Source organism: Zalophus californianus, chromosome 9 (assembly GCF_009762305.2).
Source record: "Zalophus californianus isolate mZalCal1 chromosome 9, mZalCal1.pri.v2, whole genome shotgun sequence".
Taxonomy (NCBI): domain Eukaryota; kingdom Metazoa; phylum Chordata; class Mammalia; order Carnivora; family Otariidae; genus Zalophus; species Zalophus californianus.
This window is the reverse complement of record NC_045603.1, coordinates 84,640,773-84,712,861: the sequence shown is the minus strand read 5'-3', so window position 1 is coordinate 84,712,861 and position 72,089 is coordinate 84,640,773. Positions and strand designations below refer to the sequence as shown.

Here is a 72,089-nt window from a genome sequence, read left to right as displayed (position 1 = left end):
TCCTCTGGCTATTCGGGGTCTTTTCTGGTTCCATACAAATTTTAGGATTATTTGTTCCATTTCTTTGAAAAAAGTTGATGGTATTTTGATAGGGATTGTGTTAAATGTGTAGATTGCTGTAGGTAGCATTGACATCTTCACAATATTTGTTCTTCCAAACCATGAGCATAGAACGTTTTTCCACTTCTTTGTGTGTTCCACAATTTCTTTCATGAGTATTTTATAGTTTTCTGAGTACAGATTTTTTGCCTCTTTGGTTAGATTTATTCCTAGGTATCTTATGGTTTTGGGTGCAATTGTAAATGGGATGGACTCCTTAATTTCTCTTTCTTATGTCTTGTTGTTGGTGTATATAAATGCCACTGATTTCTGTGCATTGATTTTATATCCTGCCACTTTATTGAATTCCTGTATGAGTTCTAGCAGTTTTGGGGCGGAGTCTTTTGGGTTTTCCACATAAAGTATCATATCACCTGCAAAGAGTGAGAGTTTGACTTCTTTGCCAATTCGGATGCCTTTTATTTCTTTTTGTTTTCTGATTGCTGTGGCTAGGACTTCTAGTACTATGCTGAATAGCAGTGGTGAGAGTGGACATCCCTGCCGTGTTCCTGACCTTAGGGGGAAAGTTCTCAGTTTTTCCCCATTGAGAATGATACTCGCTGTGTGTTTTTCATAGATGGCTTTTATGATATTGAGGTATGTACCCTCTATCCATATACTCTGAAGAGTTTTAATCAAGAATGGATGCTGTACTTTGCCAAATGCTTTTTTTGCATCTATTAAGAGGATCATATGGTTCTTGTTCTTTCTTTTATTAATGTATTGTATCACATTGATTGTTTTGCGGATGTTGAACCAACCTTGCAGCCCAGGGATAAATCCCACTTGGTTGTGGTGAATAATCCTTTTACTGTACTGTTGGATCCTATTGGCTAGTATTTTGGTGAGAATTTTTGCATCCATGTTCATCAAGGATATTCGTCTATAATTCTCCTTTTTGATGGGGTCTTTGTCTGGTTTGGGAATCAAGGTAATGGTGGTCTCATAAAACGAGTTTGGAAGTTTTCCTTCCATTTCTATTTTTTGTAACAGTTTCAGAAGGATAGTATTTATTCTTCTTTAAATGTTTGGTAGAATTCCCCGGAAGCCATCTGGCCCGGGCTTTTGTTTGTTGGGAGATTTTGATTACTGCTTCAATTTCCTTAGTGGTTATAGGTCTGTTCGGGTATTCTATTTCTTCCTGGTTCAATTTTGGTAGTTGATACATCTCTAGGAATTCATCCATTTGGTAGTTGATACATCTCTAGGAATGCATCCATTTCTTCCAGATTATCTAATTTGCTGGCATATAGATGCTCATAATATGTTCTTATAATTGTTTGTATTTCTTTGGTGTTGATTGTGATCTCTCCTCTTTCATTCATGATTTTATTTATTTGGGTCCTTTCTCTTTTCTTTTTGATAAGTCTGGTCAGGGGTTTAGCAATCATATTAATTCTTTCAAAGAACCATCTCCTAGTTTCGTTGATCTGTTCTACTGTCTTTTGATTTCTATTTCATTGATTTCTGCTCTAATCTTTATTATTTTTCTTTTCCTGCCGGGTTTAGGCTTTCTTTGCTGTTCTTTCTCCAGCTCCTTTAGGTGTAGGGTTAGGTTGTGTATTTGAGACCTTTCTTGTTTCTTGAGAAAGGCTTGTATTGCTATATACTTTCCTCTTAGGACCGCCTTTGCTGCATCCCAAAGATTTTGAACAGTTGTGTTTTCATTTTCATTGGTTTCCATGAATTTTTTAAATTCTTCTTTAATTTCCTGGTTGACCAATTCATTCTTTAGTAGGATGCTCTTTAGCCTCCATGTATTTGAGTTCTTTCTCAGAAGAACTTTCTTCTTGTAATTGAGTTCTAGTTTCAAAGCATTGTGGTCTGAAAATATGCAGGGAATGATCCCAATCTTTTGGTACCTGTTGAGACCTGACTTGTAACCTAGGATGTGATCTATTCTGGAGAATATTCCATGGGCACTAGAGAAGAATGTGTATTCTGTTGCTTTGGGATGGAATGTTCTGAATATATCTGTGAAGTCCATTTGGTCCAGTGTATCATTTAGTCTTTATTTCCTTGTTGATCTTTTGCTTAGATGGGTTGTCCATTTCAGTGAGGGGGGGTGTTAAAGTCCCCCACTATTATTGTATTGTAGATGTGTTTCTTTGCTTTTGTTATTAATTGGCTTATATACTTGGCTGCTCCCATGTTAGGGGCATAGATATTTACAATTGTTAGATCTTCTTGTTGGAGAGACCCTTTAAGTAGGATATAGTGGCCTTCCTCATCTCTTATTACAGTCTTTCTTTTAAAATCTAATTTGTCTGATATAAGGATTGCCACCCCAGCTTTCTTTTGGTGTCCATTAGCATGGAAAATGGTTTTTCACCCCCTCACTTTCAATCTGGAGGTGTCTTTGGGTCTAAAATGAGTCTCTTGCAGACAGCATATCGATGGGTCTTGTTTTTTAATCCAATCTGATAGCCTATGTCTCTTGTTGGGGCATTTAGCCCATTTACATTCAGGGTAACTATTGAAAGATATGAATTTAGTGCCATTGTATTGCTTGTAAGGTGACTGTTACTGTATATTGTCTCTGTTCCTTTCTGGTCTATGCTGCTTTTAGGCTCTCTCTTTGCTTAGAAGACCCCTTTCAATATTTCTTGTAGGGCTGGTTTCCTGTTTGCAAATTCCTTTAGTTTTTGTTTGTCCTGGAAGCTTTTTATGTCTCCTTCTATTTTCAATGAGAGCCTAGTTGGATATAGTATTCTTGGCTGCATATTTTTCTCATTTAGTGCTCTGAATATATCATGCCAGTCCTTTCTGGCCTGCCAGGTTTCTGTGGATAGGTCTGTTGCCAATGTAATGTTTCTACCATTGTAGGTTACGGATCTCTTCTCCTGAGCTGCTTTCAGGATTTTCTCTGTCTCTGAGACTCGTAAGTTTTACTATTAGATGTCAGGGTGTTGACCTATTTTTATTGATTTTGAGGAGGGTTCTCTGTGCCTCCTGGATTTTGATGCCTGTTTCCTTCCCCAAATTAGGGAAGTTCTCTGCTATAATATGCTCCAATATACCTTCTGCCCCTCTCTCTCTTTCTTCTCCTTCTGGGATCCCAATTATTCTAATATTGTTTCATCTTATGATATCACTTATCTCTCGATTCTGCCCTCGTGATCCAGTAGTTGTTTATCTCTCTTTTTGTCAGCGTCCTTATTTTCCATCATTTGGTCTTCTATATCACTAATTCTCTCTTCTGCCTCATTTATCCTAGCAGTTAGAGCCTCCATTTTTGATTTCACCTCATTAATAGCCTTTTTGATTTCAACTTGGTTAGATTTTAGTTCTTTTATTTCTCCAGAAAGGGTTTCTCTAATATCTTCCATGCTTTTTTCAAGCCCAGCTAGTATTTTTAAAATCATCATTCTGAACTCTAGTTCTGACATCTTACTAATGTCCGTATTGATTAGGTCCCTGGCAGTCGGTACTGCCTATCGTTCTTTTTGTTGATGTGATTTTTTTCCATCCTGTCATTTTGTCCAGAGGACAACAGATGAATGAGAGAACAAAATGCTAACAGGGTAACAATGACCCCAGAACAATATACACTAAACAAATCAGAAGAGACCTGAAACTGGGGGAAAAGAAAGGGAAAGAAAGAAAAAAGATAAAAGAAAAAAGATTAAAAAAAAAAGAATATGATCAAATATGATCCAGCTGGTGCATAGATCAGTGCCACACACTAGATTTTGGGCATATTTTGGTCTGTTAGACAAAAGTGCCTCCCAAAGTTTTAAAGAAAAAAAAACATATATGTACAAAAATAAGGGTAAATACAATGAATGGAATATGATTATAAAAATGAAAATTATAAAAGATTTTATAAAAGGAGTTAATAAGAAAAGGAGCTGGCTGAAAAAAGAAAGAAGAGGAATTGAAAAAGAAAAAAAGGGGGGGCAGAGAATGTGATCAGGCAGGAGACTAGAACAAAGTCATATACTAGAGATTTAGGGTATATTCTGGTCTGTTAGAAAAAACTGTATCCCAAAATTTTAAAGAGAGAACAACTTATATATATACCAAAAATAAGGTTAACTATTATGAAGGGATAGAATATGACTCTAAAAATGAAAAATAAAAAAGATTTTTTAAAAAGGGATTGATAGGGGCACCTGGGTGGCTCAGTTGGTTAAGCGACTGCCTTCAGCTCAGGTCATGATCCTGGAGTCCCGGGATCGAGTCCCGCATCGGGCTCCGTGCTCAGCAGGGAGTCTGCTTCTCCCTCTGACCCTCTTCCCTCTTGTGCTCTCTATCTCTCATTCTCTCTCTCTCAAATAAATAAATAAAATCTTTTAAAAAAAAGGGATTGATAAGATGTTGGTTGAAAATGGAAAAAGAAAAATTAAAAAAAATAGAAAAAGAAAATTTAAAAAATTAACTTTGAAAGACTAAAGAATCAGGGGGGAAAAAGCCAAGAATTCTATGCGCTGTATTCTCCTAGCTCTGAGGTTTTGCCATTCTCATTGATCAGTAAACTTGGTCTTGGCTGGCTATTCTTGCCCATCTTCTGGGGGAGGGGCCTGTTGCCGTGCTTCCCAAATGTCTTTGCCGGAGGCGGGATTGCCCTGTCCTTGCCATCCGGGCTAAGTGATCTGCTCGGGTTTGCTCTCAGGAGCTTTTGTTCCCTGAAAGCTTTCCATACAGCTTTTGGAGAACAAGAGTGAAAATTGCAGCCTCCCAATCTCCGCCCCGGAGGAGCCGAGAACTCAGAGCCCCACTCCTCAGTGTGCCCCCAGAGAAAAGCAGTCAGTCACTCCCGTCTCCCCAGTCTCCAGCCGCACTCCATGCTCACCCAGCCTGTGATCTGAGCATTTCTATCTCTGGCACCCGACCCCTTGTGGAGTCTCCAAACCCAGCAGAACCCTGTGGTGTGCTCCCGCGCTGCTCCTCCTGTGGGAGAGAGGGGAGTCTCCCCGGATCTGCTGCTTGTTGGGTCCCTGCTGGAGGAGCAGTGGCCCAACTGTGTCACCGATCACAGTTTATGGCAACCCCGAGCTGTGAGCCTGCACTTCGGCTCCGTCTCTGCAGCCGACTTCCCTGCTCCAATACCTGGGAGCTCTGCCACACTCAGGCACCCCCAGTCTTTCTGTGACCCCGAGGGTCCTGAGACCACACTGTCCCACGAGGGTCCCACCCCCCACTTAGCCACTGGAGCAATGTCCCTCAGTGGAGCCGACTTCTAAAAGTTCCGATTTTGTGCTCTGCGGCTCTATCACTTGCCAGAAGCAGTGGACAGAGGCCCCCTCCCCTGCCATCTATCTTCTCAAATATTGCCTTGGATTCACTTCTCCAAACATCCTAACTTCCAGAAAGTGGTCGCTTCTCTGTTCAGAGAGTTGTTGCTACTCTCCTCTTCGATCTCCTGTTGAGTTCGTAGGTGTTCGGAATGGTTTGATCCCTATCCAGCTGAATTCCTGGGACCAGACGAAATTTAGGTCTCCTACTCCTCCACCATCTTGCTTCTCGCTCCCCCCCACTGCTACTCATGCTTTAAAAAGTATTGTTCAACCAAAAACTAATGATGTAATATATGGTGATTAACATAACAATAAAAAATTAAAAAAAAAAAAAGTATTGTTCAGGGACACCTGGGTGGCTCAGTCGGTTAAACGTCTGCCTTGGGCTTGGGTCATGATCCCAGGGTTCCAGGATCGAATTCCACATCAGGTTCCTTGATCAATGAGGAGCCTGCTTCTCCCTCTGCCTGCCGCTCCGCCTGCTTGTGCTCTCTCTCTCCCACGCTCCCTCTCTGGCAGAAAAATAAATAAAATCTTTTAAAAAAAGGTATTTTTCACTTCATTTCTGCTTCTAAACTGCTATTTAATCCCCTAAGTAAATTTTTCTACTTTGCTATAATTACTAGAATTCATAATTTTTTGGTATTTTAATTATATTTACTCACCTTACATCTTACAAATATTGAGCTAATTCCTTTCCCCATGGTCCTTATCATATTTTCTCCATAAACAAAGAAACAAAACTGACATTAAGCTCAATACTGAAAATAAGGATAATTATTATCACTCCTAATTCACTTAAAAGATACCCAACAAAGAGAAGAGACAAATGCTTTTCCAGGGTTGTATAACTCTCACAAATGTATAATTTCAAGGGAGTGTACAGTTACTTTAACTGGATGGTGTGTTAGATTGTGCAATCATCCATTATTCTGGGTATCTTAACTTAAAAAAAAAACTTTAAAAACCAACATGCCAAGCACCAATCAATTAGTTGGCTACAGTTGTGGGCTTTTGCCATTTTGCTTAGTTGCTGAATATTGTTATCTCTCACATAGCTGTAGATTAAACTAGCAGTGTTTAAGAGAGAAAAGTATATAAAGTTTTTGGCATTATATTAGCAGGATGCTTTCCATAATAAAGATTATTAGAATCTCAACACTATGCATCGGGCTCTCTTCTAAGCACATATCATATTTAATCCTCATAAACCACTGAGGCTTGTATTTTGTCTTCAGTTCATGGAGGGGAAAATTGAAGCTTGTAGAAGTTAGGACACTTGCCCGAGATCACATTCCTATTAAGTGTCTTAGCACCCTGAACTGATCCCAGATTAGTCCGACTCCAAGCTTGTGCACTCTCCTGCTTTTATATCCTTTAGACTCCAGCTCCACTAACAAGTCAGTCCCAATAATTACTGAGCCATATAGAGGAAAATACTGAAAAACACTCATTAGATGATTCTAAAGATTACAACAAAGAAAGTCCTAAGGCATTCTTTCTTGACAATAATAGTTGTAATATTTCTCTGAAAAAGTTTGAAGCAGGGCTCTATATGGCATTCTTGGATCAGCTGAAGTTTTCCTAAAAGCTTTATTTGGCTGGTATTTATTCAACCAAATCTCTCATTCAACCAACATTTGTTTGTTTCTGTGGCCTTCAACGAGCTTATAAATTAGTGAGAAAACAGGTTAAAATTAGGCAGAAATGAGTAAGTGCCTGAGGAAGGCATAGGATCAGAGAGGGACTGATTCACTGGCTGAGAATAGGGAAACGTATCTCATACTATGCAAGTGTTCGTATTGTCATTATCACCTCCAGAGCGTAAGATTTTCAAGGGCAAGGACCATGACTTATTAACTTTTGTACCTCCAAATTGATTGGATAAATAAAATGGCATTTGGACTGGGACATGAAAGTTTAATTTGGGGAAAGCCTATTTGGATTGAAAAATTAGCTGCTCTAAAGAACACATATATTAAGTCAAATAGCATGTGCAGGAAATCACATCTGATGTGACTATAGGATAATAAGATGATAGACAAGGCTAGAAAGTTGGCCTTTGTCCTACGTACAATGGAAAGCACCGAAGGGGTTCATTTAAACATATGGTAAAGACAGCCTATACTTAGGAAAGATATCTCTGGAAAAAGTATGAAATGTTTCCTATGTTACTGAACTTTTGTGAAGATTAAATGAGATAACACACGTCAGATGTTTAGAAAAGTGCCTGGCACTGTAACTTTAGCTATTGTTACTACTATTGCTGTTGTGGTTATTGCAGAGAGTAATAAAATTTCATATATGGGATGACATTTAACATCTGGACATTTAGAGATAAGAAGACAGGATTTCTAAATGAGAAAACCAAGTATGAAGATATTTAAGGGGAGGACAGCAGAGGCCTGGAGAACCCATGAAAAGTCTCCATGAAGACAGGCATGTGCCTTTTCCTGGTCTCATGGGGCCCCTTACTTCCCAGACTGCTGTATGCATGGCCACACCTGTGGTTTACAGCAACCCTAAGTGTTTATACAGGTTGTCCACTTTCCCACATGTATGTGATAGTCTGTTAAAAATCTCTGTCTGGGGGGTGCCTGGGTGGCTCAAGTTGATTAACCATCTGCCTTCGGCTCAGGTCATGACCTCAGGGTCCTGAGATGGAACCCCATCTGGCTCCCTGCTCAGTGGGGAGTCTGCTTCTCCTTCTCCCTCTGCCCCTCCCCACCCCCGTTTGCGTGCTCCCTCACTCTCGCTCTCTCTCTCTCTCAAATGAATAAATAAAACCTTTAAAAAAACTATAAAATCTCTGTCCAGTAATTCCAACATCTAGGACATATCTGGCCCTGGTTGTTTTGACAATGGATCTTACTTTCCTACATTTTCATGTATCTCATTACTTTTTGTTGAATTCAGTAAAACATGTACAAAAGAACAAAAATGAGGCAAAGTATATATTAGTCAATAAAGCACAATCCAGTGACAGAGGAGGATTACCCTATGACTAAAGGTTATGAGCTAAAAACTTGGTCAGATGAAAGAGTTAAAATCCATCAAGCAATCGTGTATGGGTTCCTTCACAGTTTTTTCATCCCAGACAGCACTGTCCTTACATTTCCACCCAGGAGACCTTGAAGCCATCAAGGAAAAAGAGGCCAAAGCATAAGAAAATCAATGGCCTTCTTTTTTTTATTAAAGCAGTAGTTATGTAACCATTATAGTTGAGGGGAAAATCAATCAATGGCTGGACCCATAGAACGAATTTGGAAATATCTTCCTGAAGGGGCGCCCGGGTGGCTGAGTCAGTCAAGGGGCCGACTGTTGGTTTCGGCTCAGGTCAGGATCTCGGGGTTGTGGGATTGAGCCCTGTGTGGAGGCCCTGTATGGAACCCCTCACGGAGCCCTGCTTTGAGCTCCTCATTGGTCTCCTCGCTCAGCAGGGACTCGGCTTCCCCTCCCCTGCTTGCACTCTCACTCTCTCTCTCTCTCTCTTTCAAATAAATAAATAAATAAATAAAATCTTTAAAAAATATCTTCTTGGAGAGTCTCAGAAGATTCATACCCTGGTTGAAAATGGTTGAAATGCTATTTTAGTTAACAAATTTAACTAAAAACTTAAACCAACATCAAAGTCCTGTGAATTGGCTATTAACCAAACACGTTTTCAGTTGGCAACTAGTATTTGAGTAAAATAATTCTACTCTTTCTATTTTTATAAAAGTCGGATACTTTAATTCTTGTTCCTATTCTTCCCCTATGTTTATTTGCCTGAGCCAGAGCATTACCCCCACATCAGCCAGAGCGTTACCCCTACATTACTCCCACATTAACAACTGATTCCGGGTCTTGCATCAGAGACCAAATTATGACTCATTTCTTATGTTAAACTTTTGAAAACTTTTCATGCTTATAACTTCTTATTATATGACATCCAGATTCTAAACCTACTGTAAGCATAGAGTGGGGGGATCTGCTGTAGAAAATGATTACGGGGAGGGGGGCCTGGGTGGCTCAGTCCTTAAGCGTCTGCCTTCGGCTCAGATCATGATCCCAGGGTCCCGTGATCGAGCCCCGCATCAGGCTCCCTGTTCCATGGGAAGCCTGCTTCTCCCTCTCCCACTCCCCCTGCTTGTGTTCCCACTCTCGCTGTGTCTGTCTCTGTCAAATAAATAAATAAAATCTTTTAAAAAAAAGAAAATTATTATGGGGGCCTTTTCTGTGAAAAATGATTATGAGTTTCACGCAAAATCTAGTTCTTAACTACTTGTGATCTACTAGTCACTCTGCTGGGCAGGATATTTTACTAGAAAGATGGGCTGGGGCCGACTAAGCTCACATATTTCAATGAGTGAAGAGCTTTAAGCTGGGGAGATGCATTTTGAGGATAGTATGATATAAATACTGACCTTCTATCCAAAGAATAAAATTGTAATATGTAACTATACACTATAACCATTTGTTACTTAAAAACAACTTTTAATATGTGATGAATTTTATTAGTTGTTTTTATTAGTTGTTACTATATAATGGTCTTAGATATTCTGAAGTAAAATATTTGATATGCCTCTCCAATATATTCTCTTTCACAAAAATCAAAGTCTGCTCTTTTCTGGGACACAAGGTTGCTGAGCTATCACAGATCACTAGTTTGCCCTTATTAGTCTACCATTATCATATACCGTTAGGAAATTTCCTTGATCTGATTTCTGAATTCCTCGGTGACTTTATTTTAAAGGTAAATCTTATGTTTACAGTGTGACCTTTAGGTTAGGCTGACCTTTTTACAGGAAAGCTCTCTTTAGGACCACACACTGCTTTGCAAATGTTAAAGTTTGTCAGAAAGAACTTTCCTGCACTCAAAGTGTCTTCAGAATTGTAGGACAGCTTTCCACTATCATTATCTAAATGTTCATGTATTACAAACACTCTGTCTCTCTCTCTCTCACACACACACACACACACGCACATATTCTGTTTCTAGAATCCTAGAACTTTTTTAAACTGGGAAAGTCTTTAGAAATCAACTTTCCAACTTCCTAATTTTCCTGACAGTAAATGGAACCCTAAAATGCTAGGTTGATTTGATTGGCAGTATAGATACCAAATCTGTAAAACCCTGACATTCGGGTACTCAAATGCTTTGTTGATATTACTGACATGATGATACAAACGATATATTTTTATTAATCTGATTTAACTGTCAGCAAATAAAAGAAAAAGTCAAAACTGAATGTCTTTGGTCATAGAGTTGGGCAGTCTTCTAAGATAAGGAAACCCAAATGTTTGGTACCCAAGGACCCACATCCCTGTTTTAAATAGCTGTCTTACTCGACCCCCACACCGACTCCACCTACACCTCGTGGAGTTACAGGAGAAATCTGACCATTTATTCACTTGAAGGAGAGAGGGAGCCGCATAGGGCAAGTTGTATGCCTAGATTGGTCTGCAGCTGCCGCTCACGGCGGTGTGTGGACCCAGCATCCTCACAGTGTTTCCTCTTCTTCAGGATACACAGGAGTCCAAGCCTCTCACACCGGCTTATGCCTCTTCGGATCTTGGATCTATTGTTCCAAAGCAGACACGCATCTGCCCTGTCACCACTATGCTCTACTGCACTCTGACAAAGTTAAACGGCAGCAACTCTCTGTCACCTCAGGGGAGGCTTTGTCATGAATATTGATTAGTTAAAAGGGCATTTCTGCCATCTGGCTGGCAGATGAAATGTAAAGATCAATACTTCTCATCCTTCAGCTTCAAGGATGAGAAAAGAAAGGTGGTGAGGGCGAGGAAGGAGGGAGAACTATTTACCTTATCGAGATGGTTGTAGAAATCAATGTTTGCTGCACAGAGATACCTCCCAAGCAGTGTGGCGTGAGTGGTAAATATTGTAGCGATGGGAAGTTTCCGAGCTCGAGAAAGGATCAGTCCAGTTCCCGCCTGCCATTCATGGAATTGGGCAATGACATGTTTCGCATCTGCATGATCTGTCACCTACATCAGAAAAGAAGCATTTAGAACAGTTGTTGGTAAAGCTTGATCTTGATCGTGGCCCACAGCTTAAGGAAAGTTACCGTTCATGCCTGTAAATTTTAGCAAAATCTAAAGAGAGATAAGCATGAAGTATGCAGATTTAGCAAGCAGAATTGTTTTATAGGACTTAGTTGCATGTTCATAAAGCCCATATATTTGTATGGCATAATCCTCCCTTTCAGGAATGGATCAGATTTACTTTTGTATCTACAGAGGGGCCTCATAGAACAAATGCACACTAGGCACTCCATAAATATTCTTCGAATGGATGAATGAATAATAGCAATAATATCCTTGAAGATATCTCTGAGCAGCTGAATCAATGGGGACTACCCACTTACAAGCTTCTTTTGAAATAAACAATCCATGACTTCATGTTTTAAGTCAGTCCTTATTTGGATCTTCTGTAATTGGAGCCAAAAGCACTTTAACATTATTTTAAGAATATGGAACTGGACAGAAGGACATGAATAACTTGCTTGGAAGCAAGTCCTAATTTAGTAACATGCTGAGGACCCAGGTCTAATCCCAGTCTAGTTCTAAAACTAGGCAGGGCATCAGTTTCCTTGCCTTAAAGTTACCTTGTTTCACCCTTACAGAAATTTAATATTTACATTCCACTCCCCTTATGACTGCCTGTTTCCTCAGTGGGGGAGTAGAATTGATCATGCAAAACACGTGCATTCAAGGAGACTGAGCAGAAGACTGGGAAATTGCAAGTTCACCCAAGAAGACAGTTCTCACACTTGGAGGACATCAGCATCACCTGGAAGTCTGGTCACGCGCAGATACCATGGTCCCCATCACCAGGTAATCTAATTCTGGGCTAGGGACAAGAGTTTGCATGTCTTACAAGTTTGCAGGCGATGCTGCTGCTGGTGGTCCGTGGAAATACTCTTTGAAAACCATTGACTTAGCCTAGGACCTTTGTAGTTTAAAGTACTCGTTCTTCAAAAAGTTCCTCATGGTAATTAACAGGTGCACAGATTGGTGGCAGCCAAGTGGTGACTGCAGAAACAGGGCTTGCCCAGCAGCCTTGGATTTTTGTCAATGTCTTTATTTACCCTTTGAATCAAAGAAAATTTCTGTTTCTGTAATAGCTTTACTTTAGAGAACACTGGGGCTATCACTTTCTTGCTTCTCTCCTCTCTAGTTTCCTTTAACAGAAAAGATGAAAGCGCGTGCGCGCGCGCGCGCGCACACACACACACACACACACACACACACACACACACACACAGGCTGGCCTCAGCCCTGAGGGCCCTGGCTCAGGCAGGCAGTTTACTGAGGAAGAATTGGTTCCACCAACTGATGCTAAAACAAGACTGCTTATTGTCATTAGGTCAGATCTCGTCAGCACCCTCACCCTGTTCTCCTAATTCTGTCACCAACACAAAGCAATGGTACTGTCCCTCCACCTTCCCCTTCACTTCAAGGCAGCCTTTCATGGCTATTGGAATACGACTTTATCAGTAAGAAAGGCTGGTCAAGGGGATGCGCTGCCAACATACAGTTCTATGATTTGTCCTTAGACTATCCCCCCAACTTGGCTAAGGATGCTTTTCCTTCACCTTCTGATTTTTAAGTCAGGCATAATCATTTTGAGGTAATGCAAGGAATGCAAAGAAACCCTCCTTTGAGAACTGAGAGTGCAGGCTTGGTTCATTTCACAAGGATTGATATCTAATGCTTTTGGGGTATTTTGGGGTTTGGGGGGTTGTTTTTTGGGGGGATATTTCACTGCTACAGATCCTCAGCAACTGCCGAGATCACTTCAGCCCTTAGAAAATGATGAAAATATCTAAAAGCCACTGCAGTTGCCCAAGTACTCATGCATAAACAAAACCAAGTATTTCAAGCTATTTTCTATTGCCATAAGTCTAGAATTCAGGTACATAGTGCATGATGTATACTGTTTTTTTGCTTGTATATATATTACCATCTAGTATCAGGCAATATAATTGGTTGTTTTATACACATCATTTTATTTAAATCTGACATGAGGTATATATTAATAAGCATGATTGTTAACCTGTTCCAAAAGCTAGGATTTAGTTAGAGAAAGGCTGAACATTTTCTCAGATTCTTTTGAAATGTATTAGGACAATCATAATAGCATCATCTCATTTAGCGTAATCTAAAAATCATGGGACCATTGCTGAGCACAGAGCACAATTATGCTCCTCTTCTGTTGCATGACTATACAAAAAACTGTACCTCTTTTAAGAACCAGGCAGTCAAAGATCCGAATATTAGCATATCATTTGCTTCCCGGTCATGGTAAGGTATGCCAACATTGCATGCTTCCCAGAGGTCACCCTTCCACCTGTCCAGGTTCCAAGCAGAATAGCCTATGTCAAAGAGCACCACGTAAGGACTCCCTTCTATCAGCCATCTTCCAAAGTGCACCTGCCATATAAAGAACACAGAGCTTTGCAGTAATACCAGGCAATGCAAGGGAGAAAATGGTATTTGTGCTTAGAATATTTAAACTTTATTTAGAACTCAACAGCAGACTATTCAAGCTATATAGGAAACTGTAGTGGTAACACAAACCATCTGATATTTGAGCCTGAACATGGAATGGGCTTGCATCCCTTCATCTAAACCTCCAAGTTCTTATCCTTCATTAAATTTGGTCATTTAAAAATAAAGTATCTAGATCATGTAATCTCTGTCCTTTTTTTTTTTTTTATTTGAGAGAAAGAGTGAGAGAATGAGAGAGAGCACAAGCAGGGGGCAGAGGGAGAGGGAGAAGCAGGCTCCTGGCCGAGCAGGGAGCCCGACGCGGGAATTGATCCAGGACCCTGGGATCATGACCTGAGCCAAAGGTGGATGCTTAGCCTACTGAGCCACCCAGGCGCCCCAATCTCTGTCCTTCTGTTTCTCATTCCCCTCCTGTGAACTTGAGCTCATGGTTTTAGGATTTAATATCATGGTCTATGTTTTTATGATAGAGTCATAAGATGAACTGCTCTGTATCTTTAATTTGTAGTTGGATATAATGTCTAGAGTGTCATTTATTTTACTTTATATACAACAGGACTTCCTATAATATTTCACGCTAGAAAAATTTGTTTCTATAAACAAATGTATATGATTTCTCTCATTCCTCCTATCAAAAAAAAAAAAAGTGACACAAAGTGTTTCCCAACATGGTTGTTGCCGGGTGTCTTAACTAAATATATTGCCCAAGATACTTTATCTCTTTAATCTAGCAGCTCAAAGTCTAACCCTGTTACATTCTTCAAATTGAATTCTTTTATTCCTGTTTTATCTTGTACAAGTTTTAATGTATTAGCTATCTCATTTTTTCCCAATTGTAGTTATATAATCACTTGTATATCCAAATTTCAGCTTTCTTTTTGACCTCTATTTTTCTATAGTAACTTATCACTCTTTTGTCCTGACTTTTATTTTAGGTTTATTCTCCAATTACATGGTATGCAACTCCATAAATTACTTCAAACACTTCTTGGAAGTTGGCAAAAGCTGAGAGCCTCTCATAGGGCATCCAGACCTCTCTAATAAACTGAATATGTCCACATTGCTTAGTTATTGACACTGTGACTCTACCCAAGGTTGAATTTGGGGAGCTTGAAAGCCCATATAATCATCATTCTCTTCCACAGGACTCAGAAATGCATGGTGATATCTCTCCCATCTAGCTTTGGACAACTCTGAAAGACCCCCATTATCTGTTGGTTGCTTCCATTGTAATTAGTATTTATCATGGTACTCTTCTCTTTTCAGACTGAATTTTCCTTTTCAATTGTTTTCTCTTTAGGACTTTCATTGATTTATGTATTCATTCAATGAATAGTTACTGACTGCCTAATATATGACATATGATACAGTGAGCTGAGATCACTAGAGAATGTAAGCTAGCTTGTTTTGACTTTCAGTGAGTTCTTGGCTCTGACATGGAAACATCTTACATCAGAAATCCATTTAGAACCTTGAGACCAGTCAGACCATTATGCTTTTCATCTCCCTCTTCTTTCATGAGAGCTTCAAATGCAAGCCCCTTCCAAAGTCTCACTCTTTCATCCCAATAGTACAACATGCATCCCTCTTTCACTTTCCTATGTTCTCTCTGCTACAGTCACTATGATAGATTTCCCTGTTGCCTTCTGGGACCTCAAGTTCCTTTCATTTAAAACTTCTGCATCTTAAGCCTTGCATAGCCCTTGTAGACCCTGATACTCACATGGGCATCTCCATAAGGGCCTTTAGTTTTTTCACCCCCAGAAACTATATTCCTGGGATGAGTATGAATGAAGTTTGGATTTTTTAAAATCACACTGGAACTTATTATTTGTGTATAAAGACATTTTTGAAATTTATGTTATCCAAATACACTACCTTTCCCTGTTCTATTAATCATCTGGCTACTTTTCCACTTTTTTCTGGGCAACTTCAAAATCCAAGTTTTTATCCTACACACTTAACCTCATATTTTTCTGACTTTATTGACTTCAAAGAACTTCATGTCCCTGGCATTCCAGCTACACAAGCTCATGGCTGCATTGTTATCCTTGTCAAAACCCAAACTGTTCCTTCTCTGAAATATTCAGCCTGAGCATTTTGTTACTTGACTACATCTATACCTCCACTTCCCTCACTCTGTTTCTCCCAGCATATATATTCCTTTTTTTCTCATCAAGACCTCCAGTTTCTGGAACCCTCCATTTTTTCCTACATCATCACTTCCTTTCTGGCTTTGCTTCCTTTCCTACCCATTTCAGACACAACTGTCCATCAATTCAACCATTAATTCAGTCAGTCACATAATCATACTTAATTATCCTTTTTCTTCATAGAAGAAACTTCTATGCCACAACTTCTGGACTCTTTTCCTCACCATTCACTCATTCCTCAATCTGATTTAACTCTCTTCTCCCTTGAGGCTGTATTTGGCAAGATTACCATGAATGACCTGAATATTGCTAAACCCAACTGACTTTGGTTAAATTCTTTCATTGACTTAATCCCTCCTTCATACTAGAAACTCTCTCCTCTCTTGTTTTGACCTATTGCTATTGTGATGGCAACAGATTAAGCCACAAACCTAGGGGCTTAAAAAAAAAACACAAATTTGTGATCTTTCAGGTTTGGGAGTCGGTAATCTGAAATGGGTCTTTGGGGTTAAAATCAGCATGTTGGCAGAGTCACAGTCCATCTGTAGCCTCTAGGGGAATCTGTTTCCTGGTCTTTTCCAGCTTCTAGAGGTAACCTGCATTCCTTGGCTTGTGGCCTCTTCCTCCATCTTCAAGGCTCATCAGCCCAACCTCTGCTTCCATTGGCACATCTTCTTTCTAATTCTAACTCTACTGCCTCTCTTTTATAAGGACCCCAGTGATTACATTGGGCCCACCTAGATAATCCAGGATAATCTCCCCACCTCATGATCCAAATCTACAAAATCCTTTTGTTATATAAGCTAACATACTCACAGGTTCGGAGGATTAGGATTTGCACACCCTTGGTTCTACATCATTAGCTGTATTTGTACATGTGTAACCTCTGAGTTTTGTTTTTTTGTTTGTTTGTTTTTTTAATGTAGACGTTCTAACATGTTGACATTCCCAAAGGTTTGGCTCAAAACATTTGCTCTTAGTCTATAAACTTCTGCTTAACACTGTTATCAACACCTATAATGTCAACTACAATTTAAACACAAATGACTTTCCCCCAAACATCTTTATCCTCTACCTTCTGCTGAGCTCCAAACCTATTATCTTATTAGACATTTCCCAATGGATTTCACAAGGTGCCTCAAATGTAACCTATTTACAATCAAATTCATCATCTTTCTCACAAACCTGCTCCTTTTCCCTAAGTAGATAGTCTCCTGTGTGTTCATGTAAATGGTGGTCTGTTCTCCCATAACAGGTTACTAGTGTTGCTGAGTGAAGTGTCAGTCTGTCCCTTACCTGGCAGCCATGTTTATTCATTGTGTCCACTGCCCTTCTAACAGCATCATTTATAGGTTCACACTGTTCCACCTGAGTCTTCATATTATGCTCAAAATATGGGCCAATCAGAAAATAATTGTCTCCCCATTCGTCTGCTGTGGTTTTGGCCTTTGTCTGAATCACAGTATAGATGCCACCAACTGTTAAAAAGAAAAGGTTTCATTTATCATTCAGGTTAGTATTTCATTGTAAGTGATGAAGGCATGGAAATGAGTTCTCATTTTTAAATTAGCATTTAGGATTTATCAAGCACAAGGGTTTATTTAACTTTCTAAAAGAAATTTTCTAAAGGACACTAATAAATAGTTACTATTTGGTTCAATTCATGCATATTTTAAAGCCTTTTCTGGGTGCATTTCATAGAGCAGCAGGTTGGCGGCAGCCAAGAAATACAAACATTTCAAGGAAACCTGAAGAGATGATCGGAATAAAGCAGAACTTGGCCTAAAGCTCTATCTACACTGAAGTGTCAACATTGGTTCCAACAGCCACTGTCAGGACACACACCCTCAGCAACTGTAGTTACCTTTTACCCCTTCTCCTACACTGCTCCAAGATGGGGGCTAGGGTATGTCCAAGTAACAGCCACTGCGGAAATTATGAGTGAGTCTCTCAAGCTTAAGAGCCACTTGCCTTGGAAGGTACCCAACAAGGTACCTTTTGACAAGGGAGAAGAGGTGATAGGTTTTGAGGGGGGATGCTTGGCCCAACCCTCAAGTCAAGCCCAATGACTCACATACAAATTTTCATGTGCTCTTTCATTTTCCCCTCTGGCATTGCTGTCATGACTACTAAAACACAGAACCAAAAAATATGTACACTCTTGGAATATATGTATATTTTTGGATCAGCATGTCTACATCTAGAAAATTGTTCAGGGAAATGAGAGTGCCAAAAGTTATGTGTATTAGGATATTTATGGAAGCATTATAATGGTGAAAAATTGGGAACAACTTAAACTGAACTAGTTAACGCAATCTGTCTAAGGTTCAATTAGCTCATCTGTTCAGCAGGGATAAAATATTACTTAGCTTGGGGGCAAAGGGCAGGTTGTAGCAGCAGTTCAAAAACTAGGGCTGGGGGCACCTGGGCGGCTCGGTCGGTTAAGTGTCTGTCTTGGGCTCAGGTCATGATCCCGAGGTCCTGCGATCGAGCCCCACATCAGGCTTCCAGCTCAGCAGTGAGCCTGCTTCTCCCTCTCCTCCCTGCTTCTGCTCTCTCTCACTACCTCTGTCTCTCTCTCAAATAAATAAATAAAATCCTAAAAAAAAAAACAACAAAAAACCCAGGGCTCATTGAAAAGGTAGTATTTGAGTAAGTACATAAAAGGGTGAAGAAATTAGGCCAGCAGCTATTATAGAGAAGAACTTTTTAGGCAAAGAGTAGAGTTAGAGCCAAGGCCCTAAGTTGAGAGCACTGCATGCAAGGAGAGAGTAATGGGCATTCAAAAGAAAAGGTTTGAGATGCAACAACTAAGCAGGAGGAATAGGAAGGACCGAGGGGAAGAAGACCTTCAGTAAACTTAGGCAGGATATCTTGTGCTGGCTCTAAGCAATCATCTTGAGAATATGAAAGCAGTCTTAATCAATTTCTTGAGTAATACTCTGTCCATGAACTATAGGTGAGGAAACAATTCAAGAAATGCTGTGTGAAATCCCAGAGCCAACACAGATCCTGACACCAATCTTCAGCTCTATTTTCTAGTGATTTTATTACTTGTATATTTTTTTAAAAAGGTTCCTATTTTTACTTCAGTTTTTCCAGAGTTATTTCAATTCATCAGGATATAGGGTTCGATAGCAATTGAATCACTTAAATTGTTTCAGTAATTTAGACTTTAAATGATAAATTTTATCAAGAGTCACAATCTATGGCCAAAAGGTAATATTTACCATCTGCAAATTTTTCTTTAAGCCTGAACCACTCAAAATATACTTTTTGGTAAACTGCCTTTTAAGAGATGAGACACAAAATGCAAATGTTGGTACTGTTGTATAAATACCAACAGGATTCATTAATTCATAAAAGGGTAGAGCTAATATAACTCCCAACATGTAATTATTACATGCGAACAATTTTCACATAAGCCTACATAAACTTATTGTCTTTAAGATCTTCATCTCTAAGAAAAGACTTTGTGACTGTAGAAAATTTAAAGAAACTTAAAACTGTCACTTGAACAAAGAAAAATAAGGATGTTCAATCACAACTCAGATGGTAGGTGATGAGAATAGCATGGGATATGAAGATGATCTGTAAGCCCTGCATGTAGAGACTTCCAGAAAGGACCAGGACAGACATGATTCACTTATCCAATCAATAATGAACCTGAGGCTACATAAATCGATGCCAGCATCAAGTATGCCTGAATATTTCTCCAAATTCCAGAAAATGTTATGAACTGTCAAAACTATTTGTTGAGGAAAACAAATTTAGAGGAAAAATTTGCAAGAACAACTAAAATTTTTTTCTTTAAAATGTATGAGTCACATCTTAGCAACATATTTAGATATATATAAGCTTTATTCACACTATCCGTAAAAAAGCAAAATTTTCAAATAATTTCTTCTGTAGACTTATTTCCTTCACCTTCATCTTATCAAGGAGCTAAGCTATTGGGTTCTGATGGCACACATTTATTTTTGCCTTATTCACATTTCTATTCTTTTTTTTTAGTGGAGCTAAAATTTTTTATTATTATACTACATATTTTTATTATTATATTATGAAGTATAGTTGACATAAAATGTTATATTAGTTTCAGGTGTACAACATCAGGATGAATTCAACAATACTATACATTACTCAGTGCTCTCAACATAAGTGTAGTCACCATACAACATTATTATAATATTACTGACGATATTCCCTATGCTGTACTTTCCATTTTCATGACTTATTTATTTTATGACTTCTTAATCTACATTTCTGTTCTTAAAGCTCTCTTTTATTTGCAACTATGTAGCTTGCCCAGAGATCTTAGGACATCCTTGTTTGTTAGACTATGTGTTTCAAGTTCAAATACACTAGGGCAAATGCAAACATGTTTTTATTTGCTAAAGGGCGAAAAGGAGAAGAGAAATTCTTTACTCAAAAAGAATGATTAGATGTGGGCATTGAAATGCAAAATTAAACATGGTTAGTTAATTTGCTGCTTCTTTTTCCCATTTGAGGCCTCCAACCTTGATAGAAATAGTCACCAAGTAGCCTTAGAGTGTTCATAAATACTATGGATATGCTATTTCAGGAATAAAAACGTAAAATTCAAAAAAAATCATCAATCCTATATTGGTTGAGACCTAATGGTAAATGAATCATTTCCCCTTAGACTTCTTCATGTACAGTCTCTCCGTGGGGAGGTCATCTTACCACTATTTCATACGCTCAAGCTCCATTTTAGTTTCTCTCTGTCCTCCCCATGTTTGTATACCAACTACTTTCCCTCAGCTTTTACTTTTTCCAGATACCACATTTACCCCCAAACTCCTCTCCTGGCCTGCTAATTATAGGTGACTGTGATGGCATAGAAATAGGGTCATTCCTATTTTCAAATTTGGAGTATAAGCCTGAGGTTCCCCAACACATATTTTTTAATGAATTTTTACCAGTGTAGGTCATTGAATTTGGACTTACCCTTCACTTTCAAACATGTACTTTGTAGTTTATTGATCTATATTTTCCTGAAACAACATGGGAGCTATCTTTCGTGTGAGGGCAAAGTATCAGGCCTTTCATAAGAAAGAAAAGATGAAGTCCCATGTCATATGCCATGGAGATAGCTAAAATCCCAAGTTCTCATCTAGAAACATGGCTGATATTGCTAAAATCGGGATTCCAAAGCAGTACGGAATGTGGACACCAGCCAAAATAAAACTGTACACACACACACACACACACACACACACACACACATTGCATATTATTATGCTATATATATATTATATATAATAAGGATATATAGTTAACCCTTGAACAATGTGGTGGTTAGAGGTGCCAACCCCCCATGCAGTCAAAAATCTAACTATAACTTTTTTTAAGATTTTATTTATTTGAGAGAGAGAGACAGTGACAGAGACAGCAAGAGAGAACACAAGTGGAAAGGAGGGGTAAAGCAGGCTTCTGCCGAGCAGGGATCCTGACGTGGGCCTCGATCCCAGGACCCTGCGATCGTGACCTGAGCCGAAGGCAGACGCTTAACTGACTGAGCCACCTGGCACCGCCTAACTATAACTTTTGAGTCCCCAAAAACTTCACTACTAATAGCCTGTTGACCTGAAACCTTACTAATAACATAAACAATTAACACGTTTGTAGGCTATATGTATTTTATACTTTCTTCTTACAATAAAACAAGCTAGGAAAAGAAAATGTTATTCAAAAAAATCATAAGGCAGACAAAATACATTTATAGTACAGTATTTATTGAAAAAAATCTGTATATAAGTGGATTCATGCACTTCAAAATTGTATTGTTCAAGGATCAAGTGTACTTTATAAAAACTGGGAGAATTGTCTACAGCCATCGCACCCTGAACGTGCCTGATCTCATCGTCACTACTTTTAAAAATGCTTAAAAGTTACAGAATTGGGAAGTTATATGACTTCAGTTTGCAGAGCTACTAATCTGGCCCTCTAGTCTCAAGATAACAGCTGCAGAATGGGGGTAGTCATTCTATAGTTAGACATCATTCTTTGAGACAGCAAACCTGATAGGAAAGAGGAAATGTTAGTGATGACCATGGTCAACAAATGTTTATGTGTCCAGAGCTTTGCTGGGTCTGTGGCTCAAAATAAAGGGTCTGTAGTCTTGGGCAGTGGGAGATGATATGCTTAAAGCAAGCCTGTAACCACCCCCCACATTGATTGTACCACAATGGTAACTCCAAATGTTCTAGACAGGAAGGGCTCAGACATGGTAATCTGGATGAAAAGGAAGTGAGGATACTAGGGCTCATCTTGAAGCTATGTGTGTGCCAAACGTGATTTTTGCATGGGTTGTGTTTCATGTGGTGGGGCTCGGGGTGCCATTGACATGGCCATGGCGTATCCGCGCCAGGCAAAGGAACCTCACCCTTACTTACTGTAATCCTGATCCGTATCTTTTTTCCCCTCTCTGCTTTTGCATTTAAAAATAGAATCATGGAATTGCTCAAAGTGAAAGGCAGTATGAAAACAAATGATTCAACTTCCTCATTTGATGAATACGTTTTATGAAGAAATAATAATAAGCTAACACCTACAGAGCATTTACTAAGTGCTAGGCCCTGTTCTAAGTGATTTACAGCTGGTATTACTTTTAGTTTTCACAACACCATTATAGCTAGGTGTTATTATTGTCTTTATTTTTTTAAATAGGGAAACTAAGGCACAGAGAGGCTATGCGACCAATCCAGCATCACACAGATAATGATGGAGTTGGGATTCCAATCCAGGAAGTCTGACTCAAGAGTCCACAGGCTGTGGACAGCAAGACTATAAGTAACTGTCTGGAACAACATATTGATGGATTTTTTTAAAGATTTTATTTATTTATTTGACAGAGAGAGAGAGATAGGGAGAGCAGGAACATAAGCAGGGGAAGTGGGAGAGGGAGAAGCAGGCTTCCTGCTGAGCAGGGAGCCCGATGTGGGGCTCGATCCCAGGACCCTGGGATCATGACCTGAGCCGAAGGCAGACTTAACCGACTGAGCCACCCAGGTGCCCCCATACTGATGGATTTTTGAAAGAGGTGGGTGGGAGGGACAGAGGAAGAAGATGAGCAATATCACAGAAAGATCAATATCTTTAGGTCTTGGGGAAGGTGGAATCCTTTCTATTCTGCCCTAAAGAAAAGCCATCTGGGAAACAATACTTAGCGTAAATAGCTTTTTTATTTTGGCTCTTGGCACTTCTGATTAACGAAAAGGAACCCAGAGTCTAGGGAACTTGAGAGCAGCAGTTCTCACATCAGTCATGGAGGCTTTTGGAAATCTAATGAAAGCATTCAGTCCTCTTCTCCAAAAGAGGACTTACACATACCATTTTCAGATACAATTTTAAAGGTTTACAAACTCCTTGAAGCCCACTTTTATCAAGATCCCACCTTCAGAACCTCTGCCTCAGAATAGCAGACTCGCAGTTATGATCTGTTTCTACCACACCATTCTGACCGTAGTTTTCGGCATTTTTCCATGTGCCGCTCACACCGTGTGATCGAGAGCTGCGGTGTCCAGTTGGAGAAGAAAGTAGAAGTATTATATATATTATCTTACATGCTGGCTTCGAGCTAAAATGGATTGTTTTTTTGTGTTTTGTGCAAATTTTTTTTAAAGATATTATTTATTTATTTATTTGACAGAGAAAGAGAGAGAGCGCGCAAGCAGTGGGAGAGGGAGAGGGAGAAGCAGGCTTCCCGCGGAGCAGGGAGCCCGATGTGGGGCTCGATCCCAGGACCCTGGGATCATGACCTGAGCTGAAGGCAGACGCTTAACTGACTGAGCCACCCAGGCACCCCTAAAATGAATTGGTTTTATTAATTTTGTTTTTTAAAGAGAGAGTGAGAGCACGCGAAAGCGTGTGTGGTTAGGGGAGGGGCAGAGGGAGAAGGAGAGAGAGAACCCCAAGCAGGCTCCAGGCCCAGCACTCAGCCCAATGTGGGGCTAGATCTCACCACCCTGAGATCATGACCTGTGCTGAAATCAAGAGTTGGATGCCTAACCAACTGAGTCACCCAGGTGCCCCTGTTTTTAGTAAATTTTTTAAAAGCATTCATTCAGTGACTACATTTCAGAATTGTTCACACGTATTAAATAAGCAATCATTACTTGTGACAATTTTCATTAAAGTTTTTTTTTAATAATTTCAGATATCCTCAACATAATAATTGGTCCATAGTCTACTATGATTTGGGCATGTCTGTGCAGAAGGAATGATTGTAGTGAGGCCCAAAGAAAGGAGAAAGTGAAACTTTTTGTTTCTAACATTTGAGAAAACTTTCCTTCCTAGGCCATGCCACAGTCTCTAACTTGTCTGTTACTTTCCTGCTATTCTCTCGCCCAATTAGCCGTAGCGGTTTTCAAAAACATACCTGACCGCTTAGCACTTTCCACTACTTAGAACTTCCCAACGTTAACCATAAACTTCATAAACTTCCCCCTGCTGGTCCCTTCCATCTGCTCTCAAGCCTCCAGTCTTTTCCCCTCTCTAAGCTTCCCTCAGATCTTTGAACAGAGTACACTCTCTCACCTCTGCCTCTTGGCACATAGCACTCCCTCACAAAGAACACTGTCCCCTCCTTATCCCTCCTCCTTCATTCCTACCCAGTGGCTATTCATCCTCCAGGTGTCAGCTCAACTGTCTCTTCCTTACAGAGGTGTTTGTCCCTAACCCAGATTTAGGTAGAAACCTCTCATACCCCACACCCAATGTATAATCTTTTTTTTTTTTTAATTCAGTTAATCAACATAGAGTGTATTATTAGTTTCAGGGGTAGAGTTTAGTGATTCATCAGTTGCATATAATACCCAGTGCTCATCACGTCCCGTGCCCTCCTTAATGCCCATCACCCAGTTACCCCCTGCCCCCACTCACCGCCCCTCCAGCAACCCTCAGTTTGTTTCCTGTGGTTAAGAGTCTCTTATGGGTTCTCAATGTATAGTCTTAGAGTCCCTTGTTCTCTTATTCTTATTGTCATCACATTTGACTATAATTGCTTGTTCAATGTCTACTTGCACGTTTGTAAATTTTGGAAGACTGGGAATCAATTCCGTATTAAGTTCAATCTTCTTCATTTCCCAGTGCCTGACACCTAATAAACACTTGATGAATCTTTATTGAATAATAAATGAAGAGCAATGATAAATGGATAAATGAATAAAAGCAATAAATGCCAAGGGTAATATGAACAAGTAGGAAGTGTTATATTGAAGTCTGAAAATTAATATCCAGTAATTTAACTGTGACTTTCTCATTTGTTATATTTTACACAAATCTATTTTTCACTGGCAAAATTCTGGCAGAAAGGGATTTTTTTTTTCCTGTAAGAAATCTTTTGTTTTCTTAGGTATGAATAGATTTCCTTGCTTGCCACAAAACATCATAAGATAGCTGGATTATAGTACATTAATTTCATTCATGAAAAAACTTGATATTCAGCTAGTTTAAAGAATGTTTTTACAAAGTCTTAGAAATTTAGAACAAGTCCTGTGTTCTTTCATCTAAAGGACATTTCCTTAGGCAATGATTTTAATTTTTAATTCTTGTATGGTAGTGAAAAAGAGAAGTGGCCTTGAAGAAGACCTAAATGCTAGTCCCAACCCTTCCATTTGCTTGATCATTTAATGCCGTAGGCATCCATTTCATCTCTGAAATAGAGGAGTTGGATTCTAAGATGCCTCCTATTACTGCCATGAACTGCAGGGAGGTAAAAGTTCAAAGTAAATTAAAAAAAACTATATATATAGTGTCGTTTTATTGTCAGGGATGAACACAGCAATTGTCCATTTATATGAAAATTTCTAAAATATCCGACTGTAATAAGTATTAAAATAAAGACATGTTGGAGATGATGTCAGCTGGGTAAATCATATTGTGGTTCCCTTCTCCACACACAAAAAAATTTCCTTTCCCTTGTATGGGAAATGAAAGAAAATAGGTTTCAAAGGCAGTGAGGGCTGAAAACAAAATGTATTCATTCCTTCATTCCAAAGGAAAAAAATCCATTGAGCATTTTCTGAGCACCAGTCCCCGTTCTAGGCCCTAAGATCAGGCCGCACGGCACCAGGATGGAAGTTCCATGGGATAACATGTTCACAGTGTGTTCCTAGCACCGGACACAGTGCTCCATTAATGTTTGCTAAATGGAGAGAAAAGGAGGAAAGAAGGAAGAAGGTCTCTGTTCAGGTACTGGAACTCACACACGCCTCTGAACTGACTCCCAGTGCTAAAGAATCCCCCCAGTTTTTCCACCAACAAGCTACATCTGTAGAGAGAAACCTTCTTTCAAGTCATAGTCTGGGAATCTATGAATAATAAAGATGACTCTATTCCTGGGAACTTTGGGCATATTTAAACACCCTAGAAAAAAGCACATTAGGAACAGCACTTCATAAAACACTTCTCCATAATAAGGTTTCTGCTCTCTTTGGGGCTTCCACCTCACTAAACTACAGAGAGTAAGACTGCTTTGTTCTCTCACATTCCTTCCGGCATTTCTATATAAGTAGGATTGATTTTTCACTTTTGATTTCAAGATTTTATGAATTTTATAAAAGAGATTTAATTAATTTTGTGAATTTATACACATGAGAACTCCGAACACTTAGCATAAGGTGAAAATCAGAACTGATGCCAAATACAATTCCTCTAAGTTTGAAATATTCTCATTCTTCTTAATAGGAGCTCGACATAATGCCTTCTGCGCAGCTACTAAGTTAAAACTGTAATTCCAAGCTCGTTGTGAATTATTAGCAATATTATTAAGTATTTCATATAATCTTTAACAGTGCATGGCTTAAAGACTTGTCGTTGGTCCCGATTGCATATGGTTCTCCTTAAAATAAAGTTGAGAGAAATCATAAAACCAAAAAAGGAAACAATAGCTTTTTATTCCTGTGTTGTCATAACCTGCGTTTCAGATTTTAGCTTAAATGCACATTCCCTGGCAATGACTAATATTTTCAACATTCTTTCGCTCCAAAACACAGCCCCATCTAATTTATCCTTGCCTGTTGAAATAGACAAGGTGAAATGTAACTGAAACTTACATTCAGCTTGAATATTTTCCTCACTCCCTGTCAATTCATTCTCACTAGGGTCACTTGTGAAATCAGAATCTACATTATTCAGCAGTCTGGCAAATAGCCACCTTCCAGGGTAGTACAAACCTTTATTGGTTACTTCCCAAGCAACTTCAAAAAGCAGTAAATCCTCCACAGGAAGTTCTTCAACTTCCCACTGAGGAAGCCCACTCAGGGATGTCACAGATAGAGATCGGCCTCGGAGCATTCTTTTTCCAGTCGTCTGAAACTTTTTTCAATCTTTTTTTCAATAAACTGTGATCCCAGGAGCGGTGTGCTGACAGCTGCCCAGATTCAGGGTGGAAGGTCTCAGGCTTGGGGAGCTTCTCAAAGGTATAAACCAGTCAAATGAAATCTCACGTGCTTCCCAGAGAACTCTCAGTTTAAGGAGGAATTTTCGGCTCCTCTTTACAGTCTTTTTGGGCAGGTCCGGTGAGGACAGTATCTCCAATCAGTATTGACCTGACCAATTCAATCACACATAAAATCTTCGGGTTCGGGGCTTAGGCAAGCACCCCTTCAGATGGTGGAATCCTCATAGGCTGAGCATGACACAAATCCAGACCTTTAGCCCTTGTCCTTTTGACCAAACTCCTAGACTCCTACAGTCATCAGTGCTTATTTCATCACTTCCAAAGTGATCCAAGATTAACAATTCCCCTTATCTTAATAAGGGGAAACTTATTTGCAAACTTATTTGCAGACCACTTTAGATTACATGAAGAATTCACTGGGACCGTTTCTATGCTTTAAATCCTTTTAGATTTCCTAAGTATGCTTTTGATTCCTGTTTCTAGAACATTAAAATAATTATTCCTAGTTATTATAGTCTACATTTATAATCTAAATTTTAATGTTAGGCATAGATCTTGGTTCCCTTCCTCTTAATTACTTTTCTTAAAAATTTCCGTATGAAAAAGTATAAATCCCAGTGTGTCTTTGGGTATAACATACAAAGAATGTAATTTTCTCTGATCAATGATGATTAAAAAGTAAAAAACTGTTTTCAAAAGTTTAATCAGATCACCTGAGGATTGTTTCACTCACTCCCACTCTCATTACTCTGACTTTTTGAAATTCCTGGTCCTCAATTCTCCTTTGAGGTTTTTGCCTCAAGTACCAGCATTCTCAAGGACACATCATCTCCTAATGACCCTTCAAAGTAGACTTATGTAACTCTTTTGATCCTATAATTCCTAACATGAGGACACCTTTACCAATTCTTTTCAATAATGAATGCCATTTTCAAAATTGCTCCTTCAGTCAAGAAGAGTGAAGTAAATGGAACCATATGAAATACGTCCACGGAATATACCTTCATCTATCCATGTTATGTGGGTGAATTCTCTTCTTTCCTGTGTGTGTTTGTGTGTGTGTGTGAGAGAGAGAGAGACAGAGAGAGAGAGACAGAGAAAGAAAGAGAAAAAGAGAAAGGCAGTAATTTCTGCAATAAGATTTGGAGGGGAATCAGAAAAAGTTCTTTGTTTTCCGTATTCCTGAATATTCTCCTCTAAGATTTGTGCTAAAAACACAAATTGATGAGCTGGGAATAGAAAAAGAATAGTCATTCAGACAGAAAGGCAAGTGAAGTTTCTCCAAGATGGGAGAAGGACTCTCCAAAGTCCTGATCCCTAATGTCACACTCACACTAACATTTTATCATTCAGTGAAAATGAGGTGAGAGGTCAATTAAGGAAAAATGAAGACCTGTATTTGGGTTCCTTGGTAATTCCAGCAGAGGTCACTAGATACATTTAGAAAACCACACATTTGCTTCGGGACAGTGTGTAATCTTCTTGTAAATCTTTAGGATATTGAAGGCTTGATCAGCCTGCACCTGCATATCCAGAAAGGGTCAGTTAATGTCTTTACAGGACACCTACTATGTGTTGCTACTCTGGAAATGGAAAGTATTTTAATAAACAGTACACAAGTGCTTGCCTTCATGTGGACAGGAAGACATTCATCATGGAAACAAATAAACATTATTTCAGGTGCTGCTGTCTCTGAAGAAGAAAAGCTGTGGAGTGGTGGTGCCATTCAGTGGGATGGGCCCTTAGCTGGGGAGTGCTGGGAAGATCATTCTGAGAAAATTATATTTGAATTGAGACATAAAGGATGAGTAAGAGGCAACCCTGAAGGTCTGCAGGAAAAGGGAACCGTGCACCTTGTTGGTGGGAATGCAAACTGGTGTAGCCACTATGGAAACCAGTATGGAGGTTCTCCAAAAATTAAAAATAGTACTACAATGTGATCCAGCAATTCTGCTTCTGGGTATTTAGCTGAAGGAAATGAAAGCACTAACTCAAAAAGACATCTGCATTCCTGTGTTCCTTGTGGTATTATTTGCAACAGCCAAGACTAAAGATGTGTTTGCAGGATTTGGATGTGCATGATATGAACATTTAACTTCTGGAAGGGCAATTATATCTGCTAGACAAAGAGAAAATAGAAAGAACAAGAGAGAACAATTTAAATAGCTTGCGAGAATCCATGTAATGAGGAGAGAGGTTGCTCCAGATGAGGAGGAACTAGGAAACGGCATTTCCTACATTTGGTCTTTCCATAGTCTGAGTATCTCACTGGCTGAATGTGCCTGAGGGTTTTTTTTTTTAAGATTTTATTTATTTGTTTGAGGGAGAGAGAGAGAGCAAGAACGAGCGGGGGGAGGGGCAGAGGGAGAGAGAGAGAGAGCAGACTCCCTGCTGAGCAGGGAGCCCAACAGGGGCTCCATCCCAAGACCAGGAGATCAGAGATCATGACCTGAGCCAAAGGCAATCGCTTAACTGACTGAGCCATGCAGGCACCCCTGTACCTGAGGTTTGATATACATTTTCCCATTTGTATGATGGCTATAGATCCTAACCTCAGGAAAAATGTCTCCAATATACTCTACGCAAAAGATGGTTAACAACTTGCACTAGAGTAATAGCAGTGAGATTAGAGAGATGTGGATAATGGGATATGTGTAAAAATTGGCACAACTTGGAATTGATGGAGTATGGAAAAGTAAGGGTAGTTAGGTACCTACCAAACAAGGCAGGTGTCATGTAGTGTACTAATGTAAGAAAGGGGGGAAGAATGGATTTATTTGAGAGATTAGATAATGACTTCAATTCTAGACACGGTGAGTTTGGGATACCAGCCAGATGCAGAAAGTTATAGATATTTCTGCCTACTCAGAAGCTCAGATGAGAAGTCTGGGACGTGGCTGGTAACTGAAGCCACGGGAGTAGTGAGATCTCAGGAAGAGGGGAGTGCAGAGTGGGTAGGATAGACTGACCTGGAAGCGTAGGGTAGATTGCTCCAGAAAGTTCAACTTTTATGGTAAAGTCAACAATATGGTGCTCTGGGTTTTACTTGGTACGTACAATACTGCACAAAAGGTACAATTATTTCTCAAAAAGGAAGATTTCACATAAAATTTTGGATCTCTATTTTTTTCTTGAAAGCAAAATCTAAATCCTGTTTTCCTACCTTCATGGTAACAATCTGCTGGAACTGGGTAAATCTGTCCTTTTAGCTGACACCATAGTCACCTTAGCCTCATGGGGCTACTTCACTCATTTACACTGTCACATCTCTAGAAACACAGGAATCTTAATTTTTGATTTAATTTTTTTTCTGTGCCCATTTGGAGTTGATGATCAGGAAGTGGCCAAAGAAGAAAGAAATAATTATCCTTAAAAAAAAAAAGAAATAATTATCCTTAAATTAACATTGTATCTAAATGGACAATTCCCACCCATCATATTGAAGATAATGAGAGGGATTTTTGACCTCGACTGTTGAGATTATTTTAGAGGCAGCATAAATGGAGTCTTACTCAGACACCCAGGGCTTGTTTTTGGAATAGACCTTTTGCTTTACTGGGCCCTCTTCTCTGGTTTTATTTTTAAACTCTTCTTTCACTGAGTAGAGTATAAAAGATGAAGAGATTCAGAAGAGTAGCTTTAGCCCCTGTGAATAAAGAGGGAAAGAAAGAGTTTTTGAGCAAGAGAGAAGGCAGAGATATCTCTCTGGAAAGAGTTAGTCACCCTGAGAAGTTCAATCACATTTTATGATGTTTTTGTCAATGCACACCCGTCCTCCATTTTCCCATTAAATTTTCAATAAAATCAATATGACCATTTTTTTAAATCAGTTAAGGGACACCTGAATGGCTCAGTCAGTTAAGTGTCTGCCTTTGGCTCAGGTCATGATCCCAGGGTCCTGCAATCTAGTCCAGCATCAGGCTCCCTGCTCAGCAGGGAGTCTGCTTCTCCCTCTCCCTCCGCCCCTCCCCCCTGCTCATGCACGTGCTCTCTCTCTCAAGTAAATAAATAATAAATCTTTTTAAAAAAATCAGTTAAAATATTAGAATCTGAAGGAAAGGTGTGTGAAGATGAGAGCAAAATCTGCCAAGAGCAGAAGCCAAATGCTGTATGTTTACCAGAAGGTTGTTAGAGAGGTAGCATAGTGAAATGGTTAAAAATAAGGGCTTTGGAGTTGGGGTCATCTCAGTGAGAATTGGACTGTTTACTAGCTTGTAACATAGGGGTGATAGATGTTGTAAGGTTTAGAGAAGAGAATGTATGCATGTCCCTCCTACAGTGTCTTCCAAATCCTATTTCTCAGATTGCAATGTAGACGTGTGAGGTTGACTAATGGCAGCCCAGCTCAAGCTGCTAACCTGCCTCCTGCCTTGGTCTCAACTCATAAGACCATTAACTGGCTGTCATTAAACTCCCTTTTCTCCAACCTCTATTTAGATGCAGGGACACTGGTGTAGAGGTTAGAATATCAAATATAGGCTTACTTTTCTGATATTCTCCCCCACATTCAGGATGTAAAATATTGCCAAATATTTTTACATAGTGATTTTTATATTAAACACAGGTATACCATGCAGAAGCTTATCAGACACATATATATATAAATGCCAAATATGACAAGGATAACAAGTCAAATAATGTATGTGGTGGTGTTAAACTATTTTCCTTCCAAAATGGTGTCATGGAAATAGTTAATTTAGTAATATTTGCTTGTTTTTTTTTAATATAATGAAAGAAACTCTAATGGTAGTAGGGCCATTGCACTAAATCAGTTTCTGTTGGGTTACCGTCAATGTTCGCCAGATGTCCCCTTGAGATCATGTATTTTTCTATTTAGCTCTATCAACCTCATAAATCTCCATTTTTGTGTGTAGAAGGCATAAAAGCTTGTTCTCATTCAACACAAATCCTGGATGTGATGGTGTCAGCACAAAAGGAAAAGTCATAATAGTCCTAGACATCAGCTAGCCCTATTATAAACACAATTCTGTGGGAAAACCAGATTGTAAAATTTAAGATTAGATTATATTCGCATTTAAAGTTTTTTATTTTTTTAAAGATTTTTATTTATTTATTCATGAGAGACAGAGAGAGAGAGAGGCAGAGGGAGAAGCAGACTCCCAAGGAGCAGGGAGTCCGATGTGGGACTCGATCCCAGGACTCCGGGATCATGACCTGATCCGAAGGCAGACGCTTAACCATCTGAGCCACCCAGGCGCCCACACATTTAAAGTTTTTAAAAAATCAGATCTTTCACAAGACCAATTTAGGGTTATTTCTCAAGTGCCACACTTGGAAGAGAAGTATTACTTTGTGTAGTGGGCAATTCCACTTGCACATTGACTAGAAAACAAATTGTTCTTGTAACACTGAAGTGGTTCCCAAGGAATGCCATTAATAATATGAACAAGTTTTTAAAGATTTTATTTATTTATTTATTTATTGAGAGAGACCACGTGTATGGAGTGGGGGAGGGCAGAGGAAGAGGGAGAGAGAATCTCAAGCAGTCTCCACACTGAACATGGAGCCTGACTCAGGGCTGGATCCCACGACCCTGAGATCATGACCTGACCTGAAATCAAGAATCGGACACCCAACCGACTGAGACACCCAGGTGCCCCATAATATGAAAAGCTTTAAACATTTCACTGAAGCATAATCTATACAGCAAAAACAAATGATAATTCCATTATTAATTTCTAGTTTCCTCTTTGCAAGAAATGCTGAAAGCCCTTAGCTAGCTGTGGCTGAGAGAAAAGTCTTATCATTTCTGCATCTTCTTTTGAGATGCCCAAGTTTTTTTTGTTTTGTTTTTGTTTTTAAAGATTTTTACTTATTTATTTGACAGAGAGAGAGATAGCGAGAGCAGGAACACAAGCAGGGGGAGTGGGAGAGGGAGAAGCAGGCTCCCCGCGGAGCAGGGAGCCCGATGCGGGGCTCGATCCCAGGACCCTGGGATCATGACCTGGGCTGAAGGCAGACGCTTAATGACTGAGCCACCCCGGTGCCCTTGAGATGCCCAAGTTTTACTGAAGCTTTCCCTAATGTTCCTTGGCAATCTGTCTCATGATAACTCTCTAGTGGGGGTCACTACATCTCAAGAGCCCATTTCTCTCTGCTGCCTCTGTTGCCACCATGGTCCAAGTCACCCTCATTTATAACCTATTAACTGCCTCAGCCTTCTTAATCCTCCTAATGAGGCTCTCCACATTACCCTGGCTCTTCCTCCTGCTGCAAACACACACAATCCATTTTCTATGCAGTAGCTAGAGCGATCATCTTAACAGGAAACTGGGCGTTCCTAGTGTACTTTAAATGTCTCATCTAATTCTATTGCACTAGGATAAATCCACCACCACCAAAACAACCACCCTCCCCTCAAACCTTTCACTCCACCAAAACAAAAACAAAAGCATCAGTTCATTCAGATTCTGTTTGGAGTTCAAGTAGCTTCATATTGTGAAGGACAGGTGTTGTTATGATTTTGTCTCTCCACCCAGGAATATAAAGTATGTCTGTGTTCAAGCCTTTTCATTAGTAAATTTCATAACATAAAATTATTTTATTATACTTTATAATAGTAATTTTATAATTTTTTATGTGAGATTTTACTTTTATTTTACTTTTCTCATTTAATTTACTTGTGTATTTTAAAGCTTTTATCATTAGTGTGATATGTGAAGTGAGATTTTTTTATTTCCATTTTGAATATTTCTAGTATAAAAGAAAGCCATTGATGTTTATATAGTTATCTTCTATCTTCTATCTATCTGCCATCTTATTATATTGTCTTATTAGCACTGATAGGCTTTTAAATGTTGTTTCTTGGATTTTTTTTTAGGTAGGCAGTCAGCTAAAAATAGTAATTCTTTCCCAGTATTTATAGCCCATTTCATTTTTGTTTGGTTGCAATAGTTAGAATATACCAAACATTGCCAAATAACAATGACAAGCATCTATAATGTTTCCCTGACTTTAATGTAATGTCATTAAAATAGTCATAGTATTTTAATACAATATTTGCTATTGACCTCTGAAATACAGCCTTTCTCATGCCCAGTAAATTTTCTTAATTTTGTCCTTTCTTTTTACTTTATCAGTTCTACTTCTTTGCTTCCATTTGTTAATTTCAGATACAGAGTTTTATTTTAAAGAATCTCCTGAGTTTTGTTTACCATCATCGGTCTCCCACATTAACCTGTAAGCAGATAGGAACCCTGTCTGTGTGTCGTGGTCACTTCTCTATCTCTGCACCTGGTGAATCACCTGACATACTATAAGCACTCCGGAAATAGCTCCTGAAATAATGGATGAATGATAGTGTCTCCATAGCTTCCTAACAAGGTTGCTACTAATTCTTTATTGCCCAAGGAAAAGTTTCTTATGTAATTTTAATATGTGTGCTCTGTGATATCTGGGCAGCTGTTTGTGATTTTTGCTCTTTTGGTGTTCAACATTCCTTGGCAAAAATGATGTTCTTTTGTTTTTAATCACTTGTTGAAGGAAAAATAATTTCCTCTTTGGGTTCTGACGTAGAAAAAAAAATTCTCCCACTGGGCAAAAGCACAGTCCTTTTTTGTAGATTGGTCCTAGTTTAGAGCTTAACAATTTCATGCCTCTGAATGATTCGTTCTACATCAGTTTCAGCCAGGTTTGAAGGCAATAGATATCATTTCTGAGAGTCGTTCTTGACTCCTCCTCTTCTCTATCCACAGCCCCATCCCCAATGTTTGGGAGCATTAAACATTCCTAGAGAACTTGCATGTGTCAGCCAGTGTGCTAGATGCTCTATGTCTTTTAAGTGTTTTGTTCTCACGATAATCCTGGGGGATGGGAAATACCAATATGTTTGCCCATTTTACAGAAGTGAAAAATCAAGGCTAAAGGTTTAAAGTCAAAGAGCCAACCAGTGTCAGAGCCAGCATTCACATCAGGCAGCCTGGCTCTAGAATCACCCCTGACTGCTATGGCCTAACCACGGCTTGTTGCTCTGAGTGCTATCAATGTAGCCTCTGTTCCTCTACTTCGCCATCACCACCCGAGGCTAAGTTACAATCATCTCTTATAATGGTTTCCAGGATCCACTCTTGCCACTTGAAAACTATAGTGCTTTTTGAAAATAAAAATCTGATCAAGTCATACTCAAACTCAAAAAAAAATTCAGATCCTAAACCTAGTTTCCAGGATTTTGCAGAATATAGTAAATGTGTGCTTCTGCAACAATTTCTTTCTTTTTCTTTTTTTTAAACTCTCTCTCTCTCTTTTTTTTTCCTCTGAGCCCCAACCACACGGGCTTTCTTTCAGGTGCTTGAATAAGCCATGACCCTTTCCACCTCATAGCCTTTGTACATGCTGTGCCCTCTTCCTGGAATGCTCTGCTTGTCTTTCACCATCAGATCCAATGTACCTGTCCACGAGGGAAGTTTCTGTGTTTCCCAGAATAGGGCAGATTCCTCTGTTAAAAGTTCTTGTGAGTATCCTGCAATTTTCCTTCGTCATACTTAATGAAATTTGTAATTATATGTGTCTAGTTGTATAATTATTTGATTCGTGTCTTTTTCCCCACTAGGGTTCATGTGTGTTGCCTTCCGTTCTTTGTCAAGAGCCTGTCACAGTGCCTGGTACCTAAATGCTCAATCAAAATTAATGACTAGATTCATGAATGCATATCTGTTTCTGGAGGCACAGACAGAACTTTTCATATTTAGGCACTTAAAAGCAAGATTAGGCAAGTTTCAGTCATCAGGCATGAGTAAAATGTTGAAATGTCACATTTGCAAAAATCCTGAGGGTTTCTTCTAGGGAAAAGATGAAAGATTTGGAAACGATTAAGTGAAGGATAAAAAGAGGAAGGGAAAGAACAATGTGGAGGCACATCCAAGGCTTTCTAACCCAGCCCTACCAGGGAAGAAAGTTGAAAGCACTTTTCAGGACCAGGAGCTCTGCCTTCCCGGGGAAAATCCCTCCTTCCAGAAATGGTGTATTTCTTTCCTGCGTCAAGCGTGTCCATACATACTAATATCATGGCGGTCAGTTCTCAGGTTAAGGAATCGAGGAAAGGAGGGGAGAGATTCTTTGTCTTTTATAAAATATATTTACGTCAATGAATATCTTTTTTAGACAGTTTAATAAGTACATTAAACCCCAAAACCCTGAAAGATTGTAACTACTCAAATAGCCTAAATATTGTTAGCATTCTCTGTAGATTTCGAGACGCTCGGTGGGTTGCACCACTACAAATTCCCCTAGTGAACATCTCTGTTGGAAGTTGGCCCCTGCCGCTGGCTTCTGTCTCCTCATCTAACACTCTGCACCAGGGATCCGATGCTCCAGCGACACCACGCTGCATTTCAAAGCCCCCACACAATGCTGTGACCTCCCTCTCTTCCTGCGCTGATACTGTCCCCTCTGGCAGGCAGAGTCTGTCGGCTGCTCATTCTGCACTTGGCCAACTCTTCCGTTATCCTCTAGGTGGCACTAGACCAACCTTTTCTTAGGCTCCAGTTTCCTAGGTTACAGTAGATAGTCCTCCTTAATAACCCCTGCGTGTTCTCTGCCTGCATTTGTCATAGGGCATGTTATAACAATTTTCTGTTTGCATCTGTTTCTTCTCAAGAAGCCTGTCAAAAGTGGAATTGTCCTGTTTTCATCTCTGATTCCTAGTCTCTAGCATAATATCTGGAGCATAATAGTAAGTCTAGAGGTTTTGCTTGCTGTGGGCTTTTATGCAGTTTTATTTACTTATGATATACATTTCTTACACACTATTTCAAATGGTTCACAATAATACATACAATAACAAGTAGATAGCAGGGAGCCCGATTCAGGGCTCCATCCAGGGACTCTGGGATCATAACCTGAGCCGAAGACAGTCACTTAACTGACTGAGCCACCCAGGCACCCTTGTTTTTACCTTTAAAAGGGTTTTATGTGTCAGGGGCATCTGAGTGGCTCAGTCAGTTAAGCATCTGACTTTTGGTTTTTGACTCAGGTCATGATCTCCTGGTTGTGGGACTGTGGGATTGACCAGGGTAGGGCTCTTTGCTGAGCACGAGATTTGCTTCAGATTCTCTTTTCTTCTCCCTCTGGCCCTCCCCCCACACCACTAGCTTGTGCATGCACACTCTTTCTTTCAAAGAAAGAAAATCTTTTTAAAAAAATAAAAATAAAAGGGTTTTATGTGTCTAAATATATTTTATTATTAAAATTCAAATAACCTTACTATTTATTATATGGGTTGCAGCATGGAGGAAAGTGTTTAAGTGACATTTAATTTTAAAATGAGACGTGACTATGGGTGTCTGGGTGGTTCAGTCAGTTAAGTGTCCAACTCTTGATTTTGGCTCAGGTCATGATCTCAGGGTTGTAAGATTCAGCGCTGAGTCGGGCTCTGCACTGAGTGTGTAGCCTGCTTAAGATTCTTTCTCTTTCTCCCTCTCCCCTGACCTCTAAAAAAATAAATAAATAAAATAAAATGAGATGTAAATATATTACTCAGTTTACAACGTGTTCAAAATTAACATACAGAAAAAATGTTTTCTTATGGATCTTTCATAAATATAATATTCAAGTATAAAATAGGTCTTTTAACCTAAAAAATTGTTCTGTTAATATGCAGTTGAACTAACTTTCATGAAAAGCCTGCTTGTGTCAAGCATTGTCTTAGCATACTTTTTCTCCCATCCCCTCACACTATTATCAGGGAAAGAAACAAAGTGTAATAAATCTTTAAATCTTAAGTAAGCTCATGGTGTCGCCTTGCAGAGCCCTTGGCCAATATATGTGTTATTTTTGTCTACTGTTAAAAATATCCTGTGCATTGTTCTTAGAATTATGTAGCTGATTAGAAAGGACCATTTAAATCTTTGTCATAAATTGAAAGCACCAGCTGCCTGGTCTCAGGTGGGAGTCACAATTTCCAGGCAGCCTTCTAGTTCCTCATTGCTAAGAGGACTTGCCTGGCAACTGTGAGTGTTTTGTAATGCGAGTGGCAAATACCATGTCGCTAGAACAAACAAGAGATAACCTGAGAAGTGAGTTGTCATCACTGTCTGATTCTTTTTTCCCTTGGGAAAAAAATTCCATGTTCTTTAACCCTTCAAAACCTCAGGGTTTTCTCTATTTCTTAGAGCGTTGTTTTCATCCCAAACCAGATTCAGAATGATCTCATCACCTATATGCCTGTTCTCTGATCCCTAGGAATGCAATTTCTTGGTTGTTTTAAAATAAGCTAAATTAAATCTGTCTTCTAGGATGTAAGAATTTGTTTTCCCTTTATATCAGCCAGTTAAATCTATCGGTTTTAACATTGTAAAGTCTGTCCTCTATCATCTGAGCAAGAAGTAACACAGTGTATTTAAAAAGAATAGTTCTTTCATCATTAGCTCCTATGGGTTTCAAGTTAATAATCTAGAAATAAGGAAACACATGTCTCAATGTTAGATTCAGATTACCCTGAAACACAGTGTATATTCAGAAACAACCTGTTCTGGGGGCTTGAAAAGGGACACAGAATTTACTTCTTATAATAATGCTTATTATGTGTTATACAATGAAAATATTTTATATAGTGTAACATTTAATAGAATCTCAAACTTTCTCAAGAGAAAATAATGAGATCTTGAGAAAGTTTTATGAAATCTGACTTCTGTAAACAGTAGTAAATAGCTCTTATAATCTAATGACCTGATTGGCATGGGTTGCTTTACTTTGTGATGTGGATTTCTCCTATTAGGTGAAAAATTGTTATGTCAGTATACCTTTTTTTAAGAAAAGGATTTTATTTATTTATTTGAGAAAGAGAGAGCGAGCATGAGTTGGGGGGGTAGGGAAAGAGGGAGAGGGAGAAGCAGACTCCCCATTGAGCAGGGAGCCTGGGGAAGGGCTCAATGCCATGACCCCGGGATCATAACCTGAGCTGAAGGCAGATGCTTAACCAGCTGAGCCACCCAGGCTCCCTGGTCAGTATACTTTTAACTTGTGCTTATCATGTAAGAAGTTGAGAATTTTTTTTCAAGTGTGCTTCCTTTTTAAATGAGATGTCGATTCATGTCCCGTTGATTGTTTTTCTGTGGCATTTAAAAAATTCCATTTCTAAGAAGTCCTTACAGGGAGAGTCACCCTCTGCCTGTGTTGTGAATTGATATTTTCCTTCCAGTTTATTGTTGCCTTTTGACTTTTCTTGTGTTGTTTGTCCAGGCAGGCAGTTCTTTTTTTCTGTGGTTGAATTGAACCAGTCTTTTCTTTAACAACTCCGGATTTGGAGACTTAGAAGGGTCCTTCCAGGTTCAAAGTAATAAAGGAATGTACTGTATATTTTTTTTTACAACTTACATATTTTTTCTTTTTTCATTTTAAGTTTTGATTTATTTAAAAACTGCTCTGGTTTAAGGTGTGAGGCATGTTCAACATTTTTTTTTTTTTGGTCATGCCGTTGGGTTATTCATAATTCTTTCTACTCATCTCAACTTCTTTCCTGAATCATCCCCGAAAGGTGTCTTTGAGGCCAACAAGATTTACTATCCAGAGCTGTCATGACACTTGGGATTTTACCACTGTACTGTTGTATTATGATAATAATGTACCTGTGTAGGGTTTTATAATTTATTTTTAAGTTTATTTATTTAAGTAATCCCTGCACCCAACCTGGGGCTCGAACTCACAACCCAGAGATCAAGAGTCACATGCTTCTCCGACTAAGCCAGTCAGGAGCCCTGGTTTTATAATTTATAAAGTCATCTTCTACATGTACTCTCATTTATATATTTATTCACTACATTTTGAAGTAAAGAATCTGACATTCAGATCACAGGGATTAGGAGAAGGGCCGTGACTCTGCAAGTGTAACGTTTGGACACAGGCATAGTTCCGTGTCCAATACTCAGCGTACATCTGTTGTGTTACTGCACTTCTAAAGGTTTGATTTTCCTGAAGACATGGGCTATGTCTTCTGACGTTCCACAGCAACCAGAAGAGTTATTTATACCAAACACTCAATAAACATCTGCTTATTGGCTAATCTACTGTGTTATGACTTCCCCTGTATTAATTCTCTGCTTAATTTTGTTCACATAAACCTGTTTGCTCTAAAACTAAATGCAAGATTCCTACTTTCCTTTGATCTCAAAGTTTTCTAAAGTGATGACTAGTGTTTCTATGTGGGAGTTTCAGTAACAGGAATCAAATTGAACCAGATTCTAGGACGGAAAATGTCGTGGTTTTCCCCTCAGAAGGTCTGCATTTGACCCAAGAACCTTCACTAAGGCAGAATCCAGATAAAACTGAAAGCATTTATTACGTAGCTGCTGGGGGACGGTAATGCCAGGTAACAAAATGGGGTCATGGAAAGGATTAGAAATTATGTGTCAAGACTGGAAGGCATTTATTGTTCTTTTCACCTAGTACATATTTCACCCAGTGGTAATATGATGATCAGAACTTACATTTCTGCTGGGACCCATCCCCTCCACTTCTCTCAGTTAATGGGCTTTGGCTCCAGAAAAAAGAAGTCATTAGTCAATGAGAGCACTGCACCTTCCAGGCCTAGGAGATGGTCCAGGGATGTGCATTTCATCACTGAAATGCAATAAGATGCAATAAGATGCAATGAATATTTTTCTGGAGTTTCTAGGAAAGCAGTGGGTACAGTTCTCTACTAGAGCTGAACACAAGAGCTGAACACGGAGTTGCTGTGGACAATTCACCACAGAACCTGATAATCCAAATATACAGAAGAGACAAGAATTAAGCAGAGAGTTAGAGAAAAACTTGACAATCTTGGTGACATTTCTTCTGTTGTTTCTCAACATAGTCTTGCTTACTGTCAGTTCTACTTCCAGGCTTTTCAGTGAGGTACACCAATAAATTCTCCCTCTTTTTTGTTTTCTTTGTTGCAGCCAGTTTGAAGGAGTACCAACCAATAGGTTCACAAAGTAACTTGGTTGCGTTTAGGCAAATCAGATTAGTACTTGGGTCCCAGTTTCTCCTCTGTAAAAAAGCTTGGACCGAGGATACTTCCCATGTAAAAATTATATGGGATAACATTTCCTTTTTGAGTACACTGTGTCAGTCCCAAACACTGTTATATTTGCATTTAGCATATTGACCTATGGACTATCTGAATCCATGTATTAACTACTTAGGTATTACTCTATTCCCAGAGAATGTTAATGGTTTCATTTTCCAAGTTACGCCAGGGAACAAGAAAATAACTAAGGCGGCCCAAATGAATATGTGAGGGCTCAGTTTTTTTCTTGATTTGACAGCACCTTGGCTTATTATTGTTATTCATATCTATCTCAACTAGACAAAAGGTTATTTGCCAACAGGTACTCTGCCTATGGTTGATTGTTCCCAGTAAAGTCTCACAGAGTGTGTCACTAAGAAGGAGCTTTGGCTAGCCGAGATAGATGGCCAAAATAACAGTGCTAGGAGTGTATGTCCTTCTAATGTAAAAGCAACATACAGCTGGTATAACAGCTCCATGAAAACCAAGGACCCAGACTTCTTCCAGCTCTTGGCTCTGCATCCCAACAGTTTTGCTTTTCTGCTCTTGGTCCATGACAGTTGATAAATTTGAGATTATGGTCTTTCCATTCTCTTGGCATTAAAATGTCTATATTTGTCTGTACGATAATAAGAATATAGTTATTTTTTTCCTCCACATACTTATTTGGCAAAATAAAAAGTTGGCAAACTTATGTTGAGATCCTCTACCTCACCCAACACACGTACTCATTCCCCATCCCTGACAAAGTAAACTTTACCCCCAGTGTGGGGCTGGAACTCACAACCCCCCGATCAAGAGACACACGCTCCACTGACTGAGACAGCCAGGTGTCCCATGAAGTTTAAAAACTTTTAAACTGGACCCTGAAGTCCAAGGTTGGAAACTACTGGCTTATTGTGAATTCAGCATTCACATAGATGCTGGAACAATGAATAACCTTTGCAGGAGTGCTGACAACACTGACTCCATTTTTGGCCCTCCATCTTGTTCCTGTTCGCTCAATGACCTCTCTTGGGGCTACACATTCCAGGCCCCTTAGAGATTGATATATATACCTCAGAAATGCCCGCCAAGTCCAGAATGGGGGAGGCTTGTTTTGGTCTCCCACGAATCTCTTGGAGATAACAGAGTCTTTCCTCTTCCTGAAGCACAGGTGGTGCTGAGAGATCTAATTAAAGGTTAGCTGCCAGTTAGGTGTATGTGAACTCTTTGATCTTACTCCAGTGCTCTTCTGTATCTCCCCTTGCTCTACAAAGTCAGAGGACTAAGGTCTGAATTTTGCAGAGAATAGCTACGCAGCTGCTATGGATCATCCTCTGCCTTACCCCCTGTCAGTCAGTTACCCTGAATAAAACTAAACTGTATGGAGTCACCTACTTCATGTTCTGGCCTCAAAGTAACTTCTCAGTTTGGAGAATACTTTACTTCTCCCTCACTTTCTAAAACCTTCCTGCTTACATCTAGGTATGATCCTTATGCGAAGATTGAGTCAATTTGGAAATGGGACTAAGAAAGGTACTTGACACCTGTCTTTGTCTCCCTTTCTATAATACAGAATACCTTCATAACATAACATGCTGGAACGTTAAACGATGATTTTGCTATTTTATAAACCCTAAAGATAGAAAAATGTAACAGTAACTAACATTTACTGCAATGTAGTACACTGTGCTTAAGATCAGGGAGGGATTAAGAAGCTACAATATCCAAGTTGAATCCCAACTCTGCTACTTTAGTAGCTGCGTGACCTGGATGTACCTATGTTTCAGTTTCCTTACCTATACAATGAGGATGCAAATACTTTAGAGCAGTGATTTTGCTCCCCCGGGGGACATTTGGCATGTCTGCAGACATCTGTGTTTGACACAACTAGGGGGAGGGGTGTGTTACCGGCATCTAATGGGTCCACGTTAGGGATGCTGCTAAACTCATATGCTGCACGGCAGTCCAGAATCATTCAGCCCCAAATGCCAAGAGCATCAAGTTTGACAAACACTTCCTCTTAAGATAGTCCGGGTGATTTAAATGAGTTAATAGTATGTAAAGCCTTGAAACAGTAAGCACTATCTAAGTGTTAGTTACTATTATGACTAAGCATTGTGCTATGAGTTTTATATTTTTTCATTTAATTTACACAACACTCGTCAAAGAGGTTCCCTTGTTATCACTGTTCCATAGGTAAGAAAATTGAGGCCTGGGAGTAGCTAAGTAGGTAGCTTGCCCCAACTCAGTTAATCAGTGATTGAAACTGCACTGAAACCCAGGTTTATCTGACAATTCCCACACTTTCAACACTACCTAAGCTGACCCCTAAATATTATATGTAAGTTGGAAACTGTTAAGGGAAGTCTGCCTTAAGTTCCCCTCTTAACTCGAGGTTGTCCCAGTAACCTGGATCTGGATAATTCAGCCCTAACTTTTTATTTTTCTTCATTATCAAGAGGAACTAACTCCAACAATGTTAATTTCAATTTTAGAAAACCCGTTCTTCCTTTTTAAGAATTAAAATGGACTTCCTTATAAATGCCATCCATTGCCTCTAGTTCCATCTTTAGTTGCAGCCTTAAAATGTAAACCACAGAATTTTTAAGGGAGTGAAACGCTTTGTACATTAGAATGGTGGAAATATGTGATGCTACATTTGTTCAAAGCCATGGAATATACATCACCAAGAGTGAACCCTGACATAAACTATGGACTTTGGGTGATAATGTTGTCTCATGGATTGTAACAAATGTACCATCTGGTGAATGACATTGAAACCATCAGGTGTGGGGCAAGTGGTGTATGGGAAATCACTGCACCTTCCTCTCAATTGTGTTGTAAACCTAAAATTGCTCTAAAAAATTACATCTTTAAAAATAAAAGGGTAATCATATTCTCCGGACAATAGTAAAATCATGGCATATACTGTGACAAAGAATGTTTGTGCTGTTTGGACAGACGAATATAGAAAATGGAATATAGACAGAATTTAGGGCATTTTATGAGGGGGGAGAATTATTTGAAATATTGACTGAAATCTTTGAGAAGTCCACTAAAGAAGGAGTCCCGGAAATAGAAGCACACTGCAATAGTTAATTTTATTTGTTCAAGGGCTCATATTGCAAGCATTAAACCAAGCATGGGCTTTGATTTTGTGAGCCCAGATTTACCTATTTAGGAAGATAAAAGCAAACTGTGATCCATGTATATGGATGAAAAACTAAAGGCTCACAGTTAATCACATCATAGTTTTAAATTTCTACAGCCTAGAAGCCAGAAGTCACAGATCTTTTAGGTCTTTCTGGATGTCCCACAAGGTATCTGCACTTTTCTTGAGCTGGGCAACCTCATCATCCTTCAGCTTCTGGTTGATCACACTGGTTAAGCCCCGAGCGTTCAGGATACATGGAAGGCTCAGGAAGACTTCGTTCTCAATGCCATACATCCCCTGACAGAACAAGACAAACAATTAGATTAAGAAATGAAATCACAGGGGCATCTGGGTGGCTCGGTCAGTTAAGTGTCTGCCTTTAGCTCAGGTCATGATCCCAGGGGGTCCTGGGATTGAGCCCCACATCGGGCTCCCTGCTCAGCGGGGAGCCTGCTTCTCCCTCTGCCACTCCCTCTGCTTGTGCTCACTTGCTCTCTCATAAATAAATAAATAAATCTTAAAAAAAAGAGAAAGAAATGAAATCATAGTAAGAATGATCACAGATCACATGTTTAAACAGAAAGACATGTAGGATATATAGTAAGCACAAACTCATTCTTTAATTTTCAACACATACAGGCCCATATTTTCCAAATACTTACATTCTGAATTTGATTTTATACATAAATATGCAAATTCTATGTATAAAATTTTAAAAAGTAAGTATGGCAAAAATTGGATAACTGCTCTTAAAAAAGAGAGAGAAAGAAATGAAATCATGGTAAGAATGATCTGAGATCATGACCAGAGCTGAAACCAAGAGTTGGATGCTTAACTTACTGCACCACCCAGGGTGGAAATTTTTAAGAGTAGTGAGTTTTTTATTGAACTTATTGACACATTTCTCCCTGGATATACTTTAATAAAATTTACTATCTAAGTTTTCAAATTAAATTGTACTACAATGTGTTTCTTAATGGGCTGCTTCTCATGAAATCCTAAATTTTTAAAAATTCTTTAGTTTAGCAGGAATTTCAGGGGTAGCCGTCCAACTAGTCTGGAATAAGTAGTTGGAAGCCACTCAAAGGCAAGATTTCTGGAACATCCAAGAGTTGCTTAAAAAAAAAAATATAATTTCCAAAACACTTTACCAGTTTCTATAAAGCAATTAATTTATTCACAGGGTCAATTTAACCATACAACTAATTGGATTATTTAATTATATTAAACAAGTTACTTTAATATATTTTTCAAACCTTTTTTATTTTTTATTTATTTTTTTAAGTTATACTCTTTTTTTTTAAGATTTAATTTATTTATTTTTCAGAGAGAGAGAGATCACAGCAGGGGGAGGGTCAGGCAGAGGGAGAAACAGGCTTCCCGCTGAGCAGGGAACCCAATGCAGGGCTCGATCCCAGGACCCTGGGATCATGACCTGGGCCGAAGGCAGATGCTTAACTGACTGAGCCACCCAGGTGACCCCAAACTTTCTTAAAAAGTGTATTTATTTTTAGTAATCTCTACACCCAAAGTGGGGCTCGAGCTCATGACCCTGAGATCAAGAGTCACATGTTCTACCTCCTGAGCCAGCCAGGCACCGTATTTTTTCAACTTTTAATTCCAAAATTTTTGCACATACACGAAAGCAGAGATAAACAAATTCCAAAGATGCACTCCAAGACTGAGCAGTTATCCAATTTTTGCCATACTTACTTTTTAAAATTTTGCTATAGTATTTAAAAAAACAAAAACAAGAACACCTGACATCACACTTTATCAAATACTTCTATATCTTTCTCTTTTGCATGTTTCTTTTAATCTGCATTTTCCCCTTACATTTTCACCCGTGACATTGACTTAATGGAAAATCAGTTATCTTATACAATGTTTTAATACAATCTTAATTTTATTGAAAATAATGAATTTCTACGTAATTATCATAGCTTTTTCTTTTAAAGATTTTATTTATTTGAGAGAGAGCACACACGTGAGAGGGGAGCCTGACTGGGGCTCGATCGCAGGATTCCAAGATCATAACCCGAGCTGAAGGCAGACACTTAACTGACTGAGCCACCCAGGTGCCCCTATTTCATAGCTTTTAAACTGAACTAAATTTACTAAGGTATCAAGTACTGCATCAAAGACAATCTATAGAATAATATCCCAACTTGAAATAAAACTATTAGGCTTAATCAAATGTATATTTTGAAAATGTGTCAAAAAAGACTCAAGAGTTAATATTTAATTTGCCACAGAATACAAGGGAGAAAAGAGAGAAGTTTCCACAAAACTTTGAGATTCAGAAAAAAGTAGGCTGAGACCCTCTTGTCCTTTAAATCTATTCAAAGAATAGAATACTAGAAATTATATTTGTAACAGTTTACCTTACCTTCACCATTGTTGACACTGGATGAATCCTGGATAGATTTTTCAACATGGATTCAATGAGATCAGCCACACTTAATCCAATAGCCCAGTTGGTATATCCTTTTAGCTTGATGACTTCGTAGGCACTAAGGAAAGAAAAAAATCATAAAAGAGATCATTGAAATCAGACTCAATAGTTACTGAAACTAAACTCTTCGGGTTTGACTTATACTATCTTGTTAAACTGTGTGCTGTTCAGTAAGCCTTTCTTATCTCAGTGTCCTTTTGTAAAATGAGGATAGCAATGGTATCTATTTTATAAGCTTGTTAAATGAGTTAACATATATGTAAAACATTTAGAATTGGAAACACTACCCAGTAGGCTCTATATGAATGCTGTGATAAATTTAAATAGATTATTGAGGGGCCCCTGGGTGGTGCAGTAGGTTAAGCATCCGACTCTTGGTTTCAGCTCTGGTCACGATCTCAGGGTCTTGAGATCAAGACCTGCGCTGGGCTCCGAGCTCAGCAAGTCTGCTGGAGTTTCTCTCTCTCCCTCTGCCCCTCCCCATGCTCACTCTCTCTCTAAAATAAATAAACAAATCTTAAAACAAAATAGCTTATTATATGCATGAATATTTATAAAGTCAGTGGTAAAAACATACTTTTTTCCAACCAATCTTCAAATTCATTAACATGAGTATTTCCAAAGTTATTAATGAAATCAGGAAGCAATGAAAAAAGAAGGATCTTCACATTTTAAGGACAAAATATACCTTGATTTTGAGGTCCCATTTACTACTGTCACCTAAAATACAATGACCAACTAACCTAACAGCAGAGTGAAGACGGTACCTTGCATGTCAATTTTCTGAACACAAATTTTATGCCTTGAAACCCACAAAGGCCCTGGTCCTTAAGAGGCAGCAGGAGTAACCAAAATGAGAATTTAGGAAATTGGGATTTAATGCAATCACTGGCTAGAAGACCCTGGGCACGTTGCATTACCTGAGTGAGTCCCAGTTTTCTCATTTGTAAAATAAAGGGATTAATTAATGAAATGCTAAGGACCCTTTCACATTTTTAAACAATCTTTTCCTCCATGCACAGGTCAAATTCCAGGAAAACAACAACAACAAAAAAACCATTACATTTAAACTAAGCAAAACAATTCCATGTTTGAGAAAGTCTTAGAACAATTCTCTGCAAATAATAGCTGATGTTTATGGAATGCTCACCAGCATTGTGTCTGTGTTTTCACTCAATTTTTACAATAATTCTATTATCACATGACTGAGATTCAACTTAAAAGTTAATTGGCTTCTGTAAGTGCCAGTGTCATGATTTGAATTCAAGCCCATATTCTTTACTCTATTCCACGACACCTTATTTTATAAGCATGAAGGTCACAGGAAAAAGTGAAAAAGAGTGAAAAGGAAAAAAAAAGAGGGCAACATCTTTAGTTGGGTGTGGAAAGGTATATACAGCACAGCTTTAACACTTTTAGCAATCAATCCGCAAGTACTCATTTTAGGCAATTATGAGACTAAAAGTGTCCAGGTTCTAGGCAAGTCAACCTTATTTATCAGTAAGAGCCAATGTGAAAGCCTTTCTCACTTGTTAATTCCATGTTTTGGTCCTGTTCCCTATACAATAGGACTTTTCCAGAAAAACATTTGCTTTCCCTATCGGGGACTTATATGGTAGCTTTGACCAATAAAGTTAGTCTTGTTTGCTTCAGAAGAGAACAGCTGCATGTTTACTACATAGTTTTTAAAATATTTTATTTATTTATTTATTTATTTGAGAGTGAAAGAGAACAAGCGAGAGCATGAGCTCAGGGAGAGGCAAATGGAGAGGGAGACGCAGACTCCCCACTGAGCGAGGAGCCTGATGTGGGGCTCGATCCCAGGACCCTGAGGTTATGACCTGAGCTGCAGGCAGATGCTTACCGGACTGAGCCACCCAGGCGCCCCGCATGTTTACTATATTAAGAGCTTACCTGAGCAAGCAGTCATGGAAATTGTTGACAATATTATCTAGATAAAACTAATCATCTTAAGCCCCCTTCCACTTACCTTTCCACAACCATCTTATGCACTTCCTTCCAATTTTCACTGTCGTTGTCTGTTCCCATTTCTGGATTCAGTTCCTGAAGAGAAACGCCTGCCACATTCACTCCACTCCACACAGCCACTGGAGAAAAAGGATAAACGTGTCATGTATTTCTGACATGATTTTAAAGAATCTTTTATTCTGTTAGTTCAGATTTCACCTCCTTGAGGCAAGTTACTGAGTACGCACTGGAGCTGCTCCGAAGACAACTGACCTAGTCTACTTTCCCCCAAAGGCTGACACGTGCTTTCAAACAGCCACACCGCTGACATTTTACCTTTCAACCATTTTGGTGCCCAATCAAATTGTTGTGTCACACAGAGAATATCAAATTCTTTGCCTCCCGCTAGGTTTGTGAAATCACAAGGGCTTCTAGTTCTGGACTATCTTAAACTTTTGATTTGAGAAATTTTTCACTTCACTCCTCATTTTTCTTATATAAAGCCCTTTCTTCTGGAGTGAGGTTAAAAAAATCATAATAATATAAAATAAAGAAAAAAATTCTAGGGTAAGGCCCAAATATACTCCAGTTATCTCTTTTCATTCCCCAAGTCCAGTCTACCTCTCGAAACAAACCCCATGTAGTAACTACAGTGAATTTTTCTGGTCTTAGCTGGATTGAATATTTCCTTCCAAGAATGCCTCCAGAGACACAGCAAAGGTGTTCTCTAACACCGACTATGTCTTTTGGAGGGCTTGATGCATCCAAACACCCTTACTTATTCTTAATACCTTCTAACCCAGCCAAAAGTATGTATTGAAGATGCAGGTATACAAAAATGAATAAGGACATGTTCTGTGCTGTGGATGAGTTCAGAATTTACTGGAAAAAACAGGCAAAGGACACTAAAGCAATGGGATGAACTACTACAGAGATATGGAGAAAGCATAATAAAACCCAAATTAAGAATTTACTTAAATTAGGGGCAAAGGGGTATCAGGAAGGGCTACAAAAAAATAGGCATTTGAATTGGACCTTGACATATAAGTATGGCTTTTGTAAAGTATGGACCTTTAGAGAAGAGCATTGTAAACTCAGCAAATAGGAGCAAAAGCATGGGGTAAAGCCTAGTATGGCTAAAACCGGCTATGAAGGGCAAAGCTGCCCATGGCCAAATAAGACTCTCTTCTAAGTCCACAACTTTTGAGAATTCAGGCTAACTGTTGAGAAAACTACAGTACTCTCATGGCTTTTGATAAAACTATGAAATCTACATAATCATGCCAGGGTTGAGCTCGGTTTCATTCTCTTTTATTTCATGTACACAATACAAGTCAATGTGGAAATAGGAAAAACAGTGTTTTGGAAAAAAATGACACAGTGATGAGTGAATAGAAGACTGGATAGGAGTCAGAAGACACGATTCTAGTTGTAGTTGTGCCACTAATTAGCTCAAGGATCTTTAACAAGCCACTAGCCACTATGCCTGCTTTGCCTCATTTTTTTCTTGATTATAATGCAAGCCTTAAACTAGAGGACATGTAATATCACCTCCAAATCTGTGGTTCTAATAACTGTACCATTGTAATAACTAGCATTGACTGAACTTTTGCTGCACACTAGACATTGAGTTTTTTATATAGGACATAAATTCAAACAAATCCTTGGATATTAGGAACTCTTGAATGATGTGACACAATATGCCTGAAAAAAAATTCACATTATTCTATAAAATAGCACAGATGCAATAGTTGTAAGACCAAAGTCTTATACAACAGCAAACTCTTTACTAAAATCATATTACACACTCTCATTAAAATCAAAAGAATATTTACACCTAAACCTTTTAGGGGAAAAAAAACAGCTCCTTGCATATAGGGCAGATATGAATTTAGTAAAATAAAAATTATCGCTATTATTAAAGTGTTCTGGATAATTACAGTTTTACACCATTAGCCTATTCAATGTATTTTCGTTTAACAAATAGGCTTAAGAGTTATAAGATACAATCAGAATTGTTCATAAATTGTTTGGAAGAGAAATATTAATTTATTTTTTAAAAATTTCTTTAAAGTTTATTTTTTTTTTTAGTAATCTCTACACCCAACATGGGGCTTGAACTCATGACCACAAGATCAAGAGGTGCATGCTCTTCTTACTGAGCCAGCCAGGTGCACCATGGAACAGAAAAATTAACTTAAATGAAAAGAGAGACATTAACTTAAATAAATGGTGTTTTAACTGTTTCTTTTTTTTTTTAAAGATTTTATTAATTTATGTGAGAGAGAGAGAGTAGGGGGGTGGAGCAGAGAGGGAGAAGCAGACTCCCTGCTGAGCACAGAGCCCGACACGGGGCTCCATCCCATAATGATCCCTGAGATCATGACCTGAGCCGAAAATCAAGAATCGGATGATTAATCAACTGACCTACCAGGCGCCCCTTAACTGTTTTAAAACAAAGTATTATAAAAGAAATAGAAGTGCAATATAACTTCAATGTTGGTCTTTTTACAATGATTAATTTATGTCCAACAATTCTATTTAAATTCCTAAAGAAAATATTTGAGATATTTTCCAAATGGTCCCTTACTACTTAAATGATTGATAGTTATTAATGTTTTATTAAAAATCAGATTTCTGTGCTCGCTTCGGCAGCACATATATTAAAAATCAGATTTCATTTATTTTATCTTTTTTTTTTTTTAAATAGGCTCCATGGTCCAATATGGGGCTTTAACTCAAAATCCTGAGATTAAGAGTCAGATAGATGCCGTACCATCTGAGCCAGCCAGGTGCCCCCAAATCAGAGTTCATTTAAAGCAAGATTTGTTTTACACTACAGAATAGTAGATACTGGTTATGTGAAACCTTTTGCTACCCAATTTATTCCCACTTCAATAAACATGATGGATATAATACCTATGTTCCCTGGAAAGACCTAGAAGCAGAGATATACCAGGAGCATGAGCACACCTATGTCCAGATCTTGGTTTCTAAACACCATTCCCCTTAGAAAGAAACAGGGCTCATTGGAGAAAGAGATGCTCTAGTGCAGGGAAATGGGACGGATAACACCAATATGGCACACTTTATTGTCCCAGAGACCAGGGCTCAAGAAATGCTGGGACATGTCAAAAAGACACAGGAGCCAGTTTGAAGAGCTTGTTACTTGCCAAAGCTGGGACAATTTCTGCATTACAAAGACGGTAAAAGAACATTTGTGGAATAAAATAAAAATCTGAGTGCACATTGATATAAATGAATACATAAATGAGGAAGGGAACGCTTTCTTTTATAATGGAATACAATAAATACAGAAGAAATGACTGAATATTGTGTCTGACAACTAACATAGTAATAATTTACTTAATCAAGAATTATCAATGGATACTAAACTTAGTAGGCAAAAAATTGGTGGGGACTATATACATATTTACCTAGTCACTATCAAAGTATTCTCCCCCAAATTGCTTATTTGTAATGTGAAGTATGTGAAAATAATGTAAAATGAAAAAAATTCAGAATGACAAGAATAATACTATAAGTACCCATTAGAATATTATGGTTTTTTTTCCTTACCACTTGAATCGCCATGTTCTCCCAAAATCCATCCATGGCAGCTGCTGGGATGAATGCCAAGTTTTTCAGCCATGAGATAGCGAAATCTAGCAGAATCCAGATTACACCCACTTCCAATTACACGGTGCTTGGGTAGTCCACTTAGTTTCCAGGTAACATATGTGAGAATATCCACTAAAACGTTTAGAAATAATATATGTAAGTAAATCAAAACTGATTTCACCTGCTGTGTCAATTAGCAGGTGCCCTAGCTTCCTCCTCCCCAACTTTTCCAGTCTGAGATGTAGCCATTAAGATGTGAATACTCTGACTTTACACAGTTCAGAGATTATGGAGGTAAGAGAACCCCTGGTCGCATAAATTCCTTCTGACTGTAATGTTCCATGACGGTAATGACTATCATCATAACCCAAAAGCCCTGGGTTACTAAATTACTAAGGCATACTACTATAAAATTTTCCTAGGCACAACATACTATTCAGTAAGCAACTGTGGTAATACAAGGGACTTACATTTTGTAGTATTTAATGAAAGGACCTCTATGATAGAACCTTTATTCTGGTGTGGCACGCCCTGAGACTTCAAAGAGTAAAACCTGCTGGGCTAGACAGAATCACAGCACCTATAGGCTAAGCCATCAAAAGGAGAAAATGTGCACACAAGGAAGGCAAGATGTTAATCTCGCAGTCTCCACCTCCACACATATATAGACACTGGTTAAGGTATTTTAAGGTCCTTTTGGACTGGCTATTATAAACCTCTTCCTTGGCAACTTTGATTCAGTGGGCGTGACTCCCTGGGGAGTTGAGACTTTGAAGCTACACCTGGAAAGTTGTATAATGAGCTAATGTCTGTCTGTCTCAGGCACGGGATGCAGCAACTTCCTATAGGCCAGTTATTTGTCACTCTTGCTCCAAATCTATTTGCCACTCTGTATTTACAATAAGTTTTATATACAAGACTGAGCTATTTAGTAACCCCCAATCCAGGATTGCAGAGAATAATACTAAAATAATCTGTCCTTGCTGGCTCTCAATTCTCAATATTCTATAAACTATAAGGATCCCCCTGGTTCTGATTCACAATCTTTCTCTATGTGAAGTGTCAGAGACCGTCAGTTTTACCACTTTATCAATGTATCTACTATGCTCACCAATAGTCTGTTTAGTGGCAAATTATAGACAAAGAAGTGTGAAATAGAGAGTGAAGTCTGACATTTTGGTTAAATAATGCAACTCTTTCTAACCAGAAGCTTTAATGTTTATTCTGCAAATGCTGATTTAGCAAAAAAGCAACTTTTAAGTTCTAACATTTGGCATTAGCATGTTATTTGTCCATCAATAGTCTATTTCTATCTTCCAAATTGGACTGATTAATGGCTTTTAGACTACTCTCATATTCAACCCCTAGAATACACTTTTTGGCCAACAGAAGATCAAAAATGCTAAAATGTTTCTTACAAATTGAAGCTACATTTAAATGTTTCATTACACATTCCAGGATAATCTTCCTAGAAAATTTAAAAAGCTTCTAGGCTCTACAACAAACTGATGAAACAAACAGTTGCAACTGTTTTATATATAACTCTTCTCACATTTTTAAACATTCGGCCCAGGACTCTGCCATTTGTTTTGCAAACACCACTCTTTTGTGGCCAATAACAGAAGATACGAGAATTGCTTCTGCTAGTAAATCCTAGAACAGAATCTTTAAAAGCCAAACAACAAAATAAAACAGATACCCTAAACATTTAACCTCATAGGAGCGAACCTTAAAACAATTCTTGTTAATACAATACCTGGGTTGGAAACCACAATTATGATACAATCAGGACTGTACTTGACTATCTGCGGAATAATGAATTTGAAGACATTAACATTCCTCTGCACCAGATTGAGCCGGCTCTCTCCTTCCTGCTGGCGGACTCCTGCAGTCACCACCACAATCTTAGAATTGGCAGTCACAGAGTAATCTTGAAGGAGGGGGGCAGAAACAGGTACTTTAATACAACTCTTCATCAAAATATATTATCTATCGTTGAAAACAGAGCTACCATAAAATCCAGCAATTGCACTACTGAGTATTTACCCCAAAGATACAAACGTAGGGATCCAAAAGGGTACGTGCACCCCAGTGTTTATAACAGCAATGTCCACAATAGTCAAACTATGGAAAGAGCCAAGATGTCCATCGACAGATGAATGGATAAAGAAGATGTGGTATATATATACAATGGAATATTATGCAGCCATCAAAAGGAATGAGATCTTGCCATTTGCAAAGATGTGGATGGAACTGGAGGGTATTATGCTGAGTGAAATAAATCAATCAGGGAAAGACATGTATCATACGATCTCACTGATATGAGGAATTCTTAATCTCAGGAAACAAACTGAGGGTTGCTGGAGTGGTGGGGGTGGGAGGGATGGGGTGGCTGGGTGATAGACATTGGGGAGGGTATGTGCTATGGTGAGCGCTGTGAATTGTGCAAGACTGTTGAATCACAGATCTGTACTTCTGAAACAAAATACATTATATGTTAAAAAGAAAAAAAAAGAAGATAGCAGGAGGGGAAGAATGAAGGGGAGTAAATTGGAGGGGGAGATGAACCATGAGAGACAATGGACTCTGAGAAACAAACTGAGGGTTCTAGAGGGGAGAGGGGTGCAGGGGATGGGTTAACCTGGTGATGGGTATTAAAGAGGGCACGTTCTTCATGGAGCACTGGGTGTTATATGCAAATAATGAATCATGGAACACTACATCAAAAACTAATGATGTAATGTATGGTGATTAACATAACATAATAATAAAAAATATATATATATTATCTATGATATGCTCCAAAAACCTAAACATCCATAAGCTTCTAGAACTTATGAAAGTATTATATACAAGAACTACTTATGTAAGAATTACGTATGCAAGAATTCCATTATTATAATTATAAGGCTTTGAAGTATAACGCTCTTCTCAAGAGAAATGGCTTCTTCCTTTTTGAGTTACACAGAACTAATCCAACCATGAAACTAGCTCAAAGAATGGACCAAGGAAATAAAGAGGGCCCTTTCTGGCTAAGAAATTCAAAATGCTATTGACTTTAGAATATTCGATTGCTAGTAATTTGATAAAACACAGTGAGTCCAAAGTCCAGCAGGGACCCCTCCAACAAAAAAAAGGACTTAAGGACACTTTTGGGCTTATGTTAATCCAATCTATGAAGGGGAAGGAAGGCAAAGAAGTGTTTATTCTTGGCTGGAAACGGATTTCTAATTTCTAATACTCAGTATTGTAAGGAAGCCTATTCACTTTTAGCAGTTGAGTTTCTCTGGAGAATATTTTTTCCTCAAGGAAGTGTGTCACTTCCCAAAATATAGATATTATGACCTGATGTGATCATCAGATGCAACAGCTATGGATGAGTCACATAATAAACTGTATTGCAAGGGACTTTTGATAGTTATTTGTACCTTTTATTAGTTTCCTCCCCATACCATGGGGAAAACCTACCTCTCATAGGTTTGCTGTGAAATGAGGTAAAATGTGAGATTCAAAAATTTCCTAGTACCCAGAATGCTAATAATTCAATGAATAACAGCCAGTAGCAGGAGGAGAAATTATTTTGAGGTCCACATTTCTATCTTTAGACATAGATTACCTGCTATGATGGTAGTATCACTGCATAAATGTGCTCATCCAGAACACAGACAGCTAGAGTATGAATTTTATTTAGCTTCTTTATTGCACTCAAATTACTTTGTACAAATATTTTTTGGAGTCTAAAACATTCCTGTTCTCAGACACATGTAAACAAACATTATAATGCAATTTCCTAAAGTATTATGTGTCAAATGTGTGGAAGTCACATGGGAAGTTTACATGGAGGTAATATTTGCGTTTGTCCTCAAGGATGAATTGGAGGGAGAAGGAAAGAAAAACTGTCAATATTAGATTCACCAGGATGGAAGACTAATTTTATATCAGAGCAAGGGCATCTACTATTAGATCACTCTGGGCATGAAATGTAACTACCTTTATCTGCCACAATTTTAGGTGTTTGAAGAAATAAGCTCCCATGTTGCAGATCCATCATTTCTCCTTTGAGTTTATCTTCTAAAACATCCACAAGGGCAAGTTCATCAGCCAGAGACTAGAAATACAAGAACGGGGGTTAGTACCCTAAGCCACTCTAGCACACCTCAGCTCACAACCCAACACAGAGACCCTTTATGTATGTATGTATGTATGTATGTATGTATGTATGTACTTAAACACAGGGCTTAAACTCATGACTCTGAGATCAGGACCTGAGATGAGACCTGAGTTGGGATTGAGCCACCCAGATGCCCCCTAAACAGAGACCCTTTTAAAATGGCTAAGCACCAAGTGTTAAAAACCTTGAGAATTTTACCATGGAGTTAGATGGGCTCTTTAAACTGCATAAGAAAGTCTTGAATGAACTATTAGTATTTAACACACTATTTTTCTAAATTTCACCTTCTAGTACTCAACTAGGATTCAATGATCATGATACAAATCACTTTAAGAGTATGTAGACAAAGATTCTTCATGAAACCCACAGTTCAATAGTGGTCTCAGGATATACATAAGTCTTCCCATGAATGAGGGGTGGTGGACTCACCCAGACCCAGAATCCACCTTGGGCAGTGTCCATCCCTGAAATCACCTCCAGTTTGGAGGGTTTTTCAGAGGGCAGATTTGGTTTAAACCATCAATAGATTGAGCAAATAGTGGGATCTGAAGCCTGAATGCCTCAGGTTGGATTGAGCCAACTTGCATGTCTTGATGGGGGAAAAGAAGGGGTATCCTATGGATGGTGGGGTCCAGGACTAGCAGATTTTCCTGTGATCCACCCAAGTCTCTGAGCACTCTTGTTTTCTATTGCAGTTGTCATCCTCTGCCACTCATTCAAAATAAAGGTCTAAATCAACAAATGTACTATTTAATCTTGATCTAGAGTCATAATTTAACATATCCTATAAAATGTTTTGTATGTAACATGTCTTATTTTTGTATGTTCTCTATATCTCTACATGAAGAGTGGGAGAAAACAAAGCCTTTACAGTCATATACAGTACTCTCTTTAGCAAGTATTTGAACTTTTCTTGTAAAAATAAGGGAGGGGGGATAGGTTGTCAGTCTAGACGCATCCAAACAATCTTTCAGCTTTGAAATTCCGTTATCTTACAGAAACACATTATTTTGCAAAATTTATAAAAAGTAGTTATCCCTCTCACTGAAATTTCACTAGAGGCCTTGCCTTTACTGTTTTTAGGGTTATTAGCAAAATAATTAGCTAAATAGGATATATCAATACTGAAGCCCACTTAAAAATGAGGATACCTCCTCTAAGGATAGTGTGATCAGCTATATAGGAGAGGCTTGTTGATAGGAAAAGGGTAGGTAATTAGGTTCAGAGGCACTTTGAAGGAAATGGTAGAGTAGCTAGGGTGTAACAGGATGGATCTCAAAGGCACGGACCAGCAGAGGGAGAAGCCGGTAAGAAAACCTGACCTACTTTAGTTTGCCAGCCAAAGCAGATCCCGTTCCCTGTGGGAGCCAAGAGATGAGCACTGTCCAGACCTTGAATCCCCCAGTGGCTTGCTAGTCTCAAGAAGTGAGTTATAATAGGCTTGCCTGTGAGTTTCTGAGACTCAAGCCTCCAAATGTGCTCTCACTTCCAAGCAACAGATTTACTTGCAAACTTCTGCAATGACCATTTTGTGAGTTGGGGATTACTTAGCAACTGTTTCCTCATTTCCACACATATCAAATACTGGCATTAACTTCTATAAGTTTAATTTAAAAACATGTTTTGATACTTTTTAAATGGTATTGTTCCTCTGCAGCCTCTGACAAGATCACACAAACCTTATTTGTGTTTTTTAAACCCTAGGTTAGGGGCGCCTGGGTGGCTCAGTCGGTCAAGCATCTGCCCTCAGCCCAGATCATCATCTTTGGGTCCTGGGATCGAGCCCCACATCGGGCTCCCTGCTCAGTGGGGAGCCTGCTTCTCCCTCTCCCTCTGCTGCTCCCCCTGCTTGTGCTCTCTCTCCTGCTGTCAAATAAATAAATAAAATCTTTATAAAAAATAAACCCTAGATTAGTACACTATAACTTAACAATAGCCATCACATTCTGTCAAGGTACTGAGCACTAGGAATATCACTTTTATTTTAGTCATAAAACATGTGTGCTGCTAAAGTCAGCACAGCAAAACAATTTTGGGCTTAAGTGGAAAAGGATGTCACAGGATCTGAGATCCCGTCTTTTGTTTCAGCCAGTGGGTGTGGAGAATTGGCTGACAAGTGCATCCTCAGCTGGCAAGGAAGGAAGAGATCCAACACTTGAAAAAATTAATTGTAGCACTGAATTTAGCTGCATCTGCACAACTGAATATCCTCCAAGTGTGGAGGCAGGTAACACAGAAGATGTATGACTAAGTGTCAGCACTGTTGTTTGACTGAAATAAATCTCCTTTGGTATTCCTACACAGGTTTCCCCCGCTATCCTAAAGTAGAATGTTCCTATCAAACCTTTTGCAAACAGCAATGGCATAAAGCAGAAGCAGCAATTACCATTAATTTATATGGGAAATTTTTGAAAATTCTCAGATCCCAATAACCTCTCTTAGGCTTTTCTTTCTTTTTTCAAATAGTATTATGTTTTTAATTTCAAATTCCACATGTTCACTCCTGATACCATAGGAAAGCAAATTGACTTTTTTCTTAAGATTTTATTTATTTATTTGACAGAGAGAGTGCACAAGCAGCGGGAGTAGGAGAGGGAGAAGCAGGCTTCCTGCTGAGCAGCAAGCCCGATGTGGGGCTCGATTCCAGGATCCTGGAATCGTGACCTGAGCCAAAGGCAGACGCTTAACTGACTGAACCACCCAGGTGCCCCTCTCTTAGGCTTTTCTGATACCTTAAGACACAGCTTGCTAACAGATGCACAAAATAAACTGAGGTAAAGCACAGATGCTTACGCAGGTCAAAGCTCCTGCAGCCTCATGCTGAGATGCTGAGCATGTGCGGTTACCTCCTGGGGAAGGAGTCTGGTGGGGCCCCTCCCACTGCTTGGGGTGTGTGCTGCCTCCATAACAAAATAAACTCTGGCTGCGTTTTGCTTTTTACCCTTTTGAGGTAAAAGGGAAAATCCTCTTGGGATTTCTTTTGGCTAGCGAAATAGCTACTTATCGGGGGCTTCAGTAAAAGCAAAGTGGCGGAACATGAGCTTTCAAAAAGCAGGTGTTTATATATACCTGTATTGTATATATACCTGATTGTATTGAATACCTGTATTGTAAAGCCTGTGAATCCACTTACCCTGTAAACATACTCAAAGTAGTTTGAAACAGCAAGGCTTAAGGTCAGGTAGAAGGCAAAAACATCACTGTTGAACCTGACCACTTGTTTAACATACAACAAAAATATCTTTTAATCTGAAGTCCTACGTGGACCAGAGGTGGCCCTATTTGCCTCCTGACCCTCTTAGCCAATAAATTACTACCACCAATGCCTTAGCATTGGATCATTGCATTTTTATATCCAAGTGTTTCATCTGCATGAAATTTTGTGGGAGGAAAATGTGTAACTCTTTCCAAATAATGAACTAAACAGATAAGCACCTTTGATGTGCAGAATGCCACTTCTATCATATTATTAAATACTGTTTGGGCCTTTTTCTGGGCTACAGTCCATTTTATTAATCTGTCAATTCTTATACAAAGACGAAATTTTAATTACATCCTACTTTTAAGCCAAGGCCTGCACGGCTAAAACTACTTCACAGTTGGTTTGTAATTACACTGCTCTGAAGAGCCTTCTTAGGCTGTGCCTCTACCACAAGAATGTGACTAGTTGACCTGAGTGAGGACAGAGACTCAAAGGCAGCAGGACACAGAGGCCAATGGTTTATGATAACATCAGAGCCCCCTCTTCACAGCCAAAATGCAGAGCCTGTGACGGGTAGCAGGGCAGGAGTCATACCTGGCAATAGAAGCCACGAGAAAGGAAAAGCTATCATCAAAACCTGACAAAAAATAAGTGATTATTAGGAATAGCAGAAGCATTTATTTATTAACATACACTTATTACTAAATGCACCAGACATTATTCTACTAATTAGGAACATAGTCATTAACAAATTTGGCAAAGTCCCTTCTCTCATGGAATGTCCCAGAAAGGGAATAGGAATTAAGCGAACCATTTAAGATGATTTTTGACAGCGGCAGTGCTACAAAGACCATAAGGCAGGGTGACGTTAAAGTTCCCAGGAAGGAAGTTTACTTGGACGGTCAGCGACTGTCCGCCTCCAAAGCCATGATACGAAAAAGGAAGAAGTCAGCTCTGACAGTCTAGGGTAGAACGTTCCAGGTGAAAGAAAAATGTTAAGGAAAAGGGTTTTAAGCAGACATGAGCTAGGTATTTTGGAGGAGGGCAGATGGTAAACGATAAAGTCAGAGACGGTAAAGGTGCTGCTGGTACTATGTGAGTGGCGCCCCCTGGAGTTGCACACTGCACCGCCTTGCTCTGACACAGGCAGGAGGCGTCTGTGACGTCTCAGATTTTGATGTACACATACAGTCTATGTGTCCCATGAAACTACTGGAAAGTTTAAGGACAGGAGCTAGAGTTTTTATCGAAGCTTACGACAGTTCATCTGAAGGCAATGAGGCTGGGGAGAGTGAGCAAGAGAAGCAAAAGGTAATTGAGTTTTTCTAGTGATGGGACATTGTATAGGGGGCCTCGGTTGCCTTCTCCGGCCTGGGAAAGGTGTGGGCCTCCTCAACCTCTCTCTCTGATGCCCCAGCTTGGCTCACTTCCTGGGGAGAAAGCAATGTGTACTCCCTCTAAAGCATACCAGTCCATGATGGACTCAAAGACTGGATCAGGAACTTAGTAGCTCTATGTGATCTTTACCCAGTGGCTTAACCTTTCTAGTCTGTTTCTTTCCAACAGTAATATACAGACGACAATACCCCACCAGTTTTTGGAAAGGAGTAAATGCAGTAATACGTAAATACCCAACAGAGTAGAGCACTGTTATTTTCCTTCCTCTATGAAACTAATAGGGTTTATAATCCCCAAACATTAAAAACAATTTTGAAGCACTTTAATCTTCACCCATTAAAATAAGATTTAAACATTTTTAATTAGTACAATAGTCTTTGAGCAAAGCAGTCATTCCCTCATGGCATCTAAATTGGAAGATTCCTACTGTGTTAGCAGCAGGGTCTGTTCTCTCAAGCACCTGAATTGGGCCAAAGTATTACATAACACGAGTGCAGCCGCAAGTTTATTTACCGAAGACGATTTTAAGTTAACAATGAAAACCAGAGGTACTCCTTAGAGTCATGATAAATTAGATGTACTTTCCTGAAATGTCTGAATTTTGAGATTAGCAGGAGGAAAGAACTATCTTTAGCTAGTATTTCACTAATACCTTGATATTTTTTAACTGCCTAGATACTAGTTTGGAATAAAAAGACACTGGAGCCAGTATAGTTAAGAGTCCAGAGCCTGGGTTCAAAATACAGCTTTACAGGGGCACCTCACTGGCTCAGGAGGTAGAGCATGCAACGTTGATCTTGGGGTTGAGAGTTTGAGCCCCTCATTGGGGGTAAAATTTACTTAAAAAAAATTTAAAAACAAAATACAGCTCTACTACTGTGGCTGTATGACTGTGGGCAGTCTGCTTAATCTCTTCATACCTCAGCCACCTCATCTGAAAACAGGATATGAGCACTTCCCATTCTGAGGCTGTTGTTAAAATGAAGGCTTTTATTAAAACACTTCCACCGTGGTATACATTCAATAAATGTTTTAAAAGAAATGTTAAGCAGGAGTATTTTTCGTTTTCATTGGCATGAAGTGATTACTTGAATTCCCTGTGATTTGGGAAACAGCTATTATAAATAAGCACCTAGTCAATACGAGCTAGAAAAAAAATGCAAGACTAAAAGCTTCATTGGTGTGTACTACGTATTTTAGTTGATTTCTCTGATAGCTTTTTCTCAGTAAAGACTTAAAATTTGCTTGATAATTTAAGCTTTGCAAACAGAAACATATCTGGCGAGGCATTTATTCAGGCAGCCTTCGGATATGGCACAAAGGGACAGTGTCCTCTACTGAAGGCAAAGCAGCAATTTTTTTAGGGGGGCAGGGTTCCCACATTTAAGGCAGCCTCTCAAAAGATCAAGGAATCAATTCAGTGAGGTAAATAATAAAGGGCCTCTTTCCTCAAAAGTCCTTGGAGACTAAAAAAACTGATGGCCTGACCTACATGGGGTATAAACAGAAGGCAAGCCGGAAGTCTGTGGAGGTATACAGAAAAAAAGTCTGCAGGAGTGGAAGGTGCTAGCAGCATGACATCAATGTCAAATCTCCCGATGCTGAGAACTGCGCTGATTATGCGAGAATTTATGTCTGATTAGGAAATGGACTCTGAAGGACTTAGGTCATTTCCACAACCTCGCAGAGCCCTTGTGCAGATTATTTATTAACTATAGAGGGTAAAGGGAACTTTGCAGTGGGGAAATTCTGCACTCATCACTTCAACCCAGGGCGTCTTGGGCACTACCTGGAATAAGAAAAAGTTGAACATCATGTGCCTCTACTGTGATGCCATCGCCTAGTCATAACCCCACCCCAACATTTAACCTGAAACTAATCACAAGGAAACATCAGACCAACATAAATTGAGGGACATTCTACATAACTGACTTGCACCCTACAAAAATGTCGATGACGTGAGAGACAAAGAAAGCTGAGTAACAGCTCCAGATTAAAGAAGAATGAAAGAGACATGACAAGTATATAAAAGATATGATTCTGGATTGGGGTGGAAACAGATATAAGAAACTATAAAACAGGTGGGAGAATTTTAACTCTAGGTACTGTATATTAGATATTAGTATTATATCAATGTTAACTTCCCCAAGTGTAGTAATTCTATTGTGGTCATATAGGGAGAGTGTTCTCGTAAATACCTGCTCATGTACTTAAAGGTGAAGTGTCATGATGTCTATAACTTATTTAAAATTATTGTTCAGGAAACGGGGCACCTGGGTTGGCTCAGTCAGTTAGGTGCCTTCCGCTCAGGTCATGATCTCAGGGTCCCGGGATCGAGTCCCGAATAAAGCTTCCTGCTCAACAGGCAGTCCACTTCTCGCTCTCCCTCTGCCCCTCCCCACTACTTGTGTGCTCTCTCTCTTACTCTCATGCGTGCACATGCGCGCATGCTCTCTCTCTAATAAATAAATAAAATCTTTAAAAAAATAAACTTGTTCAGGAAAAAAAAATCTTTTAAAGATACAATAAAATCCCGGTGTGCCTAAAGAGATTGTATACATAAACTGGAATTATCATGTCTGGTGTTCTTGAAATGTACCTTTCCCAGAATGCTGATGGCACACGCCATACCAACTTGTCCAACACCCACTACAGTGATCTTATTGTTTGGGATGGTTGCCTCTTCTTCTGCAACTGGTGCAATCAGTTTTTCCTTAAGAGTTGCCATTGTGCCCTGCAAGAAAAGAATCAAAACCTTATACAAACACCCACATATAAAACCCAAAGAGAATAATCCATAAAATGTTACTGTTGCAATTTTGAATGACAGCACAGTTGAAAATGAGCCTAATGATATTCTCCAGCACAAAATATATTTTAAAGAACCAGGTAACCCACTTAATGGAGAATTTAATTTAAACAAAAACTTCCACGAAGCCATTAGAATTTGGGTTCTTCTCTTCAGCCTAGGATTCTGTGTAGTATTTAACAAATTTTAACAATTTTGTCTTGTGGCTCTTCATTTACTGGCCAAAAGACATGAATATTTACATGTAGATTAGCCCACTTTTTCCCATTCCCTTCATAAAGAACTTATATGTAACTATGCAAACTAAATTAGAGCCCTGTACTAACCCATATTTAAGCTCAGTTTAAAAGAGTTAATAGCCAGTTATGAATATAATTTCTACTACTAATGATTATCACTCTTTGAAGATAGGGACTGGTTCTTCTACTTTAAGTCTTACTTAAAACCGGTTACAGTGTACTGGACATATAATGCATACTTCATAAATACGGTGACATGAAAATGGTGATGAATGTTGATGCAAAATCTTCAGAAATATTACTCTAGATTCCATTTAGTGTACCCTGGAAGCTAACTGGAAGGTGGGCATGCACTTAATACATTTTCCTTTCAGGGAGTCACATTAGAGGAATATCAACCTTTGAATCAGCTTCTTTCCAGCCATTAAAAAAAAAAAAAAAAAGGAAGAAAAGAAAACCTGTTGGAAAACATTCCATATACTAACACGAAATTTATCTGTGCCATCAGATAATCAGGTACATTTTCTCGATAACTAAAATGGCAAGAGTTACTGAATTATGAAAGAACCTTCATAATTCCATGGCAATTTTGTACACAAAATAGACTGTCCTGCCTTAAACAGAGAGGGTACAGGTCATAATTAAGCCCTGTCTTCCTATTTAAGTATCACTTATAATTGTCACCCATTATTATTTTAGTTTTCCCTTTACTTTTTATACCTATTTCAAACTGTGCCCTGCTTTCTAGTCTTTTTGTTTCTCATTTGCAATGGACTAAGTAACAGAAGTTTACTAGTTTAGTAACTGTATATGTTAAGTAAGAGTTTGGAAGGCTCCAAATTGGAATAAAGTACTTGAATTTAGACACAACTATGTAACAACTATTTTGTTCTATAGCTATTTTTCCACCAAAAAATACTGCCCCCCCCCAACTGTAGGAACTAAATTTAGAGATGACTTTGCAGAGTACATCTGCAGTCTTCTCACATGCTAAAGAAAAAAATGGGCAGCCTGGTGCAACAGCCTCCACAAATGGCCCGACAAAGAAATTCACACACATCCTGCATTCTGAGCAGAATCAGAAGACCGCAGAGATACAAACTGCATATTTTTTCTCCATTAAGTCTATTTTCGTTAGCTGGTTTAAGATCCTTATAGACAGAATCCAATAAGCAGTGGAAAACAAAAATCCAGAAATGGTCGCTATATACACATTAGTCGTTCAGACAGACCTTCTAAAGTAATTTTGGAACCTTCAGAAACCACAGTTAGAGGCTCAAGCCGGTACATATTTTCTTTCAGATCTTGATGGAGGAAAGAGCTTAAAATTTTTTTTTCCTTAATAGAGTTATAAGAAATTAGGAAAAAATGTTTTCTATTATATATGCAGGACTGTGCCTCGATCCGAGTGTTGGCTGCAGGGGAAAAGACTGGAAAACAGGGTCAAAATCTCCGATTCTTCGTCCTTTCCATCCCCCTCAGGCCCAGCGCCCCCGCCTGGGGGAAGGGAGAGAGATTCCCCCGCCTCCCTGCGGATGTAAATCGTTAGAAATGAGCCAATGAACCAGGGCCTTAAGTTCCGGAACAAAAACCCTCTTTGCAGACTACCCCCCCGATTTTCACCTTGTAAAAAGCCAGGTTTTGCCATCTGATTCCTCCACTAACCAAGTGTCAGCTCTCCGGCTCTCCGCGGCCCCCTCTCCCCAGGCCCTAATTGCTGCTGGGGTCGCTCGCCGCCCACAGGCCACCATTCTCAGCAGGCTGCCCGAGGCGAGAGCAGCCGGTCACAAGGGAGGGCAGCCACCGTAGCTCTCCCGGGAGAAGGTCTCTAGGGAAAATTCCAGACCTTCCTTACTCTCAATACCGAAGGCTGGCCAAGTAAACAAGGCACCTGAAGCATCAAGAAAAGAGGCCAGAAAAGAACAGGGCTGTATCCGGGCAAAACTGGAGTGCAAGGCCAAACCTGCAGATCATCCGTTACCCGCATCCCCGCAAAAGCAGGGGCACTTGTCCATTACCCTGGAAGTAGATTCCAACACCCAGGCTCGAGTCCTGCCAGCACTCACACGGTACTCGGTTTCCTCTCCCGCCCCTAGTTCCTCAATTCCTCAAGCACGTGTCCAGGGTCCCGCCAGCAGGCATGGGGGGGAGGGGGGGGCTGAGGTGATGCGGCCGCCATAAACCCATCAAGGACATGCAAAACCCCGGGTTTAGCTGCAAATACAAGTCTCCCCCCTGATACAGCACAGGCTGGAGGCAAGCTCCGTGGCGGGGAGGACAAGGCCTGGGGCGCAGTGGCAGCCCCTTCGCTCCGCCTTCGGTTCCCCCAGAAGAGGACACGGCCTGCCTCCCCAAACCCTGGGAGTGAGTCAAGGCCCGAGTCCGGATGCTCGGGGCTAAAGGCCCCAGAAAGCAGAAGTCCTTCTTGGTCCTTTCCCCAGTGTTGCTACGCAAGGACTCCCCTACACGTTGCCCCCGGGTGCCCACGAACCCGGATTCAGGGGCCTGGGCTGAAACCTACCAGAGAGAACCCGCGGGGAGAGTCGCGCGAAGAAGACAATGTTAGCTGCGTGTGTCTCCTCGGGCGCAGGATCTGCAAGGAGAGAGGAGGAGGCGGGGCCCACCCACTCCGCAGCCTCTTAGCTTCCTCTATTGTGATTGGAAACCCGATCACTGCCTACCCCTCCCCTCGGCTCGCTCAATCCCCTTCAAGGACAAGGGCTCAAGTGTGCACACGCTCTCTCCCTCCACACAAGAGGAGGTCACCTTCTGAAGGCAAAGGGTGTCTCAGCTCTACAGCCTGTCTCCGCTTACAGACTTCGACACAGAGGCCCCGTTATTTCTAAAACTTGCCCAGCTTTGACTGTTTTGGACTCTCATGCTGTCCTTTGGATATATTTAGTCCAAATAGAAATAAATTTTATTTTGCATTCCAGGTCAGCTTTAGAGGACCACTGTTCTTCGCCGAGATGTTGGTGGCATGTTACCTTGGAATAGTACTGGTGCTTCTGAATGTTTTGAAAAATAAAACTGAACTTTCAATTTTCACCATCTTGTTTATAAAGTTCATTTGGTACCACAATGACTCCCCCCCCACCTTAATTCAGGAAATACCCATTGATTTTCTACTAGTTGTCTGACAAGATCAATGAGGCCTAGTGCCTGCCTTTTGAAGTTCCTCTACAAATCTGTATGCTCTCAAAGGGCAGGCTTTCCCCTCAAGGAAAGATAATGGGGTAAGATGCATTCGTTTTCTCTGTCAGTCTCTGAGCAACTCCAAGGCTGAAAGGTATCATTCACCTGTGTGTTTTTAACACCCAGCCCAGTGCCTCCTACAATAAGGTGTTGGCCAATGAATGATTCAGCAGTGGGAGGCATCCTGAAGACTCAGCTTCATTGTGCTGTGTGTTTGTTTTAATTAAAATGCTTTCAGGAAGAATAAACACCTTGGATGTGAAAAGGAAGTTTTTTGTGTTTGTTTTTATGTAAATGGTCATTAATCCTATAATTGCTGCTTTCATTTCATTTTTGTGCCAGGCATTGAAGGTACAAAGCTGAATATAACACTATTTCCACCCCCCCCCCCCCCCGCCGCCCTGCCCATGCTCCCAGTTCAAAAGAAACAAGTAGGCAAATACTTTTAATTAGAATACAATGCGATAGGTGGTAATAGAGATTTGCTTAAGATACAATAAAAATTCAGAGACAAGCCACTAAGAAAGGGGTGTGTCTAGAGGAATTGAAAAACCTCAAACTTTCCAGGATTATAGTGACCTGTTCCTGGGGACTTTGAAGGACCCGGAAGATACAGTCCAGTTACACATTGAAACTCAGATGCTAAGGAAGAGTTTGGTGGATAATCTCAAAAGCATTGCATTCAACTTGAACCCAAGTTTGAAGCAGGACTCAAGAAGCACCCTAGAAAGACCTCTTTCTCATCTACTTTCCAACACAATCTATATGTCCTGTAGACTTCTAAGCATCTCCCTATTTTCCCCCCTTCTTGCTATCCCTATTACTGTGTGTCGGGTGGAGAGGAAGGGGGACAGAAAAATATAAGAAGAGGTCTCTATTTCTTCCCTCTACTCTCATCTTCACTCCCTCCACAATCAGTTACTAATCTGATTGATCCAAGTGAGTTCTCCAGTATGCAACTCTAACACCAGGACAGTACATAGTGCCAGTCTCAAATATTTTTGAGAATTGTATGCCCAAGCAACTTATTTTTGAAGTACAAAGTGTGAAAAACAATTTTATACATGCAGTGATTCAGACAATATACTCCCCTGATGGGGTTCAGGACATGCTACCCCAAAATAATGGCAACTTGACATACTGAATATCAAGAAGTTTGACATAACAGCAAAAATAGGAAGGTCACTTGGACCTCCCTCCATCCTTGCTCTTCTTCCCAAAAGACCTAAATCGCCTACATGAAAGGTACCTTCTCTGTGCCAGGAGGGAGACATTCTTATCACTAGAGCCAGGGAATTTGGGCCAAGAAATCTGGTTCAACAACTCTGTTAAGCTAACCTTTATCTTCCTAGTTACTTCTTCCCCACTTACTACCCCTAGCTCAAACCTCTTTGTCTTGTCAAATTCTTCACAAATTCATTGGTTCTTTGGCTAAAAGGTATAAAAGGTTCCTGCTCTGGTTACTTCTTCTGGTCTTCATTCTTTTGTGAAGGCTCTCATGTATGTGTAAAACATTTAGTAAAATTTGCATGCTTTTCTCCTGTTAATCTGCCTCTAACTTTTCAGACCTAGCCAGGGACCCTAAGAGGGTTGAAGAAAACTTTTTCCTTCCCTGTGCCCCATACCATCCCATTCTTTAAGAAATCGTTTGGAAGCTATGCCTGGACTCATTGAAAAATGAACAAAATTAGGAATCCAAGAAAGGGGGGAGTTATGGCAACATAGGCATCGTGGTATGATAAGAAATAGATTGGGTCTTCATCTGGTTCCCAGCACAGAACTCCTAAAATCCTTGTAACTTCCTAAATGGTAGGAGTATCTTCTATTCATAGCAAGCCCTTTCCAGCATTCCTGAGTTTATGCTAATGAGGTGATTTAGTGAGAGGTCCCTAGGGAGCCTCAGGATGGGGCTGGTCTCCAAAAAGACGAGGTGATCAGAGAGATAGAACTTTCAGCTCACCCACCAACCTCTGGGATGGAGATTGGAGACTAAAGCTCTAAAAAACACTCTTGAACAAGATTTGATTAGGTTCTGGGTTGGCAAACATGCTGAGAGGGCAGTGCACCTCAGTTCCATCGGGACAGAAACTCCTGTGCTTTGGGTCCTTCCCGATCTCACCCTATGGACCTCTTCATCTGGCTGTTCGTCTATATCCTTTACAATATCCTTTATAATAAATGGATAATCTTGTAAGTAAGTGTTTCTCTGAGTTCTGTGAGCCACTCTAGCAAAGTTAATCCACTCCGAGGATGGAGTCATGGGAACCTCTGATTTATAGCCAGTCAGTCGGAAGCACAGGTGACTTGCGATTGGCATCTGAAGTAGGCAGGGGAGGGCAGTCTTGTGAGACTGAGCCCTTAACCTGTGGGATCTGATGCTATTTCTAGGTAGATAGTGTCAGGAATGAGTTACTTTGCAGGCTACCTGGTCAGCATCTGTTGAGAACTGGAGAATTGCCTGGTGGTATGGATAAAAGAGTCAGTAAATGCTAAACAAATTCATTTACAGATAAAACTAAATAGTTCCCTGAAATTTGGTTATAATGCTGAATGCAAAAGTCAAAGAACCATCAAAACAGATTATTTCTTCCAAAAATATTTGAGACATATGTGACAAGTACTGTTTCAGGGGTCAAGATGGACAAGATGCCCTCTAAAGGAAAGCATATATCATAGGTAATAAACAAGTTAATAAAAATGATAGGATAAAGAATGTAAACATATTAATATACAATTACTCTGTCTGCACTTTTCCTACCTGCGGGCCTTTGGGAATAGTACTTATGTGCCATGATAAACCTCCTGCAAAGGGTAGAGTGCTTTGCTTCTATAATAAGTTACCCCAAAATGCTGGTCTTGTCTTGTTTTTCCTTTCCTTTCCTTTCCTTTCTTTTCCTTTTCTCTTCTTTCTTTCTTTCTTTTTCTTTCTTTCTTCTTTCCTTCCTTCCTTCCTTCCTTCCTTCCTTCCTTCCTTCCTTCCTTTCTTTCTTTCTTTCTTTCTTTCTTTCTTTCTTTCTTTCTTTCTTTCTTTCTTTCTTTCTTTCTTTTCTTCTTTCTTTCTTTCCTTCCTTCCTTCCTTCCTTCCTTCCTTCCTTCCTTCCTTCCTTCCTTCTTTCTTTTTCTTTCTTTCTTTCTTTCTTTCTTTCTTTCTTTCTTTCTTTCTCTCTCTCTCTCTTTCTTTCTTTCTTTCTTTCTTTCTTTCTTTCTTTCTTTCTTTCTTTCTCTTCCTTCCTTCCTTCCTTCCTTCCTTCCTTCCTTTCTTCTTTTTCTTTTTCTTTCTTTCTTTATCTTGTGCCTTTAAAAAAATTATCTCCTGTTGTCAGATTGTCAACTTTTAAAACCACATGCATGGAACTTTGAAATGGAATAAGAGTCCTGCTCTGACATAATCTAATCCAAATGAATATCCAGAGTTTGAGTGCCTGACCTCATATTACTCTGTGAGTTAACAATAGAACCAGAACTAGTTTTGATCTTGCTGCTGTGTGCCTGTGGGAATTCTTTTAATTAGTTTTCTGTCTTTGTTGTTCTGTGGTTATAAAACCAGACTAGCTAATCTTATTAAAACTGTAAATTCCTCCCTTATTCATCTTTATATCTCCAGGTAATATAGTATCTGACAAGATACTCTTGTCTCTCCCAGAAACATATTAAATGTGGGACACAATATGAGCAAATAAACTCTATGTGTTAGGATTTTTGAGGCCATCCTTTGGTTCATAGATTCATATTACCACCCCCCCCCTTTTTTTTGCCATTGTCCTTTATTTCCTAACTCTTACGTATGTTTCAGGCAGCAGAGTTTCCTTGAAGCTGAGTTCTGGTGGAGGAATTATTACTCAAGTTGAAACTACAATAGCAATATTTGCTTATAAATGAAGAACTGATATTGGTAGGTATCTTTAATTATAACAACAACAAAAAAAACGAGGCCTAGGAGAGAAACCAATTATTGGTGGAGAAAGAAGAGCAGTGAAGATTTAATGTCTTGGAAAGCAAAATAATTAGATTTCATTGTCTAGGTGTTCACTGGATAGCTATAACTTAGAGTACCTTTTCTGTGTACATATTAGCTATTCCTTTTTTTTTTTTTAAAGATTTTATCTATTTATTTGACAGCAAGAGAGACAGTGAGAGAGGGAACACAAGCAGGGAGAGTGGGAGAGGGAGAAGCAGGCTTCCCATGGAGCAGGGAGCCTGATGTGGGGCTCCATCCCAGGACCCTGGGATCATGACCTGAGCCGGAGGCAGTCACTTAACCAACTGAGCCACCCAGGTGCCCCTAGATAGTCCTTTTCAAAGGGAGGTAATGATATCCTGAGTTACACTAGGAGTTTTGAAATGACCCACAGTGGAGTGAGGAGGATATGGGTTAGTTTGTGCTAAGCGGTATGGGGACCCTAGTGTGCCTGAAAGATAGGTGTCTAGAAATAACGTTCTTAGTAACAAA

The 72,089-nt window shown here is 39.4% G+C and overlaps 2 protein-coding genes across 2 annotated transcripts in view; both read right to left on the bottom strand.

Annotated features, from left to right (window-relative positions):
* GYS2 (glycogen synthase 2) overlaps positions 1–27,654 on the bottom strand; it is a 68,709-nt gene extending 41,055 nt beyond the window's left edge. Inside the window, exons 1-4 of the mRNA XM_027594045.2 lie at positions 27,211–27,654; positions 17,306–17,487; positions 13,587–13,778; positions 11,148–11,330 (exon numbers count right to left, since the gene is read on the bottom strand). Coding sequence (XP_027449846.2) covers positions 11,148–11,330; positions 13,587–13,778; positions 17,306–17,487; positions 27,211–27,331 — 678 coding nt within the window. The 5' untranslated portion in view covers positions 27,332–27,654. The remainder of the gene's footprint in view (positions 1–11,147; positions 11,331–13,586; positions 13,779–17,305; positions 17,488–27,210) is intronic.
* Positions 27,655–44,503: 16,849 nt separating this feature from the next.
* On the bottom strand, positions 44,504–67,121 carry LDHB (lactate dehydrogenase B). The gene is made up of 8 exons (XM_027594944.2): positions 66,966–67,121; positions 63,996–64,130; positions 56,616–56,733; positions 54,382–54,555; positions 52,584–52,757; positions 49,027–49,144; positions 46,971–47,094; positions 44,504–44,878 (listed from the first exon to the last, which is right to left on the bottom strand). The coding sequence occupies exons 2-8, from the start codon at positions 64,122–64,124 to the stop codon at positions 44,711–44,713; spliced, it is 1,005 nt and encodes a 334-aa protein (XP_027450745.1). The 5' UTR covers positions 64,125–64,130; positions 66,966–67,121; the 3' UTR covers positions 44,504–44,710.
* Positions 67,122–72,089: the final 4,968 nt, after the last annotated feature.

What these genes read in the sequence shown, in the direction of transcription:
- LDHB (XM_027594944.2), bottom strand. Translation starts at nt 64,124, where the DNA reads ATGGCAACTCTTAAGGAAAAACTGATTGCACCAGTTGCAGAAGAAGAG. An exon ending in CATAAGATGGTTGTGGAAAG is followed by an intron (nt 47,095 to 49,026) that starts GTAAGTGGAAGG and finishes TTCTTTCCTTAG; the next exon opens with TGCCTACGAAGTCATCAAGC. An exon ending in CAGTGTCAACAATGGTGAAG is followed by an intron (nt 44,879 to 46,970) that starts GTAAGGTAAACT and finishes TTGTTCTGTCAG; the next exon opens with GGGATGTATGGCATTGAGAA.